The sequence below is a fragment of the Microcebus murinus genome, chromosome 10, assembly GCF_040939455.1.
Source record: "Microcebus murinus isolate Inina chromosome 10, M.murinus_Inina_mat1.0, whole genome shotgun sequence".
NCBI classification, from domain to species: domain Eukaryota; kingdom Metazoa; phylum Chordata; class Mammalia; order Primates; family Cheirogaleidae; genus Microcebus; species Microcebus murinus.
Genome location: NC_134113.1, coordinates 98640211 through 98710520, shown reverse-complemented (window position 1 = coordinate 98710520; position 70310 = coordinate 98640211). Strand labels below are relative to the sequence as shown.

At 46.0% G+C, this 70310-nt stretch overlaps 2 protein-coding genes, 1 long non-coding RNA gene and 1 pseudogene across 6 annotated transcripts; 2 read left to right on the top strand and 2 right to left on the bottom strand.

Moving 5' to 3' along the window:
• Nucleotides 1–2940: 2940 nt before the first annotated feature.
• On the top strand, nt 2941–16896 carry PEX26 (peroxisomal biogenesis factor 26). The gene is made up of 5 exons (XM_012747728.3): nt 2941–3537; nt 4966–5106; nt 8471–8766; nt 10370–10516; nt 13999–16896. Exons 1-5 carry the CDS (start codon nt 3323–3325, stop codon nt 14100–14102), a joined length of 903 nt encoding a protein of 300 aa, XP_012603182.2. The 5' UTR covers nt 2941–3322; the 3' UTR covers nt 14103–16896.
• Nucleotides 16897–25122: 8226 nt separating this feature from the next.
• LOC105861859 (large ribosomal subunit protein uL23 pseudogene) lies at nt 25123–25693 on the bottom strand (annotated as a pseudogene).
• A 3341-nt stretch (nt 25694–29034) lies between these two features.
• LOC105861862 (uncharacterized) lies at nt 29035–66199 on the bottom strand. 2 transcript variants are annotated; one of them, XR_012921493.1, is made up of 6 exons: nt 65577–66199; nt 52166–52378; nt 38552–38774; nt 32599–32702; nt 31663–31798; nt 29035–29505 (listed from the first exon to the last, which is right to left on the bottom strand). It is a non-coding gene; the product is annotated as an uncharacterized LOC105861862 (long non-coding RNA). The 2 variants fall into 2 exon arrangements; XR_012921494.1 differs by lacking the exons at nt 29035–29505; nt 31663–31798; nt 32599–32702 and adding an exon at nt 35711–38065.
• TUBA8 (tubulin alpha 8) lies at nt 34984–48854 on the top strand. 3 transcript variants are annotated; one of them, XM_076007771.1, is made up of 5 exons: nt 34984–35002; nt 42162–42384; nt 43241–43389; nt 45182–45862; nt 48542–48854. In XM_076007771.1, exons 2-5 carry the CDS (start codon nt 42357–42359, stop codon nt 48833–48835), a joined length of 1152 nt encoding a protein of 383 aa, XP_075863886.1. In that variant the 5' UTR covers nt 34984–35002; nt 42162–42356; the 3' UTR covers nt 48836–48854. The 3 variants fall into 3 exon arrangements, with proteins under 3 accessions (XP_075863886.1, XP_075863885.1, XP_012603184.1); XM_076007770.1 differs by lacking the exon at nt 34984–35002 and adding an exon at nt 35394–35476; XM_012747730.3 differs by lacking the exon at nt 34984–35002 and adding an exon at nt 35521–35704.
• Nucleotides 66200–70310: the final 4111 nt, after the last annotated feature.

Here is a 70310-nt window from a genome sequence, read left to right as displayed (position 1 = left end):
TTGAGGTTGCTGTGAGCTAGGCTGACTCCACGGCACTTTAGCCCAGGCAACAGAGTGAGACTCAGTCTCAAAAAAAAAAAAAGAAAGAAAGAAAGAAAATTGAGTGAATCAACGAAATGGCATACAATCATATTTTTGTCGATTTTTTGCACTCCCCTCTCCCATCTTGACCTCATTCTGGCTGCCTAGGTACTAAATAAGCAAATTTGTTTCTGCAAAGGCTGCTTCTTTTAAGGCAGTACTGCCATCTCCTGGAAAAAGTTGGAATAGCAAGAAATTTGTTAGGGATTAAGGACTTCCTACAGGTAGCCGCCACTTAGACGTGGTGCACCTGGAAGTGATGTGGTTGTGCCAGTCTCAATTTACCTTGGCCTGGTCTATTTGCTGATGCTCCTACTGTTTCCGATTTTTCAGGACAGACTTCTAAACCTCGTTCTGAGAAACAGGTTGTTGTTGTTACTTTTTTTTTTTTTTGAGACAGTCTCACTTTGTTGCCCAGGCTAGAGTGAGTGCTGTGGCGTCAGCCTAGCTCACAGCAACCTCAAACTCCTGGGCTCAAACGATCCTCCTGCCTCAGCCTCCTGAGTAGCTGGGACTACAGGCATGCGCCACCATGCCCAGCTAATTTTTTGTATATATATTTTTAATTGGTCAATTAGTTTCTTTCTAATTTTAGTAGAGGCGGGGTCTCACTCTTGCTCAGGCTGGTTTCAAACTCCTGACCTTGAGCAATCCACCCGCCTTGGCCTCCCAGAGTGCTAGGATTACAGGCATGAGCCACAGTGCCCAGCCCGATGTTGTTACTTTTTTGTAGCCAAATAATTATGTTATTACTAATGATCTTCATGATCTAATGTCAAATCTGAGACAGACTTGATCAAACATTTTGGCAACCTCAGTTTAGAATGATGTGCACTTTCCACACATCTTGGCTTTGCCTCTAGAGTTTTCTGTGGGGGAATAAATATGGCCTGGTGAGGAGGAGGGTCGCAGGGTAGAGCTCCTCACAAAGAACACTTGAGAATATGTTGATCCCAAGGGCAGTGTTCCAAAATGAATAGTGACTCCATCAACAGGGGCTAGTCCTGAGTGTGAGGGTCAGATTTTTCTCTCTGCTCTGTCCCTTACTCTGAATTTGCTGTTAGAAAACAAAGTTAAATACAGATACCAATGCTACTTCCCCACTGTTGTCACTCCAAATTTCTCTTCTATTTTTATTTTTGAGACAAGATCTCACTCTATTGCCGGGGTAGGGTACAGTGGGATCATCATAGCTCACTGGAACCTCAAACACCTGGGTTCAAGTGATCCTCATACCTCAGCCTCCCGAGTAGCTGGGACTGTAGTTGTGCACCACCATGCCCAGCTAATTTTTCTATTTTTTTGGAGAGATGGGGTCTTGCTATGTTGTTCAAGCTGTTCTCAAACTCCTGGCCTCAAGCAATCCTCCCACCTCAGCCTCCGAAAGTGCTGTGATTACAGGTGTGAGCCACCAGGCTTGGCCTCATCTTTATTTTTTAAAATTTATTTCTCCTTACTATTTATCAATATCTGACATACTACCATATACATCTTACTTGCTTATTTTTTATTGTCTCTTTCATTCCACTATGATGTAAGCTCATGAAAGCAGACATTTTTGTCTCTTTTGGTCACTGTGGGATCCCCCATGGCTAGAACAGTGCCTGCCGCCTAGAAGGTAGTCAAAAAGTATCTGTGAAATAAGTGGAGTCCTCGCTTCACTTTTATGTGATTACAGGGTTCATACTTCTCTTTCCTCAGAGTCTGATGGACTTGATGCTTCTGCCTCAGCTTTCCATGAGGACTTTCTGCGGAGAGCCAAAAGCCCAGAAGATGGGTGTGTCTATGCCTGGTGACAAGGGAAATTGATGTATGATGTAAGCAGGTGCTTACTTTGTGTCTGGTCTGTCTAATCTAATCTCTAGGGGAGTAAATGATTCAAAGGAAGCTTTGGAGAGAGTTCAAGAGGTAGGGAAGTGGGGAGAAACTAAAGCCAAGAGAGCCTAGTACAAATGTGGGAGGCTTAGTAAAGTGTGGGTGAAGCACAGAATCTAATAAGTGTGATGTATGTATCTGTGTAAGATTATGTAATAATTATTATATCTATAATTTATTGACTACCTACTCTGATCCCCGTGCTTTATTATAAATTGCATTACAGACTGTACGGCTTTATTTTTCACAATATCCTTATTTCATACGAGACAATGAAGGCTCAAGGAGCTTAGGTAACTCACTGCTGCAATGAATGTACAGCCCCCGAATAAAAAGCATAGTCTTAGTTCTGTCCCTGCAGCAGAGAATAGTGTCTAAATACATGTCTTTGAGACAAAAGAGCCTTGGTTTGAGATCTTGTCACTTACTAGATGCGTGACCTTTGCCAAACTATTTAAATAAGCTCCAATTTCCCCACCTGTAACAGTTGTCTTTAGCCCACAAGAGGTTGAGGGAAGAATTAAGTAAGAGTGCACGCAGTGACAGGCCTTTTAGCACTGAGTAACTGTGAACTAGGCCTGGGAAGGCGGAAAAGCGGCGCGCTGTGATGTTTCTTTTCAGCGCCTTTCCTAGACTACTCTCCTGACGCCTAAATTGCCACCCCCGCAGAAGCTCAGAATTAGAAGCGTGCACGTAACTCCCCCTCCATTACTGGAATTTCTTCCGTCCAGCCTCCGCTGGAACCGATTAGTGTGAGAGGACCTCCTCATCCCACCGAGAGCTTCGGTTTCGTTCATGGTCCATCTGCCCTCATTCCCCATCCCGAAACTGCTGGGCCAGTTTGTTTTCTCCTGGGACAGAGATAGTTTCTGGGGCGCGGCATGCTGGGGGTTGGAGTCCGAGCCCTCGCGTTTGCCTCTACAGGTTCGCAGAGCCGAGAGCTGGGGAACTACAGCTCCCAGAGTGCTCCGCGCCTCCGGGAAGCCTCGTGTCCGCGGGCGTTATGGGCGCTCCAGAGATGTGCTGGTGCTAGCGGTGAGGGGTTCGGCTGGCAACGAGGAGCGCGGATCTAAGGTGGTTCCGGCACATACCGTGGGGCCGGAGAAGCTAGGTTATACAGGGATGCGGCAATTCTGCGAATCTGAGGTGTAAGCCGGTTCCCAGGTGCCAGGCCAGCCCAGCCCAGCCTTTCTTTGCTTTAGAGACGACCCCTTCCGTCGGCTTCTCCAGGAGTCGAGCCCGGGAAGGGGCGTGGGCGAGGCTGTAGCGCTCTCCGCCTCTCCCAGGCCACCCCGCGAATCCCGGCGCCTCCGGACCCGCGGCCACGCTGCCGTCTGAGGAGGCAGGCCCCGAGCCCGGCCCGGCTATGAAGAGCGACTCCTCGACGTCTGCAGCCCCGCTCCGGGGCGCCGGGGGGCCCCTGCGCAGCAGCGAGCCGGTGCGCGCCTCCCCAGCCCGGGCGCCGGCCGTGGACCTGCTGGAGGAGGCGGCCGACCTCCTCGTGGTGCACCTGGACTTCCGCGCGGCGCTGCAGGCCTGCGACCGCGCCTGCCGGGCCCTGGCGGAGGAGCCCGCGGGCACGTACGTGCTGGGCGCCGTTCATGTCGGGGTGCTCTTGGGAAGGTCCTCAAGATCTCAGGATCTCTGTCATTCCCAGATTGCTCATGAGGAATTTCCACCTGGCTTTCATCAGAGGTTTCTCTCTGAGAGGCCCGTTGCACATACTGTGCCCATTCCACAGAGGAGGAAACCGAGGCGCTGTACAATGAAAAAGGGGTCAAGTTGCATAACAGAGCTTAGTGGGAACCCACAGCCAGTTCTTTGCTCCCTGTTCCAGGGCACAATGACACGATGGGGAGGTTGAATGCGTATTAAGTTAAATTCTGTCTGTAAGCAGGTTCAGTAAGCAGGTGGCGGAAGTCCTCTCCTAGGTGACACCCTCCCACCACCCCCAAGTTGTTTACTCTGCCTTTGGCTAATGATGGGCAGTGGAGCTCATGGCAGTAGTGTTCTGGTCCTATCAGAGGACGGATTAACACATCAACTGCCATGTCAGTTGTATTTAACTCATGCTAGTTTTGAGCTTGGGGCCTCAAGAAGCATAGGAAGACACAGTTCTTCGAAACAAACTCAGTATTTGTTAGTCACAACTCAGTTGGGGTGCAGTGTGAAAATTTATTGTAGTGCCACGTGAGTGGCATATAACTCTCACACAGAAAACAAAAAAATAACAAATTTTTCATTAAATTAGAAAGGACCATTTTGGTTTAAAAGTATTTATTCTATTTTCATAGTAAAACACCATGGACCCAGGGAAAAATATTTTTTGTCTAGTGTGACAGTCCGTGTGTTAAAGAACCCGCAGAAAACCTTGGTCCTGCATTGCTCTTTCTAATGGCACCAGCCTCCTTTGGCAGATGATGGTGTTTCTCTGTGAATTGTAAAGTTTGGTTAGGCCACACTAGGGAGGGGGTGGGTAATCAACGCCGACCACAGAGAATGATGAATTGTGTTTTTAGGGGGCTGGGTGTGGGCTTGTTGCAGTGGATGCTGAAGGCTTTGCTTCTGGGTGTCTGGAGAAACCATACTGGGTCGTGCTAAAAGGCCAGTTGTGGGGTTCCTGTACCTACCACAGTCAGCCAGACACCTTGCTCCAAGTCTGTTTCTTCACTAAGCAAACTCTTAGTACCAGTTCTTTTTCAACCCACACACCTGTGCTGCACGTTGTCATTTCCTCTCAGGATTACCCTTCCTGTTCATTTAAAGCTGATCTCATGGATACAGCCCTGTGTTTGGCAATAGCTGATTTGTCTCTGAGAAGTTTACAGGAACTTTTAGCTTCTGGGGGAAAGGGCAGTGCATGAGGCCAGTTGTGAGGCCCACCTGACTACTAATAAGGAGAGGTATGATGTCTGCAGAGTTGTGAGCTGGAGAACTGTCCCAGGGTGGGTGTGGGAATGGAGATGGAGGGGAACCACTTCTAACCCTAATTGGTCTTTCTGCTAACAGTTCCTTGGAGGTGAAATGCTCCTTGTGTGTTGTGGGGATCCAGGCCCTGGCAGAAATGGATCGGTGGCGGGAAGTCCTCTGCTGGGTCCTTCAGTATTACCAGGTCCCTGAAAAGCTACCCCCCAAAGTCCTGGAGCTGTGGTAGGTCCTTGTTGGTGACTCATTGGATGAGTTCAGGAACAAGAGGATTTTCATGTCCTTTGCTAAATCAGGATCTAATACCTCCTTTCTTCCCCTTCCCTACCATTTCCTTCCAAATATTCTTTCCCCTACCTTTTTTCAGACCACAAAACAGCAATAAGGATGAGGAAGGAGGAGTTTAGGAGTGGGTAGAGGAAAAGAAGAAGAGAGGGGACATGGAATAGGAGTGAAGTGAGATGACAGTGGACAGAGCTGAGAGAGCTGCTTGTTATTTCCTAGGAATTTTTTTTAAAAACCTGCATACTGTTTTCCATAATGGCTGTGCTAACTAACATTCCCACCAACACTATGCCAGGTGTTCACTTTTCTCCACATCCTTGCCAACACTTGTTTTCTTTTGTCTTTTTGATGGCCATTTTAACTGGAGTGAAGTGGTATCTCATTGTGATTTTGATTTGTATTTCCCTGATGATTAGTGATGTTGAGCATTTTTTCATATATCTGTTAGCCATTTGGAATGTCTTCCCTCCCACAGTCCCCCTACCCCACCCCTATAACCCACAGTGTGGTATATCTTTATTTGAAAATTGTCTATTAATGTCATTTGCCCATTTTTTTTTATTTCAAGAATATATGTGAGTACAAACATTTTGGTTGCTTTTTGTATCTTTGCCTCTCCCTAGCAAGGGTTAGAGATATGCCCTTCCCCATTTGCCCTTTTTTTTTTTTTTTTTTTTTTTTTTTTTTTTTTTGAGACAGAGTCTCGCTTTGTTGTCCAGGCTAGAGTGAGTGCCGAGGTGTCAGCCTAGCTCACAGCAACCTCAAACTCCTGGGCTCAAGCGATCCTTCTGCCTCAGCCTCCCGAGTAGCTGGGACTACAGGCATGCGCCACCATGCCCGGCTAATTTTTTTTTTTTTTTTTTTTTTTAAGGCTGGTCAAGTGGAGCAGTGGGAGTGGAGAAGGAACAAAGGAATCTGTAACTGGTTGTGATCAATTAGTTGTAAACACCACTGCACTCGGACCAACCTCGGCTAATTTTTTATATATATATCAGTTGGCCAATTAATTTCTTTCTATTTATAGTAGAGACTGGTCTCGCTCTTGCTCAGGCTGGTTTTGAACTCCTGACCTTGAGCAATCCGCCTGCCTCGGCCTCCCAGAGAGCTAGGATTACAGGAGTGAGCCACCGCCTCCGGCCTCCCATTTGCCCATTTTTTAATCAGGTTTTTTCTTTTGCTGTTAAGTTCTTTATATATTCTCTATATCCATCCCTTGTTAGATGTATAATTTGCATATATTTTCTCCTATTCTGTAGGTTGTTTCTTCAGTCTGTTAATTGTTTCCTTTGCTATGCAAAAGCATTTTATTTTATTTTTTTTATTTATTTATTTATTTTTTGAGACAGAGTCTCGCTTTGTTGCCCAGGCTAGAGTGAGTGCCGTGGCGTCAGCCTAGCTCACAGCAACCTCAAACTCCTGGGCTCGAGTGATCCTTCTGCCTCAGCCTCCCGGGTAGCTGGGACTACAGGCATGCGCCACCATGCCCGGCTAATTTTTTATATATATATCAGTTGGCCAATTAATTTCTCTCTATTTATAGTAGAGACAGGTTCTCGCTCTTGCTCAGGCTGGTTTCGAACTCCTGACTTGAGCAATCCGCCCGCCTCGGCCTCCCAAGAGCTAGGATTACAGGCGTGAGCCACAGCGCCCGGCCCTGCAAAAGCATTTTAGCTTGATGTGATTCTATTTGTCTATTTTTGCTTTCGTTGTCTGTGCTTTGAGGTCTTACTTAAAAAATACTTGCCTACCCCAATGTTATAAGGTGTTTCCCCTATGTTTTCTTCTAGTAGTTTCATAGTTTAAGGTTTTATAATTAAGTCTTCAATACATTTTGAGTTGATTGTTTTTGGGTTTTTTTTTTAATATGGTGAGAGGAAGGGATCTGGTCTCATTCTTCTGTATATGGTTACCCATTTTTTCTTGTACTATTTGTTGAAAATCAGTTGACTGTAGGTATGTGAATTTGTTTCTGGTTCACTATTCTGTTCCTCTGGTCTATGTGTCTGTTTTTATGCCAGTACCATGCTGTTTTAGGTACTGCAGCTTAAAAACACATTTTATTTATTTATTTCTTATACTCCATATTTACTTACTTCCTGCTTTGTAGTATATTTTGAAGTCAGGTAGTGTGATACCTTCAGCTTTGTTCTTTTTGCTCAGGATTGTGTTGACACTATTTGGTGTCTTTTGTGGTTCCATATGAGTTTTAGGATTATTTTTTCTATTTCTATGAAGAATGTCATTGGTATTTTGATAGTGATTACATTGAATCTGTAGGTCACTTTGGGTAGTATGGACATTTTAACAATATTAATTCTTCCAATCCATGAACATGGGATATCTTTCCATTTATTTGTGTCCTCAATATCTTTCTCAGTGTTTTCTTTCTTTCTTTCTTTCTTTTTCTTGAGACAGAGTTTTGCTCTGTTGTCCAAGCTAGAGTGCTGTGGCGTCAGCCTAGCTCACAGCAACCTTAAACTCTTGGGTTCAAGTGATCCTCTTGCCTCAGCCTCCCAAGTAGTTGGGACTACAGGCAGATACCATCACACCTGGCTAATTTTTTCTATTTTAGAAGAGAATGGGTCTTGCCCTTGCTCAGCCTGGTCTCGAACTCCTGACTTCAAGCAGTCCTCCTGTGTTGGCCTACTAGAGTGCTAGGGTTACAGGCATGAACCACCATGCCTGGCCTCATCGGTGTTTTATGGTTTTCTCTGTAGAGATCTTTCACCTGCTTGGTTGAGCTTATTCCAAGGTATCTTTTTTTTTTGTAGCTATTATAAATGGAATTGTTTTCTTGATCTCTTTTTCAGATAGTGCACTAGTAGTATATAGAAACACTGCTGATTTTTGTACATTGATTTTGCATCCTGTAACTTTACTGAATTCATTTATTCTCAGTTTTTATGTGGAATCTTTAGGGTTTTCTACATATAAGATCATGTCATCTGTAAACTGGGACAATTTGACTTCCTCCTTTCCAATTTGGATGCTTTTTATTTCTTTCTGTTGCCTAATTGTTCTGGCTAGGACTTCTAGTACTATGTCAAATGGAATTGTTGAAAGTGGGCATCCTTATCCTATTCCTAATCTTAGAGGAAAAGCGTTCAGGTTTTCCCCATTTAATATGTTAGTGGAGGGTTTGTCATAGGCAACTCCTCATTCTTAACAATCCTAGCATTCCATAGGGAGGACTGGGGGACACAGGGGAGGGGTTGGATAGGAGAAGCATAGTGGTTATGAGAAATAAACCAACTGTGGAGCACTGACTCTTTTCTTTTGGGGATTGGGTTATTTGGGCCTGCAGTATTCTTTTATACAGCAAAATGCAAGAGCCTGGAGCTGTGCTGGATGTGGTTAGTGCCTGGCTCCAAGACCCAGCCAACCACGACCTTCCAGAATATGGAACCTTGGCAGAACTTCACCTGCAGCGAGTCCTGCTGCCTCTGGGCTGTTTGTCAGAGGCTGAGGAGCTAGTGGTGAGCTCTGCAGCCTTTGGGGAGGAGCAGCAGCTGGAGTTACTTCAGGCCATTTACACAACGAGGCAACAACAGAAACAAGAACACTCAGGCACTAAGGAGGCCCAGAAGCTAAAACAGGAAGGTAGGACATTATCCATCTATGGCCTCTGTAAAGTGGAGCTGTGGGCTTTTCCTACACCTCGGGGTCCATCATGATATTCCTGGAAGTTTGGAAGCAATTCTTTGTATGAGTAACTCTTGAATCACAGAATGATTCACAGGCGTTGAGTTGCTCAACAAGGCCAAGCCCAGACCTCTGAAGGTGGCAGTGGAAGGAGATGCTCCATATGGGGACGTGTTGCTGGGTCTTGTCTCCTGAAAGTCACCTTCCGCTTGGGGTCCTCTGACTAGATTTCCTGCCTCCATCATGCTGGCCTGGGTGTGGTGTTACTCCTCCTTTAAGTGCTAGCCTCAAGACAGACACAGTGGAGACATGCTGGGGATAACAAACAGAAAATAAGAAACTAGCGTGATAACTTGGTAACTTGACTTTGCTTGTTCATCTTGCGCCCCCCTCCCCAGCCTTCTGTCTGCCTTCACTTACTAGCGCTTTGAGTGCTTTCGTCAGTGATTGATGTACACCCCTGCCCGCTAGACTGCAGTTTGCAAGATGGCTTCTGTAGGGAAACCTCTCCAAGACCCACACTGTATGCCTGGCTAGCATTGTATGATGGGCCCTATGCAGGGGTGGTCTGGGGGTTGTCCTATCAGAGGGGACTGACTTTAAAGGTCCTCTACTCCAGACCCTTTTCCTGATCCTTGAATCCTTTCAGCCCCTTTTCCTTGAGTGATAACCTAGTCTATGTGTGAATACTTCCAAGGATAGAAAAGTCACTATCTCCTGAATTTTTAACTATGTACAGTTCTGTAGGAACGTTCTTCCTTATGCTGAATTTAAGTTTTTCTCCTTGTAGTTTTTACTCACTGATTGATCCTGTTTTTTCTCTTGGCAACATCATAGAATAGGCCTATTCCTTTTTTTTTTTTTTTTTTTAACATGAAGTCCTTCAGCTTAATTAGGAGACTGTAATTCCTATTCTCCAAAGTATTTTTCTTTGTGTGCTTCAGAGCACGACCTGCTGAGATAGAATGACTTATTTGCCAGAAAGTTGTTGTCTTTGGTGCTGACCAGTGGCTGCCCAAGCTCTCCGCCCTGCACTTCCTGGGGAGGTGGGGGTGAGAAAGGGGTTTGATGGCAATCCAGGTTGTCTATCAGGATTGGACCTCACTGGTTCTTGGGTTGGTAGTGTTCATATTTATATTCAAATTCATGACTTGTGGATGCTTTACTGTATGTATTAAGGGCCCTTTATTTCCCTGCATTGCTGTGATATCAGAACTGTTGCTCTGTATAACTCTGTGCGTGCATCTTAGCCCAGAATATAAAGATTGCTATAAAATAATGAGGCCATTAAAAAAATCCCCAAATATGCCAAGTTTACCCAGCTCATAGTTGTTGTCTGTCAAAGTCCTCTCTTAAGGAGATGGTAGTCTAGTGATGTGGTGTGTCTGTCCTTAAAACACTTTTGAAGCTTTTGAAATTTCCTTTAGAACCACTTTATGAGCTATGTGAGAAAATTATTCTTATTCCCTTTTGCTCAACTCTTATAAGTAAGCTTAGAGCTCAGAGTCAGGGAAGCTCATTCCTCTAACTTCCCCTAAAGCTGTTCTCTCTCTCTGACCAGGTACTCTCTCTCACAAGTTCCAGTCACTACTGCTGTTGGTTCGCCAGCTTTGGGACTCTGCAGTGAGCCACTTCTTTTCTCTGCCCTTCAAAAAGAGCCTCCTGGCTGCCTTGATCCTCTGTCTCTTAGTGGTGAGGTTTGATCCAGGTGAGTGATGGAGCCTCCCTTCCACCCTTCCTGGGATGGTGCCTGTGGGAGTAGGAGCTCTTCGGCACTCCCACCAGGGGTCCTGCTGGGGATGGAGGTTTCTCCTGTGACATCTCCCTGAGTCACTTCCACAAGGAGGAATTGCTGTACCTGAGCAAGAGTTAGAGCCACCTGCAAGGAGAGACCAGGTCTAGAGTCCCTGAGAGCAGTCTAGACAGTCTTTTATGCCCTGTTGACCCCTGAACACTGGCTAAGTCATTTGGTCATGTACTTTTTCTATGAGTGAATTCTGACTAGAACCTCAGGATTAAAAAAAACCTTCCCCTCATCATAATACCCTACAAAAGTTGTTTATTCAAGAGTTAATGCCTAATTAAATATTAATTCAAAATATACTAAATTGTCAATGAAATATGCATACATTTTAGAAAATGTGGAAAATAGAGAAAAGCATAAAGAGGAAAACAGAAATCTGCTACTGTAATGATTATACCTTCAGTCTTTTTCTGTGGATATAGATATTGTAGGCAGTTGCATGTCATAAATATGGCTTTACATGGCTAAATATTTGAATATACAGACACTTTCATAACTGATTTAACAACCCTGTTGTTGAACATTTTGACTATTCTGTTTTCTGCTTCACTGTGAAATAGAATTGAGCTCTCTAAGTGATATTTGGGAACAACCTGGTCATTTCCAGGGAATTAATCCCTCAGGTGCATAAGCACTGGGCCATGATTAGGTGCTCACTCCTTTAGATTTTTTTTTTTTTTTTTTTTTTTGAGACAGAGTCTCATTTTGTTGTCCAGGCTAGAGTGAGTGCCGTGGCGTCAGCCTAGCTCACAGCAACCTCAAACTCCTGGGCTCAAGCGATCCTCCTGCCTCAGCCTCCCGAGTAGCTGGGACTACAGGCATGCACCACCATGCCCGGCTAATTTTTTTATATATATATCAGTTGGCCAATTAATTTCTTTCTATTTATAGTAGAGACGGGGTCTCGCTCTTGCTCAGGCTGGTTTTGAACTCCTGACCTTGAGCAATCCGCCCGCCTCGGCCTCCCAAGAGCTAGGATTACAGGCGTGAGCCACAGCGCCCGGCCACTCCTTTAGATTTTTTGCCTGTGTGTTACTCTATGTGAATTATGATCTCTATTCCTCTCATGAATTTAGACTTAGAATAAAATTGCATACCTTTCAAAACTGAAAGGAAAACTGTAAACCTTATCTAGTCCCTTCATTTTCTTTCCTTTTTAGTCAAGAAACCTAATAACCAGAGAGGTAAAGTGACTAGCCCAGGGTCACATAATTTATCTATTTCTAAAACAGCCACTTCTTGACTTAGTCTTTTTTTTTTTTTTTTTTTGAGACAGAGTCTCGCTTTGTTGCCCAGGCTAGAGTGAGTGCCGAGGTGTCAGCCTAGCTCACAGCAACCTCAAACTCCTGGGCTCAAGCGATCCTACTGCCTCAGCCTCCCGAGTAGCTGGGACTACAGGCATGTGCCACCATGCCCGGCTAATTTTTTATATATATATCAGTTGGCCAATTAATTTCTTTCTATTTTTAGTAGAGACGGGATCTTGCTCTTGCTCAGGCTGGTTTTGAACTCCTGACCTTGAGCAATCCGCCCGCCTCGGCCTCCCAGAGAGCTAGGATTACAGGCATGAGCCACCACGCCAGGCTTGACTTAGTCTTTAGATCTTCCTTCCTTCCCTATTTCCCTTTCTCCTACTCAGCTTTTTCCACATAGCTCAGGGCTATCTGTTGAACCCCTTTGCTGAACATGCAGCAGGAATTCCTTTTGAATAGCTCTGTTTGCTTTACAAAAACGTCACAAGTTAGCTCTCAGAAATGCTAAAGATAGTTGGTATTCACTCCTGTCCACCTCTGACTTTCTACTTTGTTCCAGAGACTGGATAAAAATTTAGAAATTCTTTAGTCTCATAACCCCAGTCTCCTAGTGGGGGCAGCATGAGGCCATTTGAGCCTACTGTTTGCAAGGCTGCTGGGAGCTTCTTCCCTAGGGGTCCCTGGACTCAGTGGCGGGCTGGACTCATGGTGCTGACGCAGGGGAGGGAAGAGCCTGTGCCTGGGCCTTCATTGGAACTTGGTTGAAAGATATAATGAGCATAGATTGTCAATAGCTTTGGTAAAAAAGTAACATTTTTCCCTTTTAAGAAAGAACTATATATTCCCTGTAAAAAAAAAAATCAGTTATTCAAACAAGGAAAACAAACTCAGTAGAATTTTACTTTCAATATAATTATGATAAAAATAGGTATTAATAATACTGTCATTTGGCTTCAAATTTAAAATGTACAGAGAGGTATAACATGTAGTGAAAAGTCTCTTTCAAAATTCTTCTCCCCAGCAGCCACCACTTTTATCAGTTTCTTACAGAGCAAAAAGGTTGAATTAAAACTTAATACATTTGGATCTTTTTCTTAGCAATTTTAAGGTCACTGTAAAGAAAATATATCTCAGAGAATACATCCTAGAGAAAGTGAACTTCTTATTATTGGGGAGGATGCAAATTACATTAAGCACCAAAATATGCTTTTAAAAGACCATGGCTGATCCCAAGGTGGTAGTGTTTCCAAAGGGTGGGAGCTAATGGGGAGAGCCAATGGTGGGAGCCATGGGGAGAGCCAATGGTGGGGAGCCATGGGGAGAGCCAATGGTGGGAGCCATGGATGGGAGCCACAGGTGGGAGCCGATGTCGGGGAGCCATGGGGAGAGCCAATGGTGGGAGCCATGGGGAGAGCTGATGGTGGGGAGCCATGGGTGGGAGCCATGAGGAGAGCCAGTGGTGGGGAGCCATGAGTGGGAGCCATGGGGAGAGTTGATAGTGAGGAGCCATGGGTGGGAGCCATGGGGAGAGCTGATGGTGGGGAGCCATGGGTGGGAGCCATGGGGAGAGATAATGGTGAGGAGCCATGGGGAGGAGCCGTGGGGAGAGCCAATGGTGGGGAGCCATGGGGAGAGCCGATGGTGGGGAGCCATGGGTGGGAGCCATGGGGAGAGCCAATGGTGGGGAGCCATGGGTGGGAGCCATGGGGAGAGCCAATGGTGGGGAGCCATGGGTGGGAGCCATGGGGAGAGCCAATGGTGGGGAGCCATGGGTGGGAGCCATGGGGAGAGCCAATGGTGGGGAGCCATGGGTGGGGGCCATGGGGAGAGCTGATGGTGGGGAGCCATGGGTGGGAGCCATAGGGAGAGCCGATGGTGGGGAGCCATGGGTGGGAGCCATGGGGAGAGCTGATGGTGGGGAGCCATGGGTGGGAGCCATGGGGAGAGCTGATGGTGGGGAGCCATGGGGAGAGCTGATGGTGGGGAGCCATGGGGAGAGCTGATGGTGGGGAACCATAGGTGGGAGCCATGGGGAGAGCCAATGGTGGGGAGCCATGGGGAGAGCCAGTGGGTGGGAGCCAGCTGAGTGAAGGAGGGAGGAATGTTCACAGCAGTTATCCCTGTGCCCTGCAGCGTCTCCTTCCTCCCTGCCTTTCCTCTACAAGTTGGCTCAGCTCTTCCACTGGATCCAGAGGGCAGTGTCTTCTCGCCTCTACCAGCTCCACGTCCGAGACTGAGCCGTCTTCCCATGTACCTGGACCTCGCTGACCTCCTTGCCCGCCACAGCAGAAGCAAGGGGGGGCCTGTCCTGCAGGAGTGGGACCAGCCTGATTCCAGAAAGCCCATCTTGTCAGGCATGCTGTGTTTTGGTGCCTGGGTGCCCTCCCCTTTGCACCCCACTTTGGGTGACCTTGGTCTGTAATGTGGAAACAGAATGGGGCTAGAGGGTGCAACTCCTCCAGAACAGCACCCCCTCACACCCGGGGCCTCTCACAAAGGAGGGTTTGGGAACAGGGACTGTGTCCCTGAAACATTCCGCCTTCTTGGCAAAGGCAAGAGGGTGATTGTTCAGGTCAGAGTGTTGATGGAGCGGGAAGTTCAGAAAAAGCCTGATGGAGTGACCCTTGGCCTTTCATGTCCTTGAAGAACCGCCTCTGATAATGGCCCCATAGGGCAGTACCTTAGTCAGTACCTTAATCAGAGTGAGGTTTGAAAGGGCCTCTGTCTTCTCTCTCATGCTCCTCTCCACATAGCAGGTCTAATCATGTATTTGTACCCTGTTCCTGTGGTCCGCAGTGGGCTTGAAGCTGCTTGAGCCCTCTCGCCGTTCAGACGGCATGGCTTTCAGAACCCTGCTCAGCTCGTATCGCGGGGTAAGGCGATCTTGCTAGCTGCCTCTTGGTCTTCAGGTCAGTTTTCCATGTTATAAGCAGCCAAGCCCTGCTCTGTTACACTCAGCATCTCTGCCCACCCCTCCCTCCCTTGTGCCCTGCAGACTTGTCCCAGGCTGTGTCACCGGATTCTGCTTGCATCTTTGCCTCCTTGGTGCACACTGCTGCAGGCGCCCCCCTTTCTAGGCCCCGTTGTCCTAGTTATGTTCTGTTGTTTGTATAATGCCCAAATGTTTCTGCTCACGCGGCCTTGAAAAGTAGGCCAGCTCAGAGCCTGCTGAGCTGAAAATGGAACTGAGTAATCAGGCGAGCTGGGAGGGATGGGGGGAGGGTAGAGGGGTGACATGGATTTTGAAGACAGAATGATAAAACCTTAGGGGAGGAGGCAGTGGGGCCTTAGCATTCGAGGAGTTGAAATGCTTCAGTGTAGACCAGGCATGGTGGCTCATGCCTGTAATCCTAGCACTCTGGGAGGCCGAGGCGGGCAGATTGCTTGCGGTCAGTAGTTCAAAACCAGCCTGAGCAAGAGTGAGACCCCGTTTCTACTATAAATAGAAAGAAATTAATTGGCCAACTGATATATATAGAAAAAATTAGCCAAGATGGTGGTGCATGCCTGTAATCCCAGCTACTCGGGAGGCTGAGGCAGGAGGATCGCTTGAGCCCAGGAGTTTGAGGTTGCTGTGAGCTAGGCTGACGCCACGGTACTCTAGCCTGAGCAACAAAGTGAGACTCTGTCTCAAAAAAAAAAAAAAAGAAAAAAAGCGTCAATGTTTTTTGTTGCTAGCCACAGAATCTTACATGTTTTTGTGCAAGTATATGTACAGCACTACTGTGCTGTCAGGGTTGCGAAAGGCTTCCGGCAGGGCCAGCCTTTCTGCAGCCAGAGGCCAAGCAAGCCGCCCTGTACCGGGACCTCAGTCGGTGATGATGCCACGAATATAGGGGATACTCGCTTGCTTTTCATTGGTTGATATTCAGAAGTTGCCAGCCAACAATGTCTCTTTAGAAAAATGAATAAAGTACATAAACTTTACTAGCCCTTAGAATTAAATCCCTAGGGCATGGTTCAATCTGTAGGAAACAAATCTACGCTTTTTTATATTAGCCTTTAAATAGAGCTTAGAACCCTGGGGAGAGAAAGGGAGTCACGTAAGATTTGAAATCCTTCCTATGGAATGATTTCTTAAAATGAAAGTCTGGTCCCATTCACTCACTGGTCATACTGGGCACTGCTTCCCGTGGCCCACAGGGTAAAATCCAGATTCTCTTCATGGGATTTAAGGCCCTTCTGTACCGGTTTCGTCTAACACCTCCACTCCGATGGGAGGCCTCTGCTCGGCAGTTGCAGCTTCCCGAGCCTGCTCCCTGAGGCCTGTGCCTTACCTCCCACTGCCTGCTCTTGGCCTCAGGAGCTTCTCAACCTTCCAGACTTACTCGGGGAACCCTTTCCAACCCTTTCAGTCCACTGTTTTACATCCGTTTTTGGCAGTGACCCCCTGGACTTATAATTGTGTGGACTTCGTTGCTGCCTCCAGTAACGGTGAGCTTTGTGAAGTTGGAGAGTGTGGCTGTCGCAGCGTGTAAGTCCTGTTCGGATCCGTGCTCTCACACGCGTGATTGTTGGAGAGAGGTTTGCCCTTCCCAGCCTCAGCGTCCTCATCTGTAAGTTCTTGTCTCACAGGCACCTGTGGGTGAGTCCACGAGATCGTGCTTATGACAGCCAGAGTGGAGAAGCACCTCCCATCGGAGTGGAGGTGTTAGACAAAACCGGTACAGAAGGGCCTTAAATCCCATGAAGAGAATCTGGATTTTACCCTGTGGGCCATGGGAAGCAGTGCCCAGTATGAACAGTGAGGGAGCCCCAAGTAAGAGCTCTCATGAGTGGTTGTGTCCCCACTGCCAGCTTAGTGCCCAGGAGGTAGAAGGTGCTCAGAGGTGTTTAAGGGAGTGGATTGATATAGCTGACATGACAAGAGGTCTGTGTGCTTCCGGCGAGCTTGTGGGGTTTTCTGTTGTGCAACCCGGAACTTAAAAAGGACCTGATTATGCCCAACTCACTTTTCTGCTCTCCCCTGGAGTTCGCCAGTCCTGATCGGTGTGCAGGCCCCTGGCTTCTGTTTTAGGTGTGTCCAGAACTCTGCTGGACCAACCCCAGCTCCCTGCCTAGTCAGGCGAGGAACTCAGAACCCAGACTGCCCTTGTACCTTGACTTTTTTGAAGGATGTAGGCTGGTGGTCAAATCAGTCTTCAGCCCTGGGCTTCAAGAGGTCAGAAATGAAGGGAGGGCTTCCCAGTTGGACTCACACGTGCACCGTCGAATATGGTAGCCATTCATCAAATGTGGCTTTTAAGCACTTAACATGAGGCTGGTCCAAGTTGAGATTCTGCACATGTAAAGTACATACTTAGATTTTGCAGTCTTAGTACTAAAAGATAAAAGGAAACTCAGTAATTTTTTATATTGATCATATGTTGAAATGATATTTTGCATATACTGGGTTAAATAAAATTTATTAGAATTAATTTCATCTGTTTCTTTTTACTTTTTTAGTGTTGCTCCCAGATTGTTTAAAATTGCATATGTGGCTCGCATTGTATTTCCACTGGACAGGACTGTCCAGCACATGCAACACATTGGTGAGTTCAGAGGGAGCTGGAGGTCAGTGGAGCAGCATTATGCAGTGGGATTTTACAGAATGTGAGATCTGGAAAGGCCATCTATTGCAGATCGTATACGATATCAGTTGAGGAAATTAAGTCCCTGAGAAGTGAAGTGATTTGCCTCAGGTCACACAGCCTGAATAAGACCAAGGTCTCCTGACCCTCAGGCCTAGTAGTGTTCATTTCACTACACCTTGATTCTGCCTCGCTCGCCCTAAAAATCCTAACCTTCTGTCACTCCCTGGCTGAAGTCCACTCTTAGTATGCAGATGCATCTGGAAGGGGTAACTTTAGTAGGATTAGTTCATTAGTTCTACAGGGTCCTGAAGAATGCAACATAGAACAGATATTTTAAAGTTTAGGGATGCTGAGGAAAGCAGGAACTGGCAATCCTCTTACTCTGTGGTCAGATAGGAAGGCTGGTGGGGGGTGAAAGGGAGAGGGAAAATTAGGCTATTGTGGGTGAGCACAGGGGTGGAGGTGGGTGGGCAGCAGCACAGATGGTGCCTAGAGGAGGAGGTAGGGTTCTGCTTCTAGAGAGGGGTTGGAAGAGATAGGAAATACTTCATAGCTTCCTGCAGCTGATCCCCACTCTTTTACATGTATGTGTTTGCATATGTATGGATGCAGACCATTTAAAAATGGTCTGGAATTCAAAAGATGAATGGAAAAGAAAGTCTGTTTTTCTACCTCTATGCTCCATCTCCCACTCCTGCCCAGAGGTAACCACTGTTGCCAATTCATTTATCTCTCCAGAGATATTCTCTGGTATTAAGCTTTTGTCACACAAATGATAGCATCCTACACACACAACACACACAGTGCCACACTTTAAGAAAAACTTCATCAGTCTTAGGTGTTTGTTCTCTATCAGCACATGTAGAGCTGCCTCATTCTTACTAGCTATGTGTTATTCCATTGTGCAATAGAACACAGAGCATATACCTGGTACTCTATTCCTTTATACTGTGTTGAAATCACTCCACCCTTTCCAAAGCCTAGAAGCACGACAACCCCAAGTTTAAGATTAACAGTCATGGGCAGACCTCTTTACTGTTACTTTTGGGCAAACACTAAGCAGGCTGCTCAGCCTGCTGGCAGTCACCACCACCGTCTTGGGGAGACAAGAGCAGGACCTTGCACACTTGGATGCTCAGTTTCTTTCTAAATCTGGAATGGCATTTGGGCAGCCTCTGCCATCCAGTTAAAGCATCCAGAAAGGGAAGGGCCTGGCATAAACTGCAAATAGGGCATCTACCTGTGACCTCACCTTTTTGGCTTCTGGAATCCGCAGATGGGGCCTATTGGAATTCTGAATTCACTCTGGCTTAGGCAAGCTGCCTGTGCCCTGGCTGAGGTCTTCCTCACCTCCCTGTCCTAGCACCTTTTTGGAACTTATTATACGGAGTGTTTACCAGAAAAAAGTAGGGTCCTTTTGCTTTTTTCCCTCTGGAAACCTCAGTATTTTGAAATGATAAGAAGCTATATTAAAGGCAGTGAGCACAGTGCTTAGGAGCCTGCCAAAGCCCTCCCTGTGTCATTTCTCCAGTGGTGAGGTAGGGACCCAGATATTATTTGCCAGCCTCTTGATAAAGCAGCAGATATTTTTCTTGTCTTAAAACAATGCATATGTATATTAGAAAATATTAGAAATTGCATTAAAAAAATAAAGGACTCATGATCCCACCACTCAGAGATAATCACTATTAATGTTGGTTAATTTTTCTTTCAGGTTTTTTTTTTTTTTTTAATTTAAACACCTAATTCTCTTGGCAGCCTGGGCACTTCAGAATCTGTGAAAAGATAGCAGTTTGCAGACAGAATGGTTTATGCATGAGAGGGACCAACAGACAGCTGGGTGGCCTCTGCTTAAGAGAATGGAAGCAATCTAGGACAGGATAGGCTGGGGACTCATCCTGGAGACATTTCATCCTGGAGGATGGCTAAACAGCTGCAGGTACATGTGGGATTGTGCAGTGCCCATCTCACCGACAGGGCCAGGTCCAAGCTGGTGGGGTGGGGACTTTATGGCCCACTTCTTTTATTTATTTATTTATTAGGCAGAGTCTCACTCTGTCACTCTGGCTAGAGTGCAGTGGTGTCCTCACGGCTCACTGCAACTTCCAACTCATGGGCTCTAGCGATCCTCCTACCCCAGCCTCCTGAGCAGTTGGGACTACAGGCGAGCGCCACTGTGCCCAGCTAGTTTCTTTCTGTTTTTAGTAGAGACAGGGGTCTTGCTCTTACTCAGGCTGATCTCGAACTCTTGACCTCAAGTGATCCTCCTGCATTGTCCTCCCAGAGTACTAGGATTATAGATGTGAGCCACTGCCCTAGCCCCATTTCTAACTTTAACACTGACGCAAGCTCATATCTAGCTCTACATATTTCCCAGTGCATATTTTCCAACAGCTTGTTTGAAACTTTAACATCCTCTTGTCACTTTTGTACCATTGGAGGTGGGGCATGTGAGCATTAGATTAGGTGGGGACTGACAGGCTAAGATAATAATTCAGAAGATTGCTTGAAAAAGGAAAGGGTTTTTGTAGACGCCTGTCAGCTCAGAAAAAAGCCACTTTATTTATTTATTTATTTTTTTGAGACAGAGCCTCGCTTTGTTGCCCAGGCTAGAGTGAGTGCCCTGGCGTCAGCCTAGCTCACAGCAACCTCAAACTCCTGGGCTCAAGCAATCCTGCTGCCTCAGCCTCCCGAGTAGCTGGGACTACAGGCATGCGCCACCATACCCGGCTACTTTTTTCTATATATGTTAGTTGGCCAATTAATTTCTTTCTATTTATAGTAGAGACGAGGTCTCACTCTTGCTCAGACTGGTTTCAAACTCCTGACCGCGAGCAATTCACCCGCCTCAGCCTCCCAGAGTTCTAGGATTACAGGCGTGAGCCACCACAACTGGCCAAAAAGCCACTTTTAACAACAACATCCCTCTGGGAGGCCGAGGCGGGAGGATCGCTCAAGGTCAGGAGTTCGAAACCAGCTTGAGCAATAGCGAGACCTCATGTCTACTATAAATAGAAAGAAAGTAATTGGCCAACTAAAAATATATAGAAAAAAATATTAGCCGGGCATGGTGGCGCATGCCTATAGTCCCAGCTCCTCGGGAGGCTGAGGCAGCAGGATTGCTTGAGCCCAGGAGATTGAGGTTGCTGTGAGCTAGGCTGACGCCACAGCACTCTAGCCCGGGCAACAGAGTGAGACTCTGTCTCAAAAAAAAAAAAAAAAAAAAAAAACAACATCCACATTATTTATATGGAGAGATTTCTTGGGCAGAAAACAGATTTGTATGGTCCTTAGAATGTAACCAACAGGTTCTCACCCTCAGAAAGCTTAAGTTCTGGGAGAGAAGCATTCATACTTTTATGTAGAAGGCTTATTTTCCAAGGGGAGTACTTCATCCTCCCCCCTTGGTGCCTTGCTCCATCTCTAACCTCCCTGACTCTGGCTCTGCTTCCTTAGCCAGTTTATTTTTTTCTGTAGCCTTCAAGTTTGGAGGGAGTGTGCTTTTCTCTTTCTACGTGCTTTCTCCCTGTTGAGTTTGTTTACTTTCATGGATTCAGCTCTCAGCTTGACCCAAATGACTCCCAGTCTTGAATCCACACTGACCTCCCTGGATCTAATTACAATTCCAAGTGCAGAGACAGCTTGGACCCAACCCCGGATTCTTTGTCCCCTAGCCAGACTCCTGGCCTTCCTTCCTACTGCTGGTCAGCTCCGCCCCCAAACCCACTCTGGCCGGTGCTTTCTCCTGCACATCACCTTTCCATAGTTCATCCTTCAGATGCTGACTTACCATCCCACCACATTTCTGTTTCTGTGAAGCCCCTGCTGGCCATGCCCACTATTAAGAAGAATATTTCTATTTTTAGGGCTCTTTCAGGCACTTAATAGTCAAACCATTCATTTCACTAAATCAATAGATATTGTTTTGGCCGGGTGCGGTGGCTCACGCCTGTAACCCTAGCACTCTGGGAGGCTGAGGCAGGAGGATTGCTTGAGCTCAGGAGTTCTAGACCAGCCTGAGCAAGAGCGAGACCCCGTCTCTACTATAAATAGAAAGAAATTAGCTAAACAACTAAAAAAATAGAAAAAAAATTAGCCAGGCATGGTGGCATGTGCCTGTAGTCCCAGCTACTTGAGAGGCTGAGGCAGGAGATATCACTTGAGCCCAGGAGTCTGAGGTTGCCGTGAGCTAGGCTGACGCCATGGCACTCTAGCCCAGGCAAGAGAGTGAGACTCTGTCTCAAAAAAAAAAAAAAATAAATAATAAGACATTTGTTTTGTTTTTAACTGTTTTGAGAGGCCATATCTTATCTCTCCATCTGGATGAAAGCCTTTTGTGTGGGGTGGGAACCATGTCTTCTAAGAGTAATAATAATGGCTAACATTTGTAAGGTATTTGCTGTGTGCCAGGCCCCTGGGAACTTTACATATATTAACTAATGACTCCTGTAACAAGCCAACCAGGTAGGTGTTACTGTCTCTATTTTAGAGATGACAAAACAGACACAGTAGGGCTAAGCAACTTGCCCACTGTCCCACAGCTATTAGGTGGTGGAGCTGGGATTTGAACCTAGCAGACTGGCACCAGAGTTCCCATTCTTATCTCTCCCACAGCACCTAGATGAGCCCATGCATATAAGAGACCATGTAATGAAGATTTGTTGAATGAACTTGGATTTTGGCCTTGGAAATTACAAAGGAAGAAATAGAAGCAACAAAAGTTGATGAGCAATAAAGGCCAGTGTCAGGGCTGAAAGGTGGGGGTGGGGGAGGGCAAGGACACTGCAGCCTTGGCATCTGTTTTAGCAGTAGCTTTGCTCAGCTCCCTGCACAGGAAAAGAGCAGGAGGCGTTCCTTCTTAAATGTACCAGCAATGACAAAGACAGCCTGGTGGGTGTCCTTCCATGCAGGTATGGATACAAGTTGGTGGTTCCATCAGATGATTCCACAGATAAGCCATGCCATTGGTTACCAGTGGCCTTAGCTGAGTCCCAAGGAATGGGCTGCTTTCTCTGAAAGGAAGCCACTTGCATCTTTGACCCCTTCCAAAGGGTCAAAGTTTGGCTGGGAGTTTTGCTCACTCTCTTAGTCTGTTGCCAAGCTGGGGAGCTGATAAAATGTCTTGCTACTCTAGAAGAGCCACCTGATAAAATTGCCTTGTCACCCTACAAGAGACACCCTACCCATTCCCAGCACCTCTAAGTCTTTGGGTTCAGACAGTGAATGAAGGACATCCTCCTAGTGGGCACGCACTGCTCTGGAACATTCTGGGGATCTTCCACTAAGTATTCATTAGTGTTTCCTGTTTGCAGATTTCATGGCCTCCTAGATGACAATCGCCTGTTTTCAGAAGTGCCAAAGACAATGGCTAAAAGACATGCCCTATTAATCATCCTGGGAAACACATGAATTCTTACAAGGCTTTTTTGAGAAACAAAGCCTAACTCCAGTGGAGTAATTTTGCTGTGTAAGCGAAAGGCAATGTGGGGCGTGTTGAAGCATGTGTCCCCGTAATGCCTGGGTTCATATCTTAACTACCCTACTTTGACCTTGGGCAAATCAGCTTTCCTGTGCCTCAGGTTCTGTACCTGTAAAATAAAGATAATAATAGTATTTACTTCATAGGTTTGTTATAAGGACTAAATGGTGCTAATACATATAAAACACTTCAGAGGTGTGCAGCAAGTGGTGAGCAGGTGCTAGTAATTGTCACTGTTGCTGCTAGTTCAGTGTGAGATGGGGAGGTGGGGACGGGAGGGGGGACCAGCATCGCATGTACATCACAGCACGGAAAAGGCGGCCTCCCCGGACTCCTGGCTCTCAGCCTAGGACTGAGGCTTTGCAAATGGCTCCAATTACTTAAAGAAGGACTAAGACTTTTTACATATGTTCATTTAAGAATATATTTAGTTTTCCAAATATGCAACACATATAGTTTTTTAAAAATACAGAAAGGTATAGTATGGAAAGCCTCCCATCTCTCCATCTAGCAAATTCCTCAAGCCCCAGAGTAGCCACTGCAACTAGTTTTTAACTTATTCTTCCAGAGTTTCTTTGTATATATACAAAATAAATATGGACATGGATCTATTTTCTCCTTTTTAAAAAACACAATTGTAGTATATTATGCATACTGTTTTATTCCTGCTTTTTATCCAGAGAAGTGGCATGATTTTGATGACAATAAAGAAAAGTATGTAATTATAATGCAGACTTCTGGACACAGGATTGGGCTGGTTTTGGTTCTGTTACTAATTTGCCTATAACTTTGCATAAACCATTTTATCTTCTCAGGTCTCAATTTTCTCACCTCAAGGATGGGGAAAAAATTACCTGCTTTGTTTTCTTTATAATATTGTTATGTAATATGAGCAAAAGTCTGTTAAAAAGACTTTGACAAGTATTAAATAACACACATACATATATACACACACATACATATACATATGTATATGCAATGGAGTACTGAAAACACTACAGAATACTAAATATTGTAAAATAGATGTCTAAGTCTTTTTATTGAAATAGATTAAAACTAAAATAGATGTATGAAATAGAAAGGTTAAATAGATATTGACTTTTTTTTTTTTTTTTTTGAGACAGAGTCTCACTTTGTTGTCCAGGCTAGAGTGAGTGCCATGGCGTCAGCGTAGCTCACAGCAACCTCAAACTCCTGAGCTCAAGTGATCCTCCTGCCTCAGCCTCCCGAGTAGATGGGACTACAGGCATGCACCACCATGCCCAGCTAATTTTTTCTATGTATATTAGTTGGCCAATTAATTTCTTTTTTATTTATAGTAGATGAGGTCTCGCTCTTGCTCAGGCTGGTTTCGAACTCCTGACCTTGAGCAATCCACCTGCCTCGGCCTCTCAGAGTGCTAGGATTACAGGCGTGAGCCACCACGCCCAGCCTAGATATTGACTTTTTCATATAGGCACATTTGGTTGGGTTAACTCAGATTTAAACAGTCCAATAGAGAACTGTGTATGCTGTGTATACAATTACATAGGCAACTGCAAATCAGCACTTTCTCTGGGCTGTTTAAAATAATCAAGTACTAGGCCAAAAAAGAACATGCCCTCTGCCTTACCTGTTAGTGAAAACTTATAGGAAGAACACAGTGGGGGCCGTGAGTAGGAGGCAATAGAGTTTGTGAGACAATGTTCTGTTTGGCTAAAGACAAAGGCTGGAGGCTGGAGGTGTGAATCTATTCTGAAAGACAGGCAAGAGTCCACTGCAGGGAAACAGGCACAGGTGGATAAGGTTTTTTTTTTTGGGGGGGGGGATTCTTGAAATTTTTTTATATTTTATTTTATTTATTTATTTAGAGACAGAGTCTCACTTTTGTTGCCCAGGCTAGAGTGCTGTGATGTCAGCTTAGCTCACAGCAACCTCAAACTCCTGGGCTCAAGCGATCCTCCTGCCTCAGCCTCCCGAGTAGCTGAGACTACAGGCATGCACCACCATGCCCGGCTAATATATATATATATATATATATATATATATATATGTATGTTTTGTTGGCCAATTAATTTCTTTCTATTTATAGTAGAGACAGGGTCTGGCTCTTGCTCAGGCTGGTTTTGAACTCCTGACCTTGAGAAGTCCACCCACCCCAGCCTCCCAGAGTGCTAGGATTACAGGTGTGAGCCACTGTGCCTGGCCAGGTTCTTGAATTTTTTTTTTTTTTTTTAAGGTGAGAAGATATATATATATTTAGAATTAGCCAGCTGGACTTGGTTTAGATGATCCCAATTTTGTTGGCAACGTCCAAAGCATCATAATCAGGAGCCAGTCGAACATATGCCTTCTTCTCTCTATCAGGCCTGATCAGGGTGTTGACCTTGGCCACATCAATGTCATAGAGCTTCTTCACAGCCTGTTTGATCTGGTGCTTATTGGCTTTGACATCCACAATGAACACAAGTGTGTTGTTGTCTTCTATCTTCTTCATGGCCGACTCTGTGGTCAAGGGGAACTTGATGATGGCATAGTGGTCAAACTTGTTTCTCCTGGGGGCGCTCTTCCGAGGATATTTGGGCTGCCTCCCGAGCCGCAGTTTCTTTGGCCGCCGGAAGGTGGGTGACATACCGATCTTCTTTATTTTGTGGCTGTGGACACCTTTTAGCACTGCCTTCTTGGCCTTCAAAGCCTTTGCTTTGGCTTCGGCTTTGGGAGGGGCAGGAGCTTCCTTCTTTGCCTTCGGTGCCATCTTGTGAAAAGGATCCAGGTTCTTGAATTTTAACAATGGGTTTGTGAGGCAAATTGCTGGGGACAAAATCCAAAAAATCAAACCTACCAGTCTGAAAGACAACCTGGGTCTTAGCCTGGCTCTGCTGCCACAAGGGATTCCAGCATTTTATTTTCAGGGTTTTTTTTTTAACATTCCACACTATTTATTATATTTGTAAGATGTGAAATGCTTTCTATTCATTCAAATAATCTTACTTGAAAAAAAAAAACATGAAAATGAAATAATCTATGTATTCTCTTGAATATGCATTCATATGTGCTTATTACGACCATATAGCTACCATTTTGAGTTCTGCATTCTTTTCCATTTAATGTCATCTCTTCAGCTTTCAACATTATCCATTTCCTTACCATATGTATCTGTTTCCTAGGACTGCTGCAACAAATTGCCATGAATTTAAGGCTGAAAACAACAGAAATTTATTCTCTCCTAGCTCTGGAGGCCACAAGTCCATCAAGGCACCTCCCTCGGAAGGTTCTAGTGGGGCATCTTTCCTCATTTCTCCTGGCCTCTGGTGGTTCTTGGTGTTCCTTGGCTTGTGGCAGCATATATGCCAATCCTGCCTCTGTCTTTATCCGGCCTTATTCTGTGTCTCTATGTCTTCTTTTCTGTCTCCTAGAAGGATGCATGTCATTGAATTTAGGACCCACCCTAACCCAAGATGATCTCATCTTGAGATCCTTAACAACAACAAGACCCTTTTCCCAAATAATGTCACATGCTGAGGTTTGAGGTGGATGTATCTTTTGGGAGCCACAATTCAACCCGATAGTCCCTATTAGTGGCCACACAGTATTTCTTTCTATTTCTATGTTGACCATTTCAGTTCTTTCCAACCTTTTTTTTTTTTTTTTTTTTTGAGACAGAGTCTCGCTTTGTTGTCCAGGCTAGAGTGAGTGCCGTGGCGTCAGCCTAGCTCACAGCAACCTCAAACTCCTGGGCTCAAGTGATCCTCCTGCCTCAGCCTCCCGAGTAGCTGGGACTACAGGCATGTGCCACCATGCCCGGCTAATTTTTTATATATATATCAGTTGGCCAATTAATTTCTTTCTATTTATAGTAGAGACGGGGTCTCGCTCTTGCTCAGGCTAGTTTTGAACTCCTGACCTTGAGCAATCCGCCTGCCTCGGCCTCCCAAGAGCTAGGATTACAGGCGTGAGCCACAGCGCCCGGCCCCAACCTTTTTTTTTTTTTTTTTTTTTGAGACAGAGTCTTGCTTTGTTGCCTAGGCTAGAGTGAGTGCCGTGGCGTCAGCCTAGCTCACAGCAACCTCAAACTCCTGGGCTCAAGCGATCCTTCTGTCTCAGCCTCCCGAGTAGCTGGGACTACAGGCATGAGCCACCATGCCCGGCTAATTTTTTCTATATATATTAGTTGGCCAATTAGTTTCTTTCTATTTATAGTAGAGACGGGGTCTCGCTCTTGCTCAGGCTGGTTTCGAACACCTCGAGCGATCCGCCCGCCTCGGCCTCCCAGAGAGCTAGGATTACAGGCGTGAGCCACCGCGCCCGGCCCCAACCTTTTTTTTAAATGATAATTCTTCAAAAACACCTCAAGTTTTACTCATGGTACGAAAGCAACACATCATTGCAGTAAAACACATGGCCTGTAGCTCATCCTTTAAAACCAGAATAGCCAAGTGAAAGTCAGTACAGATTCTTATTTTTACTTAAAAAACATCAAAGGTACACATTGGGAACTGAACTATTATGCTTTTTCTTCTTTCTAGAGATATGACATACATGTTTTCTTGTCAGTAAGATTCTACCAAATATTGTACTAAACCAAAGCAGACAGATGACCAGTAAAGCTGTCTACTGCCTCCTACTCATGCTGAGCTAGACCAGTGGAGCACCATCTTGGCAGGAGAGATTTCGATAGGAAGAAGAAATTGCTGACTCCCTAGCTACCCCATCAGAAAACCTAACAAACTGGTTTATACATTTCATGTATTTTAAGCAAACATGCACAAACATACTTAATATGCTTTAAGAATAGGATACCTTTTAGTCTATTTCCAGAACACAGCATACATTCATTGGTGCCACATAAAATGGGAATGCCAACATAGAAAGTGATTTTACCCTCACAGCACTAACAACTAAAAAGCATACAGCATATAATACTTTGATCTTTAAGGTGGTAACCATGGAAGTTCCAAGATCATATCCACTAGGTTAGCCTGAGTATTTGTCTATACAAATAATGTGTAAAAGAGAGTTCAAGAAAGAGTGGGACTATGTCAGGACCAGCAGAAGACATAGTGATACAAGGACTACAAATGTTAAGACTGGGAATTGATTTTCACATGTAGCTTTTAGGTAAAGGACATGGCTGTCAGTTGATTCCTATAGCCAAGACTGGCTGTGATCATAGGAGATTCAGAAATCTCAACATGGGGCAGCTAGCTTGAGTAAATACTCCCACAAATAGTAAAAAACCACATCGAAGCTGAAGGACTGAAACTCCAACCCATGTGAGAAAGAACTGTGAGTGCACAAAAAGATTCATGCCAAGCCTGGTGGGACAAAGAGGGTTGGTGATGGTGGGTTATTCCATGCTGCTGACACACTGACGCTTGTTGGGGAAGGGCTCCATCAATTGTGACGCTCCACGTGGATTGCTTCAGAGAAGTCTGCTTCAGAAGCACCAGGAGAGGTGTCTTCTTGGGGAGGGAAGGAGTTACCGAATACAAGAAGCCGTTTTAGTAGAAAGATATCTGGAAGGGTCAGGTCATTTGTTTTGTTTTTTTTTTGAGACAGAGTCTCGCTTTGTTGCCCAGGCTAGAGTGAGTGCCGTGGCGTCAGCCTCGCTCACAGCAACCTCAAACTCCTGGGCTCAAGCAATCCTCTTGCCTCAGCCTCCCGAGTAGCTGGGACTACAGGCATGCGCCACCATGCCCGGCTAGTTTTTTCTATATATATATTAGTTGGACAATTAATTTATTTCTGTTTATAGTAGAGACGGGGTCTTGCTCTTGCTCAGGCTGGTTTCGAACTCCTGACCTCGAGCAATCCGCCCGCCTCGGCCTCCCAGAGTGCTAGGATTACAGGCGTGAGCCACCGCGCCCGGCCAGGTCATTTGTTTTTTTTTTTTGTTTTTTTGAGACAGAGTCTCGCTTTGTTGTCCAGGCTAGAGTGAGTGCCGTGGCATCAGCCTAGCTCACAGCAACCTCAAACTCCTGGGCTCGAGCGATCCTTCTGCCTCAGCCTCCCGAGTAGCTAGGACTACAGGCATGAGCCACCATGCCCGGCTAATTTTTTATATATATATATCAGTTGGCCAATTAATTTCTTTCTATTTATAGTAGAGACGGGGTCTCGCTCTTGCTCAGGCTGGTTTTGAACTCCTGACCTTGAGCAATCCGCCCACCTCGGCCTCCCAAGAGCTAGGATTACAGGCGTGAGCCACCGCGCCCGGCCTTAGGTCATTTGTTTTTGATCCATCAATACTTAATATGAAGGAGGAGTTGCAGAACAGAGTCAGTCTTTCCAAGATGTTTTCTTCTTCCTCATCAAGTCTATCAGGCCAGTGACATCAAGATGATCACATTCAGTGCCTGGAGGTGGGACCCAGTGCTGCAGATTGTTTGGGGAAGCTGGCATAATTTGCACAAGGAAGTCACCACTCAACCAGTGCTTAGGTCCAGTCCTGGTCTTCTTTTCTACTCTGTGGTCCAGAAACATTTCTTTAAAAGCCAGAAAATCGATGTGAACAGTGTGGCAAACATGGTACCAACTCCTTTGTCGTTATGGTACCCTTATGTTATGCAAGTCGCCTGCAAAATCCAGGAATCCACTCCAGCGGCTGTTCTATCAAAGAAATGTATTGGTTAGACTGAGGCATGTAAAAGTTGATCTCATTCACGCCTGTAATCCTAGCACTCTGGGAGGCCGAGGCGGGCGGATTGCTCGAGGTCAGGAGTTCAAAACCAGCCTGAGCAAGAGCGAGACCCCGTCTCTACTATAAATAGAAAGAAATTAATTGGCCAATTAATATATATAGAAAAAATTAGCCGGGCATGGTGGCGCATGCTTGTAGTCCCAGCTACTTGGGAGGCTGAGGCAGGAGGATTGCTTGAGCCCAGGAGTTTGAGGTTGCTGTGAGCTAGGCTGATGCCAAGGCACTCACTCTAGCCTAGGCAACAAAGCGAGACTCTGTCTCAAAAAAAAAAAAAAAAAGTTGATCTCATGGAGGCAGAGAGTAGAATGGTAGATCCAGAGGCTGGGAAGAGTATGTTGGGAGGGAGAGGAAGAGAGCTGGGTTAATGGGTGCAAATATACAGTTAGATAGAAGGAATAAGTTCTAATGCTTGATGGCAGAGTAGGTGGCTATAGTTAACAGCAATGTGCTGTGTATTTCAAAATAGCTAGAAGAGAGGATAGCCCAACACATAGAAGTGATAAATACCCACGATGATGGATGCCCCAAATACCCTGACTTGATCATCACACAGTCCTTACATGTAACAAAGTAATATCACATGTACCCCATGGATATGTATAAAAATGTATCAATAAAAATGTTAAAAAGTAGGTATGTAGGTGAGTTGATTCTCTTTTATGTCTTCACATTGCTGATAGTACTTGTCCATGAAATTTCTCTGTAATAACTGGAAGGCATCATGTATGATAGTGTCCTCTAAATATCCAACAATAGCATTGAATTCTGCATCAAAGGTGGAGAGCAGCACACGGCCCTCTTCCTCCAAGATGTCCATCAGCTGGTGGCTCCCCCTGCCCGTGGCTCACGGGTCCAGGCTCTGCCCACCCTCCAGAGCCCCACCACGCCCAAAGGAGGCCTCGCCACCCAGCCTGGCCAGCACCTCTGCACCACACTCTACTTTCTGCTGATAAGAATAACAAGGCTGTAAAGAGATAGATGTGAAAATGCTGTGAAATCACCAAATGCTGGGTAAATCGGTTAAGATGAGAGTACTGGTTTTTTCTTTTTGGGTTATTTTCTTGGGATAGTTTTCGAAAGTGGATCTACAATATCCATAGGGAAAACAGTCTTCTTGCTCTTATAACACACCGCTAGGATGTGCTCCAGAAAGACTGGATCACTTTGCGACACTCATAGCAACATGTGAAATAACTGGAAAAAAAGAGAGACAATTCAACCAACTGTTTCTGTATCTGATGGGAGGGAAATAGAAGAGAGAGGAGTCAACTGTCTACGGAGCACCGGGCTTCAGAGGGAAGGAGATAACGACTCACGGCCTTGTCTTTCCTGTGGTGCCACTGTAGCTTACACAGCCCTGCCGGTGCTGTTTTAGGAGCTGGCAGGGGAAGAAAGTGGCTACCTGATCTGTCATGGAGCCTTGGATGCGGCGAGGGCCAGGGCCCAGGCACTGGCCTCGGACCAGCTTGGGCCAAGGTATGGAGATGAGTTTTCCTGAGTCCCCATCTCAATCCCTGACTCCAGCTCCAAGTGCTCACTGCCTTCTCTTCTTGCTGCCTCATGTTTCTGCAGAGTTCTTCCTGACTGCCTGATGTTACTTTAACACCCCCACCCCAGGAGGTGAATTTAACAGGGATCAAAAGCTAATGCCAGCTGGGCACTGGGGAGGCCGAGGTGGGCGATTGCTCAAGGTCAGGAGTTTGAAATCAGCCTGAACCTGAGCAAGAGCGAGACCTCGTCTCTACTAAAAATAGAAAGAAATTAATTGGCCAACTAAAAATATATAGTAAAAATTAGCCAGGCATGGTGGCGCATGCCTGTAGTCCCAGCTACTCGGGAGGCTGAGGCAGGAGGATTGCTTGAGCCCAGGAGTCTGAGGTTGCCGTGAGCTAGGCTGATGCCACGGCACTCTAGCCCGGGCAACACAGTGAGACTGTCTCAAAAAAAAAAAAAAAAAAGCTAATGCTGAGAGGATCCTCTGAAAGCTGCCATCTCTGACGTCGACCCACTGGGAGGAGTGGGAGCAGGAGAAGGATCAGAGGAGAATGTTGCTTTCGCCTACTTACAGCAGAACAGTCCAGGCCTTCCAGGGTTGGTTTGGAAGGAGAATTGCCTGGGGAAAGGGCCAGCTGGATTGTGCAGTCCTGGGGTTCACTTTTTTCTTTGGTGGTCTCTTGATTATGGTGCTGCAACCACGTGGACCTCCAAGGGGAAGCACTTTGTCAGTATGATACCATGGCCAAAATGTTCGTCCTCCTCATCCCTTACTGCCCTGCAGCATCTGTCACAGCTGCCATGCACTCACACACACTAATATGAATGTATGTAAGGTGCTGGGGATAACCAAAGTTAAATACATATGACAAGTTCCTGAATCTAGATAATCTGATCCCAAGATAGTGTTTGCTCTCTGGAATTCACCGGCTCATCCCAGCTGCATGGGTGGCTGGAGATGAACAGCTCTTTTGCACGTCTTCCTCTGGGCTCCCTCTACATGGTAAACTCCATCTTTAACACCCACTACCCTGGAGCACTGTCCTAGACATCTGGACTCTCAAGTCTAAGCTAAGAGAACAAGGGTCAGTCCTCTTTATATGGGTTTGCTCTTTCCATCCAGCTGAGCTCAGACTCCCCGAGTGCAGCCCAGCTCCACCTCTCACCAGTTATGTGATAGGGAATAAGAAGTAACATTTCCACATGTTCATCTGTAAAATGGGGATAATACAAATTTAATTTCAGAGGTTTGTCGTGAGGATTTAAGGAGCCGTTAGCACAGTGTTTGGCATATAAAAAGTGCTCAGTGTCAGGAAATACTGCATAAATAATGAATATGTAAATATCACGAAGACTCTTTTCCTGGGCGATTGATAGAAATTATCTTATCTCCTACTCAAATGAGTGTGGCTCAACTTTTTAGGCCATAACTGTAATTATTATATTTGATAATATGAACTCACAGCAGAAAAATTAATACAAGAAGAAATACACTCACACATACTAACTGGAATGTGGTAGAGGTGGGGTCATTTCTTTAATAGGCCCAAGTCACACAGTATGGGTGGTTGCTTTCTCATCAACAGCCTGGGTTTGACTTCAGTTTCTCCATCTGCAAAAAGGGGACTGTATTAAAGTTCGCCAGAGAAACAGAACCAATAGGAATTACCTACCAGCCTGTCTAGGTATCTAGAGATTCATTATAAGGAAATGGCTCATGTAATTCTGGGAGCTGAGAAGCCTGAAGATCTGTGGTTGGCATGCTGGAGACCCAGGAGAGCTGATGGTGCAGTTCCAGTAGGGTCTGAAGGTGTCAGAACCAGGAGAGCCAATGGCATGAGTTCGAGTCTCAGGGCAGGAGAAGACCAGGGTTCTTGCTCAGTCAGTCGGGCAGGCAGAAGTTCCCTTTTACTCAGCCTTTTTGTTCTCTTCTGTTCTTCAGCAAACTGATGAAGCCTATCTGCATTAGGGCGGGCAGTCTGCCTGACTTGGGCTACTGATTCAAACATCAGTCTCATCAGAAACACCCCACAGACACACCCACAGTCATGTTTGACTAATATCTATGCACACCATGGCCCAGTCTAGTCGACACATAAAATTAAACATCACAGGGACTAAAATAGCTTGTCCCTTTTCCTTTCCAAACTTCTACTCGGGGAGGAGAGCAGAGGGGTGGGATGGAAGAAGATCACTAATAGATCTGGGATGCCACAAGTCAAATAACTTTAAGGGAGAGGACTCAAAAACCAAAAAGAAGTAGACATTTTTTACTCCAAAGACTCCAAGTCCACTGTCTTAGTCTGCTAGGGCTGCCATAACAAAACACCATGGGCTGGGTGGCTTACGCAGCAGAAATGTATTTTCTCACAGTTCTGGAGGCTGGAAGTCCAGGGTCAGAGTGTCGATAGGGCTGGTTTCTCCTGAGGCCTCTGTCCTTGCCATGCCGACGGCCTTCCCACCGTGTCCTCACAGGGCCTGTCCTCTGTGCCTGCACACTGCTGCTGTCTCTTCCTCTTCTTAGAAGAATACCAGTTTTACTGGGTCAGGGCCACACTCTTATGACCTCATTTAATCTTAATCACCTCCTTAAAGGTTCTATCTCCAAATATAGTTACATTGGGGGTTAGGGTTTTAAGATATAAATTTGGATGGGGGACACAATTCAGTCCATAATAGCCAACCATCTTTTTATCTCCCTAGAACCAAAAGATGCTATCTTCAGCATTTATGGTGTAGTCATAGCTCCATCCAGCCCCAAACGCCATGAAGAGGAAAGACGAGGAAATTCAAGAACAGCATCATAATGCCAGGTAATTCAGTGCCACCATCATTGCTAGCTATCATCATCATCATCATCATCATCATATTTATCAGGAGACTGTAACAACCTGTTCATGATATATTTATTCAGCAATGTTTATTGAACCATCTGATGTACTCAACTAGCTACCTTTGGGAGGAGGACACTAAGATGAATAGGGCTGCAGTTTTGCAGGAGTGTTTAAGGGTGCGCGCACACGCGCACACACACACACACACACATCTATAATCCACAGTAAAAAGTGATAAATACCATGGAAGAAGTAATGGAATATACTATGAGATTGGAAGAGAAATAAATATAGAGTTAATAATAATCATCATCCTTTATTGAGCACTTGCCATGTGCTTGGCACAGTTAGCTTAATCATGATTCTTAATTTTCAGGATTTTGCATTATAAGATAGACAAAAATTCAACTGATAACCTCCTAATTACTGTATGCATCAATGGGTAAAGCATTGTGTTTGGTACTCTCTCAGGCGCAAAGATGATTAAGACACATGTCCTATCCTCTACAAACTCTTACTATAAATCGGAAAGTATATGAATGGGTGGCCAGCAGAACAAATTGCTGCATAGATAAGGAAAAACCTGTTCTCACTCTCTCCTGGCCAGAGCTAGGTCGCTCTTTGGGAGTGAAAGGGAAGCTAAACCTCTAAGTGTGCTTGGAACCGTCAGAGTCATGGAGTCCGGTCACAGCAGCACTGCTGTAGCAGTGTCTGGAGGAGGAACGACGGCCTTGTCTGCGGCGACGTGGTGCCTGGAGGTCAGGTGCCCGAGGAAAGTGGCAGAGAAAGAGAAGCAGGGGTTACACCCTCAGCATGAAATAGCCCCAGGCGGGGAATTCTGCAGTGAGAACAAGGGAAAACCACCTTGCAGCCCACCGGCCAAAGAGGCGAGGAGAGTGGAGTGAAGGGTTGACGAAAGTGATAAATGGGTAAAGAGGGCCTCTAATCGAAGGCAGGCTCGTTCTCCCGCCCATGTGGGGGCGGGGAGGGCAATTCGCTGCCCTTCCACGTGGCGTGGCTGCAGAGAGGCGGCGCTACAGCTGGGCAAGACCGCGGGACCCGACGTTGCGACTTAAAAGTAGGGGGATCAAGGGGAGAGGTTTGCAAACACTGGCGGAGGGGAGGTGCGCCGATGGAGCAGCGAAAGCAGGCACAGCCGGAGCACCGAGCGCCCGCGGCGCTGCAGGAGCCGTGCGCACGCCTCGCACTCGGCTCCCGGCGGCCGGGCGGGCGCGTGGGAGGACCCGGCTTCGGGCGGAGGCTGCGGAGCCTGGCCGCTCGGCCTCCTGGCGGGTTGAGGGCGGCTGCAGCCAGCCGAGCCCCACCAGGGGCCTTTCCTGCCCGGCCAGCTGGTGATGGCGGCGGCGGCGAGCGAAAGTTTGCGGAGGCGTGAACAATTTGTCTCCGCATTTTCCTGTCGCTTTCCCGGGCGGGTGGAGCTGTGACGGCTGCCCTCGCAGGGCGCACGCCGAGAACGCGTGCACGCGCGCCCTGGCGACAGCGGCGCCTGCCCGGCCGGCGCGAGGAGCCCCGCCGCAAGGGGCACCGGCAGGTGCGCGCCGGGAGCGGAGCGGCGGTGGGCGGGGACGAGCCTTTGTGACCCGCCGGGGCCCTCCCCTCCCAGGCACTGTGATGCTGCCCGGCAGCCGCCGGCCCGGCATGTCTGTCCCCGGCGCCCTGCCTCCCAGCGAGTCACAACAGCGGAGGCGGCCGTATCCGGAGCAGCTGGGGAGGGCAGGCCCGGCTGCGAGGCGAGCGGGCGAGGAGAGCGGCCGCGATGGTGAGGCTTCCCGGGCCGCCGGCCGGGCGCGAGCCCAGCGAGGGCGTGTCTACGCGGGGGGCGAGCGGATCCGCCGCTCCGGCTCTGCGGAGCTCGGAGTCTCGGGGCGGGCGGTGTCAGCGCAGAGCCGAGAGGTCCGCACCCTCCGGCGGGGAGCACCTGGTGCCCGGTCCCCTCGGTCGCTCGGGGAAAGCAGGGAGCTGGCCGCCGCCACTCGGGCCCTGGGGGGCTTGCGCACGCGGGAGGGGCCGGCCGGCTCCCCAGCTGGCAGCTGTGGGCTAGAAAGTGGGGGAAGGGGGCGGCCGAGGACTCCAGTCGGTGGGCTGTGCCGGGAGGATCCCTTGAACTCGGGGGTCCGAGACCAGCCTGAGCAAGAGCAAGACCCCGTCTCCGTCTCTAAAAAAAAAAAGAGAGAGCGAAGGGACCGGCGAGTTCCCGTGGGAACCTCTAAGCTCGCGTCAGGCCTGTGCAGAGCTGGGCGGCACTGTCTGTGGCCTTTGTGGTTGGCATGTCCCCTGTTAGTGTCTTCCTGGTAGCGTTTCTCCTAGATAATAAGCTGTGAATAAGAGAACGAAAGTGGAGCAGGCCCCGAGTGCATGGGATTAAACTCGGCTCTTTCCCGCCCCCGCCCCAGTGTCAGCCACAGCTCAAGGCCTTCTTACGTCACAGCGTCCCGGATGCTGGGGGCCTCCTTACTAGACACCCCGACATCCCCAAAGTCCGTCCGATGTGAACCCCATAGCCGCCCTAACTGCAGCGCCTGCATCCGGGCCCTCTCCTGGGTGACCTTGACTCGCTAAGTCGCTATAGGTCGATGCTTTATTTTTGCTGTTCTGACCGATTCCAAATGTGTGTGCTCTCCTATTGAAGGGTTCCGAGCAGAGCCGGTGTGAGATAATGCGAACAACGTTCTGTGAATCACGTTTGTTCTTACTTTAATCTCCTCTGTCAAACTAGATCTGCTTTTCACTTGCCACCCCTGACCTAGCTTCTAAAATACACGTGATGTGTTATTTCAGCCCGACAGCTAGAAACGATCTGGCGTAGTCACATGCTTCCTGAAAGCAGCTGCGTGCCATCCGAGTCCACGGCGAGCAAGGGGGTGTGGACTGGTCTCAGGCTTTCACACAGCGTACACTGTGGCCTGCGCCACCTCCTTTCTTCGTAATAGCCAGTTTCACTGTCTTGTGAGGCTTCAAACTAATTTGTTTTTAAATAGAGACAGGGTCTTGCTCTGTCACCCAGGCTGGAGTGTAGTGACATGATCATAGCTCCCTGCAGCCTTAAACTCCTGGGCTCAAGTGACCCTCCTTCCTCACCCTTCGGAGTAGCTGGGATTATAGGCTTGTGCCACCACGCCTGGCTGATTTTTTAATTTTGTAGAGATGGGGTCTTGCTATGTTGCCGTGGCTGGTCTTGAACTCCTGGCCTCAGAGATCCTTCTGCCTCAGCCTCCCAGAGTGCTGGGATTACAGATGTGAATCACTGTGCCTGGCCTGAAATGATGTTTAAAGCTTCAAAGCCTCCTTTCTACTGAGGATAGTGATTAGCTTATCTTGATCCTCTGAGAGCAAAGCAAGGGGAAATGACTAATACTAAAATAGAAAGAATATAAGATTGACATAAGAAAGGGTTTCTTGCAGTGGAATTATAAAAGGGCTGCAAGTTCTAGAATTTCCTTTTTTGATGTTCTGCAAAACATAGGCTCTCCTTCCCAGGCAGGATGGCCACAGGTGGCCTGGAGGTCTCGTCCGCCCTGCCCTTTGCGAGCCTACATTCCAGACAAACTCGGCAATTTGTGGGACCTGCCCTAAATTTTCCTGCCTCTTGTTCACACTGCTCCCACGTCCACCTAAAATGTCCCCAGGTCGTCTTAGCATGTCTGCATTCATCAGGGTCCCTGTGGATATTCCTCCTTTAGGAAGCCAACCTAGAAGTTGTCTTTTTCTCCTTTGAATTCCCATTGCATTTGATCCTACACTTCTTAGGCTCCGGCCCTGTCCTTGCTGAGTGGACCCTTGGGGAGGGTCTCGTCCTAATCATTCCTGTATGTACTGAGCGCCACATTCAAGCACTGGGCTCAGTGCTGAGTGTTCAGTGAGGAAACAAAGGTTCCTTTGTGTCACAGAGCCTAAGGTCTCTACTAGGAACATCAGAAAACTGAACAAGTAACTTGAATTCGGTGCAATAAACATGATGCTTGGGGCGAAGGGGACTATGGCAGCAAACGGTAGGGGCCTTCGGCTGGCTTGGGGTTCTCCAGGTTTCCTGTAGGAAGTGATGTCTAACTTGAGAGCCGAAGGACTGAGTAGCAGTTACCCAGTACTTCTCCATGCCTTCTTGCACATAATAGCCCCAAATCTGTTACAGGAATAAACAGAGTAGGCACCTCGGTAATCATCTCAGCACAAGGTCTGTGGAAGGGGCGTCAGACTGATGTTGAGGAAAGGAATTCCCAGGTCTCTCCATCTCCCTCATCCTCACCCCCTAGACAGCTGGGCAGTGAGGCTTCAGCAGCACGCAGGGGACCCCTCACACCTCACAGGGTCCCAGGAGAACAGAACTTGTCTGAGCTCCACAAGCCCAGATTCGAAATAGAACTGAGAGAGAGAAATAGTGTGAGCAAGAACGCATGCGCTCTGGTTGGCTAGAGAGGGGAATCTGAAATATGAGTTTGGAACAAACGTAGGACTTAAATATCTTCTGCTGGGTCAGTTTACCCTTGCCCCAACCCCTCAGCCCCACCCCCAGCTGCACGCACTGGCCCTGAGAAACAGATTCTTGACCCATTTTCAGAGGCTACCCCCATGAGCCAGTCACTGTTTCTCTCTGCACTGAAGCTCTTACCTGCTTGGAGTTTTGCTGTACAAGCTTGGTCTCATGCTGATGTAGATGTGGGCACACCAGGGCCTTAGAAGTGCAGGAGCAGGTGAAGCAGGAGGTTGTGTGGTGTGAAGGAAAGAGCTCCGGCCAGGGTCAGAAGCCCTGGATTCTGGTGCAGGCTCTTTTGCTGCAGAGCTGTGCAATCTTGGATTTATCCCTTTACCTCTCTGAGCCTCCACTCTTTCATCTGTAAAAAAATGGAGAATCCTATTAGGTGATCCATGTGGCCAGTCCAGCTATAGGACCCTGACTATTCGAAGCCAATGTATTAGAACATCTCTGGCTGTGATGTGATAGATGCACGGCCTTTGCTGGGGGCGCTGGCCTGCTCTGGGCTTGTCTGGGTGGGCCTTCCAGGCGGAGGACGGGCATGGTGACCAGGCCGAGTGGCTGGAGAATGCCAGCACAGTGCCTGGGCCAGGGCAGCTCCATGGAGGAGCTTCGCACGGTGCCCAGTTCCCTCCAGGAGCAGGCGGGAAGCACAGCAAATGCTGCAGGTGTGCGCACGCCGCAGAGCTCCGAGAAGCCTCATGCAACTTTTAATTTCACTGTGATTCTACATGTAACTTTAAAATCCTTATTTGCTCTCACAAATTAGGCGCTTAGTAAATGTTAGTGGAATAAGTGACTACGCGCACCAGGCCCTTGGGAAAAGACGATTATGCTGCGTGGGGTCCCTGCTCCTGCTCTGCTTTGTTATTATTATGTTTTGCTTTTTATGAAAACAGTTATGATAAATTTCAAACCTTCCGCAAAGTAAAGTAGTATAATGCTACCATATATCTATCACCCAGATTTAATATTATAGTAAGAATTTTTTTCCCTGTATTTACTTTGGTGCTTGTGAAAGTGTCTTAAAGTACAGACATCATGGCATTTTACCCCTAAATAGCTTCAGTTGCAACCCTGAATAAAAAGACATTTTCATACTTAACCACATTTTTATAATCATGCTTAACAAAAATCAATCAGTATCTCTATTTATCTCCCAAATATTTGGATTTGTTCAAACCAGAATTCAGTCAGAGTCCACACAGCATATGTAGCTGCTATGCCACCTTCTGGATTTATTTTGTTTCTCTGATATCACTTACCTTATCCCTCTGATCCCTGTGTTTTCTGTGACGTAGAAGTTAAATCTAAAGGGTTTAGTAGATTAAGGCTGAGTATTTTTTACAAGAATTTCTCCTGGGTGGTGGAGTGTGTGTCTAATTGCATCACATCAGGAGGCCTTCCATGTCAGGTCGTGTCACCATTAGTGACACTCACACTGATCACAGCGTCAGATACTTTCCCCCTGCGGCTGTAACGGCGACTCCTCGGCTCTGCAAGTCCAGCTCCCCATCAGCCCTTCATCTGATGGTGTCGGCATTCCCTCCCAATCAGCTACATGGTTAGAAGCTGTAATACGGCAATACTTCATAATCTATATCTACAGTGATCAGCACACTGTCTTCTGTTAAATAAAACAGATTTCCCTAATTAACAGGGCCTTTTGGATGGGGACAAATGGGTTTTTCTCTGGGGGTTTTCTTTTAGGACTTGTGGATTTTTCTGTATGCATCTTGTTTTAATCATTACTGTCATCATTCTTTCTGATGCTCAAATTGTGTCATCTTTGGCAGCGGGAGCCTCTTCCAGTTGGCTTAGACATCATCCCGCCTTTGTGAGCTTCTGTGCCTTTAGGCATTGTGAGACGTTCCAGGCTCATCTTGTACATTCCCCGCCCCAGACCTGGAAATTTCCATTTCTCCAAGGAGCCCTGGTTCCTGTTAGTGGGGGATGGTATTCAGAGACCTTCCTTTCTCTTGGTTGGTGCAGCTGCGTGTGCAGATGTGGTCTGGGGGTAACGTGCTGGGTGTAGGGTGGCTCCTGCATGTAGGCCGCTGTTCTCCTTAGGCCTGAATTGAGTCCTAAGAGGGAGGCAGAAAATACACCACGATAAAGGAGAGAGGAATGGGGACCTAAGATCTCGAACTTCCTACATGCACTTCTTCCCAGTGCAGAGAAAGGCTACAAGGTAGCCTTATAATGAAAATGATAAACAGTAAAGACAGCAACAGCAACAATAGTAGCTGGCTTGTTATTTTCAGATGAGGGAGGTTAAATAACTCCGCCAAGGTCACACAGCACAGCAAGTAAATGGAGAAGACAAGATTTGAACCTTGGGATGGGGACAACTGTGGAGTGAAGGCTTTCCCTGGCCACCAGGCCCACGCAGCTCAGCTGGGCTGCACTCCGTGTTGGGCTGTGTTACACACGGGCCTCGGTGCATACCTGTGCTCCGTCCTCCCCAGAGACAAGGGCCATTGCTCAGCTCCAGCACAGAGACAGCTGTAGAGTAGGGCTCACTGTAAAACCGAATTAGGTTAGCAACAGGTCCTGGTGCTTCTGACCCCTCCAGATGCTGCTCAGGGCATGCCTGGGGACTCCTCCCCGTTCCCAGGAGCCCTGCACGTTGATGTGGACTCCACTTGCTTCCGAGCCCAGCCATGCTCTCGGGAGGCTCTGCTCCTGGCTTGGGTTACCCAGAGCTGGAAAATGCCAAGTCAGGTCATGGATAAGAATAGAAGCCGCAGACCAGGCACATGCTTCCCTGCCGGGCTCTGGCGGACCCCACAGGCACAGAGCCGCCTCATGGGCCGCTGCCTCGCACAGGCTGGGCTGGGGTAAGGGTGATGGAGTCCATCTTCCCAGCAAACCTTCATGGTGGGTTTCTGTCCGCACACACACACACGTGCACTTGTAGACACACAACTCCGCATCTGGAGCTGTCAGCACTAGGATGAGCCAGGTAATTGTGGCTTCGCATCAGAGCACTGCAGAGATAAGGACGCTCCAAGGGCTAGCTTTATTTAACAGTTGGCCTGACAGGCAAAAGGACAGGTTAAGGCAGCTACAGTTCCCCAGCATTCAGAAGAGCCTCGTTTATACCCTCCCAAACCTCTCTCGACGAAATACCAATCCTTTCTCATGTCTGTCTTTGTAGCCGTGACACTAGGGACACCCATGATGTGTACTTCCAAAGCACATTCCTTTCACGGGTGTTCGTCTGCTCTAGGGTATTCTGACTCTGCGTGCGTGCGTGTGCGTGCGTGTGCGTGCGTGTGCGTGTGTGTGTGTGTGTGTGTGTGTGTGATGTCTTGGAAAGCCAGGGTTAAGGAATGAATGTGAATGCTGCCCCTGTGTGTGGTAGTAAATGAGGGATAGTTTCTGCCATTATCACTGGTTCTTCCTTGGGCCTTCTTCACCAGAACAGGAGTATTATGGTTTGGAATTAGCCCCTTGCTTCATCTCTGCAGATGCCCACTTTTTTCTTTTTCTGGTACAAAGGATTAACCCTGAAGAGCAATCTTTAAAGCAAACTGCAAAACAACTGTGTCTTCTTTGGAGCCAAGTCCTGGTCCCACTGCGATGGTGCCTAGGCACCTGCCACCTTGAAGCCTACCTAGTGATGGGGGTGGCATGGCTGCAAGGTGAATGCCAGTGAGAGGCAAGCCCTCAGATATGAGGGACAGGGGACAGGCGTGGCTGGGGCGCTGAGACGCTCTGACCGGGTGTGCCCTCCCTGCAGCGGGAGTGCATATCCGTCCACGTGGGCCAGGCGGGAGTTCAGATCGGCAATGCCTGCTGGGAGCTCTTCTGTCTGGAGCACGGCATCCAGGCAGATGGCACCTTTGGCACCCAAGCCAGCAAGATCAATGATGACGACTCCTTTACCACCTTCTTCAGCGAGACTGGCAATGGCAAGCACGTGCCCCGGGCTGTGATGATAGACCTGGAGCCCACTGTAGTAGGTGAGTGCTGGCCGAGACCCCCGTTTCCAGGGGCGACAGAGATCAGGTTCTCCTCACCGAGGTGCTTTGCACAAATGCAAAGTGCAGGGTACCCTCCCAGGCCGCTGGATACATGGATGTTCTCCCTGGGAGGAGTAGAGGAAACCCGAAGAGAAGAGGTGATGTAGTTGGGCTTGGTGCACCTTGATCTGCTCTGTGTCCACTTTGGTAGACCCTTGGAGGTGAGCCGAGCCTCCTTGGAAGCCGCTATGGGGCTCTTGCTCCTTTAGGACCTGGAACATAACTTTGCTTTGAAGTCATTCTAAAACATGTCCAAAGCCTGACATTTACCATTGCCACCTTGAAGTGGAGGTGAGGGGGTGAGACAATTCCTGGGAGGACCTAGGATCTGGGCAGATCACCAGGACTCACTTTCTGTGTCCCTAGAACATTCTAATGCAAATTAAGTTATATTATCAGCATTAAGGATAACCTTTCAGCATGAAAGAAAAAACAAAAGGTTAGCCTTCAGGGGCAAGGTAGAAGGAGCGCAATCAACTTTGGTGTCTGGTGAGCTTTGCAAACCTAAGGTTTTTCAAGTTCCAGCCAGCACAGCAATTGCCTGCCTGAGCCACAGGCCCTAGCTCTGTCATTACCTATGTTACCCAAGAATGAATTCTCTTAGCCTTTTGCAGATTTATTATAGGGCTGTCTGGTTTCACCTCAGTGGCGTTTTATATTAATAGGTAGAGGAAACCAAAAGAGTATCACATGGTAATCTAACAGGAAGCTTCCTCCTGGGGACCACGTGAATCTAACGGGAGGCTTCCTCCTGGGGACCACGTGGTGAGACCTAATGGCCTCCCTCTCTTGGCAGATGAAGTTCGGGCTGGAACCTACCGCCAGCTCTTCCATCCAGAGCAGCTGATCACAGGAAAGGAGGATGCAGCTAACAACTATGCCCGGGGCCACTATACAGTGGGCAAGGAGAGCATTGACCTGGTGTTGGACCGCATACGGAAGCTGGTAGGTGTAGCCAAGAGCAGGGGTTGGTGAGTCCAGGCAGAGTGGACAGGCGTGGCCTCACACCTCTTTGATCAGGATGGGTAGAGGTACATGACCTCTGACTACAGGATACAACTCCAAAGGTTTGGGAATTTCCACTTATGTTCTGTAAGAAGCATTCACAGGGATGATGCCCGTTCTCTACCCCGGCATCATGGACTGTGCTACAGGCTGATGCCCTTTTCATACTTAGTGTTACCCTATGGCAATATCTGGAGAAGATTCCAGGTATAAGGTAGGTCTTTGCTCGTTGGAAGCATAGGTTACCAAAGCATTTATTTTTTTTAATTTTTTTTTCTATGTAAAGGTTTTTTTTTTTTCTGGCATATTATGGGGGTACAGATTTTAAGATTTCAATAAATGCCCTTCCCCCCCCCAAGTCTGAGTTTCCAGCATGACCATCCCCCTCATCCCACATCTCACTCATTATGTATGTATATACCTGCCCCCCTCCCCCCTCCCCCCTGCCCAATACCCTATTACTGTAGTACCTATGTGTCCACTTAGGTGCTGCTCAGTTAATACCAGTTTGCTGGTGAGTATATGTGATGCTTGTTTTTCCATTCTTGGGATACTTCACTTAGTAGTATGGGTTCCAGCTCTATCCAGGAAAATATAAGATGTGTTACCAAAGCATTTAACTTGGAAGCACAGAGGGAGAGACTGTTGATACATTTGAGCACTTAAAAATGCCATTACAAATGTCAGACATGTTCCTTCATTTAATCCTTAATAATGACACAAAGGAGGTCTCTTCCCTGTATTTTACAGATGAAGAAATTGAGCACCAAAGTGGTTCAATACTGGGTCACACAGCTAGAAAGGGGCAGGTTAGGGTTTGAATCAGGTTGGTTTGATTTCAAAGCTCTGAGTGGTAGGTTGAGTCGCTTTGTCTATTTAAGCTCCCACTTGCTTATCTGTACAATGGAAAAGGTTGTTCTTGATCCCACGTTCTTACCTGGGAGTTAAGGATGCCAAATTTTTGTATATGTTCACTTTTTCTGTCTAAAGGAAGGCTCATAGGAGTCATCAGTCTCAAAGCCATCTGTGGTCCCCAAATGTTTAAATCATACCTGACGGGAAAATTCTGTGAATTCTCTCAGTTCTAACAAGAGCTAACATTGAGTGCTACATGCCTGGTTCTTGCTTAGCACATTATGCTATCTCATTTAATTACCACAATAATCTTATAAGATGAAGATTTTTTATGTCCCAACTTTAAGAAGGAACATAAGTTTGGAGAGGTTCAATTACTTGCTTAAGTTTTTAAAACTGGAAAATGGCAAAGTTGATATTAAAACTCAGGTTCTCTGCTCCATTTACATGTCTGAAATTAGTACCCCGAGTCACCTTCCAAGGCTGGGTTGAGATGTGCCGGTAGCAGTCCTCACAAAGTCAAATGACAAGGGCAGGGGAAGTGGGCAAGGAGTTGGGGCTCTCAAAGGGCAAAGTCACTAACCCCTGTGGCTCTGAAGCTCTCATACTGGTCAGCCAGGCTATGGGGCTGAAACCTCCTGTGCCTAGCGGCACGGGCAAGAGCAGTCTGCCAGCCCAAGTTCTAGCCTCGCCCCCAAGATCAGTACGGCTCCTGTGTTTGTCCTTACTCCTTCAAGGCTGTTTTGAATTCACCCCACAAAGTGTTGAGGGGCAGAGTAGGGCAGACAGAGCAGGTTGCCTGGCTTTGTCCACTTGGGGGATGTTCCGAGAAACTTGTCTGTCCTCATGGTTTCTTCTCCTGTCCTCCTCTCTCCAGACAGATGCTTGCTCTGGCTTGCAGGGCTTCCTGATTTTCCACAGTTTTGGAGGGGGCACTGGCTCTGGCTTCACTTCTCTACTCATGGAACGCCTCTCTCTGGATTATGGCAAGAAGTCCAAGCTCGAGTTTGCTATCTACCCAGCCCCCCAGGTCTCCACTGCAGTGGTCGAGCCCTACAACTCCATCCTGACCACCCACACCACCCTGGAACATTCAGACTGTGCTTTCATGGTGGACAACGAAGCCATCTATGACATCTGCCGCAGGAACCTAGACATCGAGCGCCCCACCTACACCAACCTCAACCGCCTTATCAGCCAGATCGTGTCCTCAATCACTGCTTCTCTCCGCTTTGATGGGGCCCTCAACGTGGACCTCACTGAGTTCCAGACCAACCTGGTGCCCTACCCCCGCATCCACTTCCCACTGGTCACCTACGCACCCATCATCTCTGCCGAGAAAGCCTATCACGAACAGCTCTCCGTGGCTGAGATCACCAGCTCCTGCTTTGAGCCCAACAGCCAGATGGTGAAGTGTGACCCGAGACACGGCAAGTACATGGCCTGCTGCATGCTCTACCGGGGGGACGTGGTGCCCAAGGACGTGAATGTCGCCATCGCCGCCATCAAGACCAAGAGGACCATCCAGTTTGTGGACTGGTGTCCCACAGGCTTCAAGGTAAGAGCTGATGACTGAGGGAGGGGACAGACAACTAGAGGAGCAGGGGAGACCGCCCAGGTCGGGAGAACAATGTCTGGGGCTGACAGACAATTCCATGGGTGCTTCTGGCTTGATGTGGCGATGTGGGGAGGGACCTAAATGAAATTCACATGAATTTAATTCAGCTTTGGTTGAGACACAAAAGCTGTTAAGTTTTGTCTGCTTAAGGCACTTTAGAAAATGCATGAGTTTGGTGCTATTCTAAATTGGTTAACCACCTATGATTTTGTTTATGAGGAACAAGTAACGACTTGGTATCAACTTGAATCTATTGGCCTGCATCACAGTGCATTTGGGGTTCATAATTCAGTTCAATTTGCCTAAAGCTAGTTTTAATGGATATTTTACACTTCCTGGTACATGATAATTTTGTGGCCGTTTTAATTTTAGAGCTAGCCAAATTATTCAAGTTGCCAGAGAAGTATAATTCCCTCCTCAAAAGATATGTGCTCCCAATTTATTTTGAAAAATTAAATATCCTGCAAGTTTTAATTTGGAGTAACAATAAGAGGATTTTATAGTTATCATATGATTATGAGTCATGCATACTATGAAGCCCTCATGTTTTCCATTACCATTAACCAGGAGTAAGTAAAAACCGAGGAAGCTGTCATAGATTAGGTGTCTTGCAGCCTGGAAGATGCCAGATTCTGAGAATCAGTGGGGAGATAACAGAATAGCCAGGGAAGACGCCCGGGTTCCAGGACCAGGAAATGTAGAAAGTTGCCGCCACCCCTTGAGTTGGACTGGCAGGGCCGGCAGCCTGGCTGTGCATGTGAACAGTGTGACCACATTGTCCTGTGTTCCCATGGTCTTTTGTCAGATTCTACCACCATTCACATTAGTTAGTACCCTCTAGTCTTGCCCTTAATAAGCCAAAGGTTTACTGAGTGCCTATTATGTGGCAGTGGTTGTACCAGTTGCTGTAGACAGAGACAAGCATATCTCAGTCCTTCCTTGGTGGTAGTTACAAAAGTGAGCACTTTATGCTGGCCTTGTGACTGGCGTATCTGGGCACGAGGCTGTGACTTAGCCGAGCTCCTGCATAAGGCAGTGTGGCTTTCCTTCTTACTGCTCAACTCCTAGCTACATATATAATCCTTTTTCCCCAGACTATGCCTATTTTTATGTGACGGTCTGGCAAAAACAGACAAGGTCTTCTAAAAAATTGAGCTCTTTTTTCTTTTTCAAAAGAAACAAACAGCAAGCTGGTAGGAGAATGAATGGGAAAAAAGAAAAGATGAGAGATGGTGGCGGGGTGGAGAAATGAACAAAAAGGAGATGCCTCTCATTCTCTCTTGTTTATTTTAATTTGATGCTCTGGGGTTATGTCTACAAAGATAAGTAAGGTAGTATTAGTGTAAACTTAAGTTGCTTTTCAGAAAAGTTCACGCCATGGGAGTGGATGTTGCTAAACTTCGTCCTCTGGCATTCTCCCCAAGGATATTGTCCCCCTTGACTCAGGTCAAGCGTTGTTTGTTTGGCTGAGAGGAGAGGTGGCTCCAGGAACAAGATTTATACTGCTCAGGGCCAGATCTAGCCAGATACGCTAGGGTGGCAGAGTTCACATTTGTTCCTAGCTCAGCATTGCCTCCACCACCACGATGCCACATGTGTGTACAAGAAGTGACAGACCACTGTGGGTTCAGCAGAGGGTGACCCGCTTTCACTGCGCAGCCCCTGCACTCCTGCCATGCCCATCCAGAGGACTTGCATCTTGAGGCAATGAGTCTGTGAGACTGGCAATTAAAGCATGAGGAGGAGAGGTGGTTTGGGACCTCACTGTGGTTCTCAGTGTCTCGTAAATAATATCAGTTTGTCACATTAGACTTCTTCCAGTTTCCTACAGTTCCTGGGCTTAGCTTTGGCTTGGGATATGTGTATGGGGAGAAGAGAGATTTCTAGGCCAGTAGCCCCACCATAAGACTGGGCTGAGATTAGACTGGAGGGCCCTGATGTGTTACCAGAGGTTGGGGACTTGGCTTGTGCAGGCAAGATCTTCAACTTTCTTTGATTGGAATCCCTGCTTTTCTTCTAAAAAACCCCATTTCCCAGAAACTTAAAGCACAGTTAACACTAACACCATCTCTCAGGACCTCTGATCTTTTTATTTACTGCTCTGGAATATCCCTGTGACCTCTTAAACAGCCCTTCACTCTTGGCAGAGAAACCTCCCTAAATCTGTTTGTAGCCAAGGAACTTCAGATGACCATCTGGGAAGGAATAAACTTCATAGTGACTTCCAGTCTGGGAATTGCTTTGCCTCTGAAAGGAAGTACACTTCTCCTCTAGGGACTAACACGTGCTAGACACTTCCCACCTACTGGCGGTTCCGGCCATCACTCCCACCTGCCTGCTCGCTGCGCTCCACTGACAGGTCTCCCCGAAAGGCAGGAGCCCTGTTCTTTCCTTCTCCCGCCTTGATTCCCAGCCCTTCCCCTTGAGTTTGTCTGTCCCTGACCCCACTGGCCTTCACCGCCCCCGAAGTACGCAGTTGTCACTGCCTGCCTGCCTCCCCAGCTCCCGGTCCTGCCCACGCCACCCTGCGGGCATGCTCCCACCCGCGGCCGGTCTTGAGCTATCCTTTGGCTGACTTGCACCTTCTTCTGTTGCCCCGCCTCTTTCTCTGTCCCTCAGGTGGGCATCAACTACCAGCCGCCCACCGTGGTGCCAGGGGGGGACCTGGCCAAAGTGCAGCGGGCCGTCTGCATGCTCAGCAACACCACGGCGATCGCGGAGGCCTGGGCCCGCCTCGACCACAAGTTTGACCTCATGTATGCTAAGCGGGCCTTTGTGCATTGGTACGTTGGAGAGGGAATGGAAGAAGGAGAATTCTCTGAGGCCAGGGAGGACCTGGCTGCCCTGGAGAAGGATTATGAAGAAGTGGGGACTGATTCATTTGAAGAAGAAAATGAAGGGGAGGAATTTTAAATATACATCTGCCCCTTGACCGTGTCTCTTTATTTACGCCACTTCACTCGAAGTACGTCACCTGTTTGAGAGTAACAGACCCCAGCCCAACCCCAGTCCCAACCCAGCCCGATTCCTGCCTTGCCCAGGGCGGCTGCATGACGCTGGTACCCACGGGTGACGTGACTAGGCCACAAGTGGACGCTGAGCTCCATCAGACCTTCCCTTGGGTTAGAGCAGCTTCGTGTCACTAAAGAAGATGAGTGTTGCCGGGCGCGGTGGCTCGCGCCTGTAATCCTAGCTCTCTGGGAGGCCGAGGCGGGCGGATTGCTCAAGGTCAGGAGTTCAAAACCAGCCTGAGCAAGAGTGAAACCCCGTCTCTACTATAAATAGAAAGAAATTAATTGGCCAACTGATATATATATATAAAAAAAAATTAGCCGGGCATGGTGGCGCATGCCTGTAGTCCCAGCTACTCGGGAGGCTGAGGCAGAAGGATCGCTCGAGCCCAGGAGTTTGAGGTTGCTGTGAGCTAGGCTGATGCCACGGCACTCACTCTAGCCTGGGCAACAAAGCGAGACTCTGTCTGAAAAAAAAAAAAGAAGAAGAAGAGTGTTGCTGTGTTTGGGTGAGGGGCATTGAAGTCATGTGTGAGGAGGCCTAATCGGGAGTTTCCTTCTAGATCAGGCTGGGTCTGACCCCAAAATGTGGCCTGGTGTCTGGAGAATGGGGAAACACTGGAGAAAGAAAGATCTGGGCACTGGGGAGATTCCCGGGAGGGCGTGGGCAGAAGGGCACAGTACCGGTCGGCAGCATGTCCGGCATCACCGAGAGCCATCACACAGTCACCCGTCCACCGGCCATTTGAACACACGCTGTCTAAGAGCCAGAGACCGACGCATTTCCCGTCCCCATAAGCTCATGAGCGAATGAACGAGATCTCCCAGCTGGTGCTGGGAGAGATGAGAGGAAGTGTCTGGGAGTGTCCTGGGCGCAGGGTGCTCAGACAAGGCCTCACCTGGACTGGATGACCTGAGGCTCTGGAGCAAGAGGATCCAGGTGTGGGGATAAGCAAGTGCAAACACAGGGCGAGCTCAGAGCATCTGCAGAGCAGAAAGGAGGCCGGCGTGCCTGGAGGGTGGCGAGAGGTGGGAAGATGCAGAGGGCGTCCAGCCTCCCAGGCCGGAGAAGGACTTTAGATTTGCTCTCAGTGAAGCAGGAGCATGGGACGGTGTCAGGCAGGATGCGTACTGAACCTCGCCTCCACACACACAGCGCTTACCTCCGCTCCTCCCAGCAGTCTCAGCGTGGACATTCTGCTGATTTCATAGATGAGGAAATTGAGTTAGAGGGTTCAGGTGTTGGGGACGGTAGGAGGTGCAGCCCAGTTGGCAGGGCCCACAAGCTCTGTCTGCCCTGCACTGTTGCCACTGCTTGGTGTGTGTGCCAGGCTCCAGTGGCTCCTCATAAAATGAAGGGTGGGGAGAAGGAAAAGACTGTCATTTACAAAGGAGAGGATGAGTAAATGCATCTCTTCCCTGAAGTTGGCAACTCTGGCAGAATTTCAGGGATTATCACAGGCTGCTCTTACTAACCAGCCAGTAAGACACCCAGGACCCGGCCTGTGGTTCAGCACACACCTCCTTACCTGCGGGCTTGCCCCTAGTGTTTCTATCCTATATTCCTTAGAAGCCCTGAGAGAAAATAGAATAAAATATTCCAAGAAAGGGGAGACTACATGGAGGGGATGCTAATCACTTCTAGAGGATTGTTTCCTTCTTCTATAAGGAAATCATGGTGCCAAAAGGGGAGGTCAGATCTGTTGTCCACTGTGGCCTCTCTTGCTGGAGATCCCCGCTGCACCAGGTCCCCCTGCACCAGGTCCCCCTGCACCAGGTCCCCCTGCACCAGGTCCCCCTGCACCAGGTTCCCCTGCACCAGGTCCCCGCTGCACCAGGTCCCCTGCACCAGGTCCCCCTGCACCAGGTCCCCCTGCACCAGGTCCCCCCTGCATCAGGTCCCCCTGCACCAGGTCCCCCTGCACCAGGTCCCGCTGCACCAGGTCCCGCTGCACCAGGTCCCCCTGCACCAGGTCCCCCTGCACCAGGTCCCCCTGCACCAGGTTCCCCTGCACCAGGTCCCCCTGCACCAGGTCCCCCTGCACCAGGTCCCCGCTGCACCAGGTCCCCGCTGCACCAGGTCCCCCTGCACCAGGTCCCCCTGCACCAGGTCCCCCTGCACCAGGTCCCCCCTGCATCAGGTCCCGCTGCACCAGGTCCCCCTGCACCAGGTCCCCCCTGCACCAGGTCCCCCTGCACCAGGTTCCCCTGCACCAGGTCCCCCTGCACCAGGTCCCCCTGCACCAGGTCCCCCTGCACCAGGTCCCGCTGCACCAGGTCCCCCTGCACCAGGTCCCCCCTGCACCAGGTCCCCCTGCACCAGGTTCCCCTGCACCAGGTCCCCCTGCACCAGGTCCCCCTGCACCAGGTCCCCGCTGCACCAGGTCCCCCCTGCACCAGGTCCCCCTGCACCAGGTCCCCCTGCACCAGGTCCCTCTGCACCAGATCCCACGCGAGCCGTCCTGGCGGCTGTCAGCTCCCTCTCAGGAGAGGCATATTCTCTCTTGCAAAGGCGAGAGACCTACTCATGAATTTCAGACAAGCTTTAAAGGACTTCCTGAGTGTAGGAGTATGACCTAATTAGGGACAGGATAACACACCCCTAGGCCAGGATTTAGGGCTGGGGCAAATAACACTTGATGTGTTCCTTTCCTTGATATTTATGTGACTTAGGTTAAAATAAACATGAATGGCAAAGTCATAAAAGTGATGCCTAAGAGGTATGAGTACAGGCAGGCGGGCTTCAGGAAAGTGTGGGGTAACGTATAAGGGCTTTGGGTATATCCTCCCACACCAACCAGTTTATCCTGTTCTGTTTTTCCTCATTTGGGTGAGTCTCTGTCCAGCCAGGGGGGTGGGGTCCTCTAGCCCCACTCAGCTTTCACAGCTCTGTTCACACAGTAGGTGTACTGAGTTTTAGAACTGAAGATAAGGGTCCCTAGAAAGAGGGTGAGTAGAAAAGTGGGTGATTCTACAGTTCCCCAAGACAGGTAGTTTTCTAAGCCTTTCCCCAGCATGGGTGTGGCTGGAGACGTCTTAGACTGTGAAGCAAGTCTGGCGGGCACTAGCTGAAGGCTGGCGTCAGAAAAGAGAATGGTGCCGCAGCCTCGGGCAGGTGGCTTGCTTGGCTCACTGGGCAAAACAGCCACATACCCAGTCTCTCGACTCCCAGTGACGGCTCTCTTAAGGATGCCCCACATCATATTTACTTGTCAAGAAAAGTTATTCTTACTTTTTTATACTTTACCCCAGAAAAAAGAGAATCCATAGTTAACATAATATCCAATGAAATCTTTCAGATGTGCTTGGTTCTCTCTTCTCTCTGGTTTGGGAGCATGCGTATTGCTCTGCACCCGCCACTGCCGTGTTTTCAGTCCTGAGTTCTGGGCAAGAGGGACACACCTCCAGCCTTTCGACAGAAATCAGCTGAGCTTCCAGAATGAACCTGAGGGAGAAGACAGTATGTGTATTTTATCTGCCCTTGCTGGTTCTATCAGCAATTTGAGCTAGCCCCACCATTCTGAGTTTTTGTGTCACTGGGTTGAGGCCAGTGTCACTGTCTTTCCTATTGCAATGCAAATTGAAAGGGTGGCCTTGCTGAAATAACAGGAAAATATCTAATCTCACAATTTTCTAACAACAGCTATCTATCCTGTAAGCTCTCTCTGCGTCCCCAACGCTGGCCGGCACCCTGCAGGGACTCTGTTTTCACAAACATCTGAAAGGAGCCCAAAACACAGAGAGAAATGTAAGTCTTTTTCTTTACATTTGCCGGAAACTGCTTTTACAATTTGTTTTACAGCCTTCCAGGTGTTCCTGAGAAGCTCCTCGACGGACAGCAGGGGGGAAATGCCAGGCCTTATTTTCCTGCCCAAACTATATCTCAGGGGCAAAATCACATCCCTTCCATAAGCCTGACTACATTTCAGAGATAACCAAGTCTCCAGGAACAGAGAAAAAGAAAGAAAGACAATCTGACGTCTCACAGCCGCCCGCTAATTACACCATCTGCACCTCTGTTTCAACCGACAACAATCACTGTTTTTTCCTTCTTTCTCTTTCCCCATAAAAGCAGCAAGCCACTCGGCCTCCTGCTGGCACCTTTCTCTTCCTTGGGATGCCACTGCTGGCTCTCTGCTTTCCCTCTCTTTCCCCTTTCTCTCATTCTCTCTGTCCTTCTAAAGGACAAAATAAACTTTTAAGTTTTATATCTTGGTTTCTGCCTGAGAAATCTTTCCCTACCCACACCACTGTAATCACATACCAGACTTTCCACCCTAACACAAATATGCTGGGATTGAAAACTTCCCTTTTTGTATTGTGAGTCCAAACTGTCCACAATTTTTTTTAAAAGGTGCCATTATTAGCTTTTTTTTAGGTTGTCAGGGAAAAGAAGCCAAACTCTGCAAAATAATTTAAAGAGGTTTATTCTGAGTCAAATTTGAGGACCGTGACCCAGAGCCACACCCAAGAAACCTTGAGCAAGTGGACTCACTGTGGCTGGGTTACCGTTTGGTTTTATACTTTTTAGGGAGACAGGGGTTACAGGTAAAGTCACAAAGCAATACATGGAAGACATACATCGGTTTGCCTAAATAGGTGGGACATCTCAAAGTGGAGGGGGGGTGGCTTATAGGTTATAGGTGGGTTTAAAGATTCTTTGACTTATAATTGGCTGAAGACTTGAAGCTTTGTCTAAAGGCTTGGAATGGTTTGAGATAAGGATGTCTGTTAATCAGAGACAAGCCACTGGACATGTTTGTTGTGTGAATTGAGGACCTGCAGGTTTGTCTTGTATAGCTTTAGGCCTGTTAGGGTTACAAAGGATGTCTCCAAGAAAGGAGGGGCATGATGAGGCCTGTCTGACCTCCCTCTTCGTGGCAGGCAATTTAGTTTTAGGATATTCCCTTGGCCAAGAATATCCAATGTACCCTTGGCCACGGTACATTCAGTCAACCAGTGGGGGGGAGTCGTCAGATTTTATTTTAGTTCACAGGTCTTGTGGCAAATTATGTTGGCCATTTTAGGGATGATGGGAGTGAGTGGGTAAGTAGGGCAAAACTAGAGTCTGGCAATACTGAGAGTAATCAAAGTTTACCGTGTTTAGAATATCCTTCTTCCCTTATGCAACAGAATCCTCAAAGTTAAAGGTGAGTTCTCACTTATTCAAATCGTTTTTTTCATGAATATGCAGTATGGAGCCCCTTACATGACCTTCTATGCACTGTATTTGGGGCTTAGAAACTGAAGTCTAAAATGTAAGACTGCTTGTTAGGCTCATGGTTAATGAGACGGAACATGGTCTCTTTAGGCAGGTTCCATTATCTTGCAGTGGAGGGAAATAAAAATACATAACATGGTCCTCCTTATAAATGTCAACGTGAAAATCATCAGTAAAATGTTAACAAACAGAACCCATACCACATTGGAAAAATACAGCACAACCAAGGATTTATTCTAGGAATTCAACCATGGTTCAATGTTAGAAATTCTATCTGTCTTAAAGCCACCATCTTTGTTGGAGAAATGCTAGAGACATTACTTTAAGGTCAGAATTAAGGCAAGAGTGAAAGATGCCTAGTATTTCTACTACTATTTAAATTCTACTGGAAGTATTGGCTAATGCATAAAAGTATTAGCTAATTACATAAAACAATAGTTAAAAGAATAATTAGAAACAAAGGTGAAAAATATATTTGTAGATGATGATCATATCCTATGGAATCAATGAGAAGACTAGAAGACAAACTCAAACAAAATATAGCCTTCGTTTTATAAACATAATAACCAGTCAGGATGCAGTAGAAGAGAAAACCTCCATTAACAATAGCAACGAAAAAGTTAAATACTTAGGAATAACAATTTAGGAAATGTTAGAAGCCTTTATGCTTCTAACTTTAAACTCAATGACACAAAAGTAGATGAACAAATTTAAAGACATTCCTAACTTGATAGTATCTCTCAAGAAAATAAACATGTAACTCTAAGTTAATTTACAAATGTAATGCAACCCAGTAAAAATGCCCACAAGTTTAAAAAACTCTCATTGTGGAATCATTATAAATCCATAGGAAGCTGCAAAAATAGAGAGATTGAGAGTACCCTTAGCCCAGTTTTCTCCAATGATCATATTTTACATATTACCAAAACCAAGAAAGTGACACTGACACAATGTGTGTGTGTATCTCTGTGATGTTTTATCACGTGAGGACTGAACTCTGATCTTTTTCTTTGCCCCAAAAATTCCTTTCTAAGAGGGCCTGGTGAGTCACTCCTACAAATGATGAAATCTCAGTGAACAGGTTTTTACATGTGGTTTACTCTCAACCTAATTCTGGGATAGCATTATGTGAAGGATGGAAGACCCTTAAGTCAAGCATTTCTTTCTACTGATCCCTGGTCTTTGGACAAAGCCTAACTCTTTCAACTATTTGTCAACTAAAGAATCCCTAAACCCACCTATGACTGTAAGCTCTGGCTTTGAGATGTCCCACCTTTTCGGGCCAAACCAATGTATGTATGGCCTCCACATACTGATTTATGACTTCACCTATAATCCCTGTCTCTCTAAAATGTATTAAATGAAACTGTAACCCAACCATGGCAAGTCCACTTGCTCAAGACTTCTTGGGTGTGGCTCCAGGCCATAGTCCTTAAATTTGGCTCAGAATAAACCTTAAATTATTTTACAGAGGTTGTCCTATTTTCCATTGGCACGTGTAGATTGGTGCAACCACTGCACTAATCAAGACAAGGATCTTTGTGATCATCACAAAGGTCTCCCCTCTGCTACCCCTCTACATGCACACTCACCATTCCTTCTCCTGCCATCCCTAACCAGGGGCAACTATTAATCCACTCTCTATCTCCACAGTTTTGTCACTTGAAAAATGTTATAAAGATGAAATCATATAATATATAAGTTCCTCTCTATTCCTAAGTTTCCAAGAGTTTTAAATCATGAACGGATAACGAATTTTTTCAAATGCTTTCTTTTCACATCAGTTGATCTGATCTGGGATTTTCTTGTTTAGCCTGATAATATAGTAGATTACATTGATTTTTGAATATTAAACCAGCCTTGCATCCTTGGAATAAATTCTACTTGTTCAAGGTTCTTTTTACTATTGTTGAATTCTATTTGCTAAATTTTGTGAAGGATTTTTATGTCTATATTCATGAGGGATCTTGGTCTGTAGTTTCCTCCTTTTTTGTGTTGTCTTTGATTTTGGTATTAGGGTAATATTGGTGTCATAAAGTGAGTTGGGAAGAGTTCCTTCCTCTTCTATTTTTTGAAAGTGTAGAATTGATGTTAATTCTTAAAGCATTTGTTAGAATTCTCCAGTGAAATCAACTGGGCCTGGGAATTTCTTTTTTGGGAGTTTTAAAAGTTAAATGTTTAGTTTCTTTAATAGTTTTTTTTTTTTTTTTTTTTTTGAGACAGAGTCTCACTTTTTTGCCCAGGCTGGAGTGAGTGCCATGGTGTCAGCCTAGCTCACAGCAACCTCAAACTCCTGGGCTCAAGCGATCCTTCTGCCTCAGCCTCTCAAGTAGCTGGGACTACAGGCATGTGCCACCATCCCCGGCTAATTTTTTCTATATATATTAGTTGGCCAATTAATTTCTTTCTATTTATAGTAGAGATGGGGTCTCGCTCTTGCTCAGGCTGGTTCTGAACTCCTGACCTCGAGCAATCCACCCGCCTCGGCCTCCCAGAGTGCTAGGATTGCATGCGTGAGCCACTGCGCCCGGCCTCTTTAATAGTTATAGGGCTATTCAAATGATCTCTTCATATCTTTCGGTAAGTTATAGAAGTTTGTGCTATTCAAGGAACTGGTCCAGTGCAAATAAGTTGTCAAATTTATGTGTGTAGAGTTATGTGTATCATTCCTTTATTATGTTTTTGTGTCTACTGGGTCTATAATACTAACCTGTTTTATGTCTGATGTTGGTAATTTGTATCTTCTTTTTTTTTCTTTGTCAGTGTTGCTAGCTAGAGGTCTGTCAATTTTGCGGATCTTTTCAAAGAATAAGCTTTCTATTTCGTTTATTTTTCAATATTGTGTATCTGTTTTAAATTTCATTGATTTATGCTTTTATTTTTGTTTCCTTCCTTCTGCTTGCTTTGGGTTTATTTTGCTTTTTCTTAGAGTGGGAGCTTAAACCATTGAGACTTTTTTCTTTTCTAACATAAGCATGTAGTGCTGTAAATCTGTAAATTTCTCAGCACTGCTTTACCTATGTTCCACAAATTATTATTTTTATTATTATTTTTGAGACAGAGTCTCTGTTGCCTGAGCTAGAGTGCCATGGCATCAGCCTAGCTCAAGTGATCCTCTTGCCTCAGCCTCCCAAGTAGCTGGGAGTATAGGCATGCTTCACCATGCCCGGCTAATTTTTTCTATATATTTTTAGTTAGCCAATTAATCTCTTTCTATTTTTTAGTAGAGACGGGGTCTCCCTCTTGCTCAGGCTGGTTTCGAACTCCTAACCTTGAGCGATCTGCCTGCCTTGGCCTCCCAGAGTGCTAGGATTACAGGCGTGAGCCACTGCGCCTGGCCTATGTTCCACAAATTTTGACATGCTGCATATCGGTTGTCTGATATGCTCTATCTTGGTAAACATTCCATGCATGCTTGAAAAGAACATGTATCCTGCTGTTGTTGGATAAATTGTTCTATAAATATCGGTTATATCCTGTTGGCTGATGGCATTGTTGAATTCTTCTACTATCCTTGCTGATTTTTCATCTAACAATTTCATCTATTTTTTCATCTATCAATTGTTGGGAGAAGGGTCTAGAACTCTGCAAGTATAAATGTGAATTTGTCTATTTCTCCTTTTAGTTCTATCAGTTTTTGCTTCACATATTTGGCATTGTGCTATCATAAACATTTATGACATTATTGTACATATGCATTTATGATTTCTGTCTTGATGGATTGATACTTTTATCATTATATAATATCCCTTGCAATTTTCTTCACTCTGAAATCTACTCTGTCTGATCCCAACACAGCCACTGCTCCTGGATTTTGATTAATGCTTGCTTAGCATATCTTTTCCCAGTTTTACTCTCAACTTACCTGTATCTTTATATCTGAAGTTTCCTATAGACAGCTTATAGTTGGTTCTTTTTTTCTTTATCCACTCTGTCAAGCTGTCTTTTTATTAGTGTACTTAGATCTTTCACATTTAATGTAATTATTGGTATGTTAAGGCTTAGGTCTGCCATGTAATTTTTTTTATCTCTTTGTTCCCTCTGTTCTTTGTTTCTGTTTTCTTTCCTATTTCTTTTCTTTCTGTTCCTACCTTCCTTTGGGTTACTTGTACCTTTTTTTAGAATCCTGTTTTGATTTATCTATAATGATTTAGAATGTACATCTCTTTGTGTAAATTCTTTAGTGGTTGCTCTATATATTACATTATACTGATATCTTAGTCTACTGGTGTTGACTTTTACCAGTTTGAAGTATAGAAACCTTACAATTCTGTTACGTCTTTCCACATACTTTGAGAATTACATTTGACAATGTTATAATTTTTGCTTCAACAATCAAAGATACTCTGCAAAATTCAAGAGGAGAAGGAAAATCTACCCTATTTATCTATATTTTTGTTTTATCTATTTTTACCTTTCCTTTTGTTTTATGTTCTTCTGTGGTGTTCTAAGATTCTTTCTTTTATCATTTCCTTTCCATTTCAGGGACTTCTTTTAACCATTCTTCTAGGGTAGGTCTGCTGGTGACAAATTTTTAGTTTTTCTTCATCTGAGAATGTCTTGATATCCCTTTCATTTTTCAGGATCTTTTTACCGGATAATAGAATTCTGGATTGACAGCACTTTTCTTTCAGCACTCAGAAAATATAGTGCCACTTCTTTCTGGCCTCTGTAATTCTGGAGAAGAAATATTCTGTCATTTTAAAATTGTTTTTCCCTTATAAATATGGTGTAAATTCTGTCTTACTGTTTTCAAGATTTTTTTCTTTGCCTTTAGTTTTCAGAAGTTTGATTACAGTGTATATTGATATAGATTTCTTTACACTTATCTTGTTAGGAGTCCATTCAGCCTTTTGAATCTGTAAGTTTATGTCTTTTGCCACTTTTGGAAAATTTTGAGCCATCATATCTTCAAATATTTTTCAGCTTCACAGTTTTTTCTCTCTTTTTGGGATTTTGATGACATGATGTTGGATCTTTCATTATAGTCCCACAAGGCACTGAGGCTCTGTTAAATTTTTTAGCCTATTTTCTCTCTGCTGTTAATATTGGGTAATTCCAATTGCTCAATTTTCAAGTTTTTACTGAATCTTTCTTCTGTTATTTCCGTTCAGAAATAGACCCCACCTAGTGGTTCTTTTCCTCTTAAATCTTTGGCCTGATCTAACAATGTTTTCTTTTTTAATAAAATTTTTTGTGCTGATTTTAAATACAGTTCTTATATAGCACATTGCATTTTCCATTTACAATGCACTGCTAATAGAGGACAATCTTATTTCCTTTTCTTGTACACACATTCTATATTCAAGTAATAAGAATGCCCAGTAATTTAATATAGTAGCCCAGCTTTAAACTGTCACTGAATTTGCAATAAAGGAACAATTGTTTTTGTTTTTTTTTACTGTGGAACAATGCTAAGGTACCTATGCTCAGATTGACCTAGTTAACCTCTTCAGTGGTGGGCCCAGCAGAGGTACCACCAAATGGAGGACTCCATCACCAGTGAAGTCTCAGATATTCTTCCTGGCATGCTGCCTGCACTCCAGTACAGCTCAATAATGATGAGTTTCATGGCCGGGCGCGGTGGCTCACGCCTGAAATCCTAGCACTCTGGGAGGCCGAGGCGGGCGGATTGCTCAAGGTCAGGAGTTCAAAACCAGCCTGAGCAAGAGCGAGACCCCATCTCTACTATAAATAGAAAGAAATTAATTGGCCAACTAATATATACATATAGAAAAAATTAGCTGGGCATGGTGGTGCATGCCTGTAGTCCCAGCTACTTGGGAGGCTGAGGCAGGAGGATCGCTTGAGCCCAGGAGTTTGAGGTTGCTGTGAGCTAGGCTGACGCCACGGCACTCACTCTAGCCTGGGTAACAAAGTGAGACTCTGTCTCAAAAAAAAAACAAGAAAACAAACATACAAAAAAAATAATGATGAGTTTCAGATTTTCTCCAACTCTCTCTGTTGATGCTCAAATTCTTTTTTCTCTGCAATCTGATTCTTACTGCACCAGCTGACAATTTCATTACACTGGTCAAGAACCTTCTAAACTTCTGCACAGCTAAGGAAACAACAGAACAAAGAGACAACCTACAGAATAGAAGAAAATATTTGCAAACTATCCATCTGACAAGGGATTAATAAGTAAAATATATAAAGAACTAAAACAACTCAATAGCAAGAAAACAAATAATCTGATTAAAAATGGGCAAATGATCTGAATAGGCATTTCTCAAAAGAAGATATACAAAGGGCCAAAGGTACAAATATAAATGCTAAACATCACTAAGTATCAGGAAATGAAAATCAAAATCACAATAAGCTATCATCTCATCCCAGTTAAAATGGCTGTTATCAAAAGGACAGAAAATAGCAAATGCTGATGAGGCTGGGAAGAAAAGGGAACACTTGCACACTGTTGCAGGTAATGTAACTTAGTACAGTTATTATGGAAAACAGCATGAAGTTTCCTCAAACAACTTAAAAACAGGACTAGCATATGATCCAGCAATTCCACAGATGTGTATACATCCAAAAGAAAGAAAATCAATATATGGAAGCCATAGCTGCACTCTGATGTTTACTGCAGCATTATTCGTAATAGCCAAGATATGGAATCAACCCAAAGGTCTATCAGTAGATGAATGGATTAAACAAATGTGGTGTATATACACAACAGAATATTATTCAGCCAAGAAAAAGATAAAAGAAATTCTGTTATTTGCTGCAACACAGATGAAACTAGAGGCCATTATGTTAAGTGAAATAAACCAGGTATAGAAAGGTACGGTACATATCCCATGTTTTTACTTATATGTGGGAGCTAAAACACTTGATCTCATGGAGGTAAAATAGAATGATAATTACCAGAGGCAGGGGAGAGTAAGGAAGAGGGGAGAATGAAGAGAGGTTGATTTTGGGTACAAAAATACAGTTAGAAGGAATGCTGTTCAATAGCACAGTAGGGTGACAACAACTAATACTAATTTATTGTATATTTCAAAATAGCGAGAAGATTTAGAGTGCTCCTGACACAAAGAAATGATAAATGTTTGAGGTGATGAAAATGTTAATGACAATCATTACACATTGTATGCATGTATCAGAATATCATATGTATCCCATAAATGTGTATAATTATTATGTATCAATAAAATAAAATAAATTTTAAAAAAGAAAGGAAAAAGTTGCTGTAAAACAATATTGGGATGACTGGCAAAATTTAAATGTTGAGTGTATATGTTAGAAAATTATATTGCATCAATATTAAATTTCTTGAATTTGGTAATAATTGCACTGATGTTATATAAGAAAATATATTTGATCCTAGAAGATTCATATTGAATTATTTAGAGCTGAAGAATCTTTTTTTTTTTGAGACAGAGTCTCACTTTGTTGCCCAGGCTAGAGTGAGTGCCTTGGCATCAGCCTCATCAGCCTAGCTCACAGCAACCTCAATCTCCTGGGCTCAAGCAATCCTCCTGCCACAGCCTCCTGAGTAGCTAGAACTACAGGCATGCACCACCATGCCCTGCTAATTTTTTGTATATATATTTTTTAGTTGGTCAATTAGTTTCTATTTTTTTTTAGTAGAGACAGGGTCTCGCTCAGGCTGGTTTTGAGCTACTGACCTTGAGCAATCCGCCCGCCTCGGCCTCCCAGAGTGCTAGGTTTACAGGCGTGAGCCGTGAGCCACCGTGCCCGGCTGAGCTGAAGAATCTTGATTTTAGCAATTTACTCTCAGTCCAGCAAAAAGAAAAAAGTGTGTACATATATATGTATCTATACACACGTAGGGTACATCGGGTCATTGTAATATTTTTATAACTTTTCTCTATGTTTAAATTTTATTTCCTAAAATAAAATATTTAATTAAATAAAAAAGTTCCCCCATTAAGGGAACAATTTGTCAGGGGATAATGAATGAATGGGAAAGGTAACGGGGGCCACCAAGTCATACTCCGTTTCAGCTGCACCTTGAAAACTACACCAGGAAAAAGAAACTGAGCTTCAATTTACCACTGCCATCTCCTTCTTAGGAGAACGTGTTTACCCAAATGCATACTGTGAGGGAAATGCAATTTACACATGTTAAAAACAAATGTATGACTTATTTTTAGAAGCATGCAAAATACACTACAATTTCAAGTAAAAAAATCTTGACAAAATGCAGAGGAGAAAACATCGTGGAGAGGGAATGAGCAAAGAAGTCACATGAAACCACATGTGTTTCTTGAGAACTGAGTTTTGCAAAGAAGTACTGATGCTTTATTAGTCATTGGTTCTTTTTTCCTTTCTTTTCTTTTTTTTAAACATCTTTGCTCTTACCCCATGCAACAAACCTTATCCTTTCCCCAGAAAGAAAATTAGCATCAGTTTCTATAAATTGTTCCTCACATTGGGCAAGTAGCTTTTTCCTAAAGTAGCTTTCCACTGTGAGAACTATTAATAGATGATTCCATTAAAGTCAGCCAACCTCTTCCTCTGTGACCAAGTTTGTAGGCAGAATTTTCAAGTGGTTAAGTGTAGCCTCTTGCCTAATAGTTTAAATTTTTTTAAAAAAGGGGAAAAAAGTAAGAAATTCAGTTGATGAGAATTTCAGTGACACTGAAAATATCCCACGTTGGCAGCAATATGTGCAAGCTATAGAAAGTGTTTCTCAGGGCCCAATCTTTCTTTTGAAACAAGTATTATGCAGTTTCAATTTAAACTCGTTCCTGTAATGTTTTGAGAAATCTTTCAACCAATGCTTCCAAAAAGCACAATCTTGTAAACAGTCTTCAGAAAAAAACTACCACCCCATAATATTTTTTTACATTTTAAAATTTTGAAACAATGTTAAGCCTATGGAAAAGTTACAAGTATAACAAAGAACTTTTTTCTTGAACTATCTGAGAGTAAGTTTTCCATGTGACATTTCATTTCTCTCTAATACCTTAGGATGAAGTTACTACTACCTAATCCTGAGACCCCATTCAGGTTTCATCAGTTGTCCCAACATTGTCCTTTATAGCAAAAGGATGCAATTCAGGATTTCCTGTTGCATCTTCTTATAATGATCTCTTTGGTCTCCGCCATTCTGAAACAGTTCCTCAAACCTTTCTTTTCTTTCGATGACCTTGACACTTTTGAAGATTACAGGCCAGCCATTTTGTAGAACAGCCCTTAGTTTGGGCTACTTATATGTTTCTTCATGAATGGGTTCAGGTTATTCATCTTTGACAGGAGTATCATAGAAGTAATGCTGTGTTCTTTTCATTTTGACAATGTTCAATTGTCAGCATACAATTTCAATTTTTCCATCACTGATGATGTCCACTGGTACCATGAATTATTTCTCCCTTTGTAATTAATATCTACATATTATTAGTAAGTAATAATGTGTTTTGTGGAAAAGTACTTTGAAATTGTATAAATATCCTATTCCTCATCAAACTTTTAATTTATTCAATTATTTACTTTTATTGGTATGAAGCAATTTATTTAATGGGTTATAATGTTACTATCATGATTTATTCTGATGCCCAAGTTGTTCTAGACTTGGCCGCTGGAAGCACCTTGGAGCTGGCTTCTGTGTCCTTTTGACACATCCCCTTCAATCTTTCAGCATTTCCTTCCTTTGTGGCAGAACAAGATGTCCTAGGCAGGCTCATCTTGTACTTTTTCTGCCCTAACCCGGGAAACAGCCATTTCTCTAAGCAACACTGGTTCATTTTATTAGAGAATGGTAATTGGAAGCCAAGATCTGGGTGCTAGATGTGCTATTGGGGTGTCACTGCTCCCTGGCCCTCTCAGTGGACCAAGTTAGGGAACATATGCATGTGTATGTACGTTTGCTTCTATATGAACTTCTTTATCTATTTGTCTATACACAAGGAAAATCAACACTACAGGGTTCATTTTCTCTTTCCTTATCTGCAACTCCCTTCTCTGATAGTTTCAAACCTAGCTCTAATTAGTCTTAATATGGTCACTTATTTGATCATTCCCTTGTATGTAACCAATCTCTCTTCTCCACCAGCATCCTTCCCTACATGGACCCCTTCCTGACCTTGGCTGTACTCCAGTACCACAGATTGCACCAGCCTGCCACATAAAAGCCAGCCTCAAATAACCTGGGCTCTGAAATCCAGGCCAGGCTGCACCTGCCACTGTGGAACTCTAGTGCACAGATGCCAACCTTGCACAACGCACCTCCCAGCGTTAGCACTGGACAGCTCAGGAAGCCATGATAAAGAAAGGGAGGGGGAGCAAGAGCCCCCACAGTACCTGTAATGAACCCTACAGTCTCCAGCCCCAGGACTGGCCCTTCTACACTCTGTGCAGGGCAGCTATGCCCATTACTTTGCTCCACTGAACTACCAAGATTCACACAGGATAAATGAAGTGCCCATAAATAGCTGTCTGCTCATAATCACTGGAAGCAAACACCTTCTGCTCCCTAGACTTCTACTGACTTGAGACATTGGGCACACTGTCACATTCTGTAGCATCCTAATCTCATTCCCCTCACTGCAGTTTTTGAGGAGTTTCTCAACAAGGCTTAACACGTTCGTGAGCTAGCAAATATCCCGAGGGCCTACTCTGTGCTTACCCTTGTGTCCTGTGTCAGCAGTAAGTTGACACACTCACCGGCGTTCCGGAGAGAACGCTGTCTGTGCACTACGCTGCCTTCCGCTCCAGGGGCCAGGAATGGGAGTCTTCGCTTATCATGGGCATTCGGGCACAGCACGTGTACATACGTGTTTATCCTTCTAGGCACATCCATTAATATTGTGTACATGTTTACATACCTTCATGCCATGGTATTTTGTACCTCACTGTAGACCCTACTGGTGCCTCAGTGAGGTCCCAGCAGCTCTGGGGTTTTGAAGCCTCTTTCTTACTCACACATTTGTCCAGGGCTGGGTGGGTGGCTTTCAGAAAGAATGAACACTTTTTTGGAGATTTCATTCTGCTTTTCTGCACAAACTGAGCAGCCAGAATTTGAGGCCACTGGCAGATCATCCTCTGCTCCCCCACCCCATAAGTCTACATGCATGGAATACATTCCTAAAGAGGTAACAGGCCTTCCTTCCACACGTGCATGTTGCAGACCCTTTGGCCTTATGTGTAGGCGGTCCCCGACTTACTGTAGTTACGTTTATTATTTTTTGGCTTCGTGGTGGCTTCAGTGCCATGTACCCCATCCTAAGTTGCAGGATATCTGTATCCCCATGCCTACCAGTGAGCCCCTAGTTACAGTGATCCCTGATTGGATATGAAGCGGCGAGATTAAAGGCAGAGGGGCGGCAGTGGCGGTTAAGACCGAAGGTTCTGGAGTCAGATCCCATTAGAATCTTGGCTGCACCGCTTATCACCTTGTGAACTTGGGCAGATCACTCCACCTCCTCGAAATTTAAATATTAAAAACAGGACCAACCTCAAGGCACTGCTGAATAGATTAAACCAGGTTTAGAGGGTGATGGCGACTCCAGCAGGGACCCAGCAAGCGTGGGGCCCAGGCGCGAGGCCCGCCGCTGCCGCCCCGCCGCCAGGGCGCTCCTCGGCTGGCTCCGCGCGCCGGGCGGCGGGATGACGACTTACGCCGAGTCATCGCAGTCCGGTCTACAAGCCACCGATTTTAACACATACGACTCACGAAATCACAGCACTAAGAAAAAGATGCTGCCTCGCGTACTGCGCTCAGCAAAGGCCGCGAGAAGCACGCCGAGGCGGAGGCCGTAAGGCGCCACGCACGGGCGCGCGCGTTCCGGGCGCCCCGACCGGCATCGACTGGCCCCACGTGCCCGTCTGCCAAGCGGGGGCCCGGCGCTCGGGCGCGGGCCGCTGGACGCCCGGGACGGCCCCGCGGGCTCAGTTTCGCTTTCCATTGCGAGAGAAACGAAAGCGGCGGGCGGCCACGTGACGGGCGGGCCACGTGACGGCGGCGCCCCGGCGGCGCGCCTGGGGGCTCGGCATTCGCCTCCCGCTCGGCGGACTCGCAGCGACCCGCGGACGCGGCGCCGGCGTGGCCCTGGAGGCAGGTTTGGTGCTAATTCTGGAAGTTTTCTTTCTAGGACAGACCTCGAACGGAGCTCTGCTCAGGAGCCAACTGGATAATTGAGGAATTTATCTGGGCCCTGCAAATTAGGATGATGATCTGTGTTTATTACATACATACGTTGGGCCAGTAACATTTTTTCTAGGCTGGTGTATTTGTTTGGACTTTTTGCATGACTTTGTGTTTTAAAAAAAGAAATTATAGAAGTGTTGCAATGCAAATGTGTCTCTCAATGCGCAACTCAGTATCATTTTTGTTTATACCTTATCAGAAATTTTTCTGTGTACAAGTCTTTAAAATTGTTTGTAACTTGCTTTCCACGTCACAATATATTATGGACATCTTTTCATGGCGGGACATGAAGATACGTTCATGGAGTTTTTTAAACTGGTGCATAATATGGAAAGTACATTATCTCTTTTAGACAATGCATGGACATTTAGGTTGTTTCCAGGTTTTGCTGGTATAGATGATATAACAATGAATATCATTTTATGTATACATTAATTCAACTATATAAATATTTGTGGGAAATTCCTAGAAGTGGGATTGCTGGGTCAATGGACATATGTACTGAGAAATTTGAAAGATGTTCTTCTAACTCTGCAAACCAGAGTATTTTAGTCTTAACCCCTCTACTCTCTCCCTCCTCTTTTTCCTGGAAGAAAGCTAAATTTAGACCTTTAAACATAAAACTTCATATGAAGATCCCTGAAAATCTGGGTTCAGAGTGTTTGAAAATTAAAGCAGAGGCTTTAATTTCGTACTTAACCTCATTGAGGTAGTTATCTTTGGAAGATATTCCAGAAAACAGGGCAAATATTTTTTTTAAAAATTTTAAACATTTCATGTAAAGTTTTCTTTCTGGTGCTACAGTGTGCAGAGTGAGGGGAGTTAATGTAGCAAAATGGGGAGGAGAGTAGCACAGGTGTGCAGCTCCACTTTAATTTATTACAGTACTAAAAAAAGGCTTTTTTAGGGTTTTGGATTTTTCTTATTTACTTTTAAAAAAGTGTTGTGCAGCTTTGGCACTTTCACACAATGGTGGGATTACAAAGGTGGAACTGTTTAAAGTAGCCTCAGAGAAGATAAATCCTAATTCTTCCCCATGGGCTGTTTCTTTTACAGGGAGTAGCTCCAGGGTTCCTGTATTTGGTTTCATCTGAAGTGTTCTAATCTGTGTCTGGGATGTTATTCAAAAAATGAAAAATAATGTGAACAAACCGTTGAGAATGAAGTCTAAGTTTGTTGTTGCTGTGATGGTTTGGGTTTGGAAGACAGTGAGGCTGCTTGAATTATGTTTCTGGCATGATAAATTTGTTCCTCTCTGGACATTTGAAGTTGGAGTCACAGTGAATCCAGTTGTGAGTGAAGCGCAGGGCAGGGCCCCAGACCCTCCCAGATTTTCTGTCCCACCTCCTTGGCCTTTTTGCTGTTTCTCTGAAGACTGTGGCTGATTCTGTGGCCACTGTGGTGGTGGGCCCACGCCAGCCACTTCATCAGCCAGCCACTTCATCATTCGCATCTCCCTCTCATTTGAAAGATAAAAATTGGGCAAATGATAAAAATTGGGGCGGGCGAGGTGGCTCACACCTGTAATCCTAGCACTCTGGGAGGAGGCCAGCCGATCACTAAAGGTCAGGAGTTCAGACCCCGTCTCTACTAAAAATAGAAAGAAATTAATTGGCAAACTAAAAAAATATATAGTGTCAACGGAAAAAAAAGCCAAAGTCTGCAAAATAATTTTAAAGAGATTTATTCTGAGCCAAATTTGAGGACCATGACCCAGAGCCACTGCCAAGAGGCCTCGCTGTGGCTGGGTTACAGTTTGGTTTTTATACATTTTAGAGACAAGGGTTTCGGGTAAAGCCATCTATCAATATGTGGGAGGCATACATTGGTTTGGCCCAAAAAGGAGGGCCATCTCGAAGCAGGGGCTTACAGGTTATAGGTGGGTTTAAAGATTCTTTAGATTGTAATTGGCTAAAGACCTGAAGCTTTGTCTAAAGACCTAGAATGTTTTAACATAAACTGTTTACCAGAGATAAGCCACCATTTGTTGCAAATTGAGGGCCTGCAGGTTTGTCTTGCATACCCTTAGGCCTGTGAATGGGTTACAAAGGAAGTCTCCAAGAAAGGAGGGGGGCATGATAAGGCATGTCTGACCTCCCTCCTCCTGGCAGGCAACTTTGCCCTAGAATATTCCTTTGGCCATGAGGGGGTCCATTCAGTCAGCTGGTGGGGGGGTTGGGGTGAGCATTTTAGTTCACAGTAGAAAAAATTAGCTGAGCATGCTGGTGCATGCCTGTAGTCCCAGCTTCTTGGGAGGCTGAGGCAGAAGGATTGCTTGAGCCCAGGAGTTTGAGATTGCTGTGAGCTAGGCTGATGCGACAGTACTCTAGCCTGGGCAACAGAGTGAGACTCTGTGTCAAAAAATAAAGAAAGAAAGAAAGATAAAAATTTCAGGAAGAGTGGGAGCTAAGTCACTTTAGTACCTTGGGGCCAATTTTTTGAGTCAGGGCTTGAGTCAACTTCCTTGGAACATGTCTGTGCCCTTTTCTCCCGCCGGTGCTTGAGCCACTGCTTACCTCAGCTCTGTCCTCTTTGCCCCTCCTGTTGTGCACCCTTCTGAGCTAACTCAGCTTCACTTTCCTTTCCTTTGTTTCTCCACCGACCTGTCTCCCCTCTGTGATCAGCCCTAAGTTTCCTGTGGGTTTCTGTTGCTCTTTGGGACCTGGCGTGCCAGCCTGCCGGATGATCTGCCCCCTGGGCTTTACTGAAGTCAGTCAGAGGTCTCCGCACAGGGCAGGACAGTGTGTCTGGAAAACGCAGACTGGAACTCTCTACTCTGTTTCATCGGTTTCCCTCAATAGGTCTCAAAATCCTCTTTCTTGACAATGGAATTTTTTTGAGACAGGGACTCATTCTGTCGCCCAGGCTAGAGCGCAGTGGTGTCATCATAGTTCACTGCAACCTCCCACTCCTGGACTCAAGTGATCCGTCTGCCACAGCCTCCTGAGTAGCTGGGACTACAGGTGTGCACCACCACACCTGGCTAATTTTTTTTTTTTGGTATTTATTTATTTTTAATTTCGGCATATTTTCTATTTTTTATGGAGACGGGGTCTTGCTATGTTGCCCAGACTGGTCTCAAATTTCTGACTTCAAGTGATCCTCTGCCTCAGTCTCCCAAAGTGCTGGGATTACAGGTGTGAGCCACCATGTCTAACCTTGATAATGCAGATAATCGTCTGCTGTCATCATTTCTCTTTCAGTTTAACTTTCCTAGGCTGAGTTTCATAAGAGGAACAACTGTTTATAACCATTAAAAATAAATATGTAGTAGGAAAAAGAGGTTGCTTGTTATCTGAGCCATTTAACATGAATTTAATAACATATTCCAATCATACTTAGTTATTTCCAAGCTTCAGATGTTTCCTTTATTTCTGCCCTGTATTTCCGCTTAACCACTTGAGTACTAGCGTCGACTGTAGTCGACAGCCACAGATGAACGCGCACAGCGACTTTAGCCGACAGCCGTGATATGACTTTTCTAATTTTTCATTTATCAAAATAAAATTGTGAACATTTAAAAATAACGTAGTGAAAACATATGTGTATATGTTACCTATTCTGATTCACATGACAAGTAAAGCTGCCTGTAAAGGAGAACAAGCTTCAGTGCTTTAAGGCTCTCCTCGTCACACAAGAGCAGAACGGACGCGTGGTCAACGCACAGCACAGACCGCCGGCGACTGCGAGTGCCGCTGCGGGCGAGGTGTCGCGGCCGGTGAGCGCCGGACCAAAGCGGTTAATAAAGATAGGGAAAATTACAATGCTATTTTACAGAATAAAAAAGAAATTATAAAAAATCATATTGTATGAATCTTACTATATAAAACATAAATATGTTTATAACTTATACGTACAGGGGTCAGGGGAAAACTGAGAGGAAATATAGTAAAATTGTCATTAATGGGTAACTCTTGATGGGATTACAGATAATTTTTACCTTTTTCATAATATTTCTTTTAATTTCCAAATTTCCTGTAACTAATTAAGATGTAATTTTAAAATGTGCAATAATTCATTTAGGAGATAGATTTAATCTCT

Coding starts and splice junctions, on each gene's coding strand:
- PEX26 (XM_012747728.3), top strand. CDS start 3,323: ATGAAGAGCGACTCCTCGACGTCTGCAGCCCCGCTCCGGGGCGCCGGG. Junction 3,538..4,965: donor GCGGAGGAGCCCGCGGGCAC/GTACGTGCTGGG, acceptor TTCTGCTAACAG/TTCCTTGGAGGTGAAATGCT. Junction 10,517..13,998: donor AGTGGTGAGGTTTGATCCAG/GTGAGTGATGGA, acceptor TGTGCCCTGCAG/CGTCTCCTTCCTCCCTGCCT.
- TUBA8 (XM_012747730.3), top strand. Junction 42,385..43,240: donor CCTGGAGCCCACTGTAGTAG/GTGAGTGCTGGC, acceptor CTCTCTTGGCAG/ATGAAGTTCGGGCTGGAACC. Junction 43,390..45,181: donor TGGACCGCATACGGAAGCTG/GTAGGTGTAGCC, acceptor TCCTCTCTCCAG/ACAGATGCTTGCTCTGGCTT.